General features: G+C 44.5%; 1 protein-coding gene across 5 annotated transcripts; it reads right to left on the bottom strand.

Annotated features, from left to right (window-relative positions):
• Positions 1–217: 217 nt before the first annotated feature.
• On the bottom strand, positions 218–32,541 carry KIAA0040 (KIAA0040 ortholog). 5 transcript variants are annotated; one of them, XM_061183084.1, is made up of 4 exons: positions 32,127–32,541; positions 17,440–17,512; positions 16,084–16,272; positions 218–1,084 (listed from the first exon to the last, which is right to left on the bottom strand). In XM_061183084.1, the coding sequence occupies exon 4, from the start codon at positions 940–942 to the stop codon at positions 643–645; it is 300 nt and encodes a 99-aa protein (XP_061039067.1). In that variant the 5' UTR covers positions 943–1,084; positions 16,084–16,272; positions 17,440–17,512; positions 32,127–32,541; the 3' UTR covers positions 218–642. The 5 variants fall into 5 exon arrangements, 3 of the variants coding, with proteins under 3 accessions (XP_061039067.1, XP_061039068.1, XP_061039066.1); XR_009700330.1 differs by lacking the exon at positions 218–1,084 and adding an exon at positions 14,731–15,034; XR_009700331.1 differs by lacking the exon at positions 218–1,084 and adding an exon at positions 15,398–15,634.
• Positions 32,542–60,948: the final 28,407 nt, after the last annotated feature.

Raw genomic sequence — 60,948 nt, 5'->3', positions numbered from 1 at the left:
AATGAAGATCTCCAGTAAAAGGCTATGTAGGGATGGGAACAGAAGAGCATACATCTCTAACCTGAGTGGTGTATGGCATTGACAGTGCGTAGGCCTCTTGTCCGGTTATGTAATTGTGCATGTGTGCCCGGGTCTGCCAGGCTTTCCTATGAGATGTTTTTCCAAGAGCAGATAATGTACTGCCTTGTTTAGTGCCTTGTACAAAGTAGACATTCAGTGACCATTTGATGAACAGTATATACTTGCCCAGGTACCTGTTGCCTGAATTTGTGTGTGTGTGTGTGTGTGTGTTTGTGTGTGTGGTGTGCATGTGTGCATTTGGGAGATATGTCAAGATGTATGGATAAATGTTCCTTCTGCTTTTGCATATGGAATGTGCCGGAGGTGGGTGGAAGGCATGCCTGAGTCTGTAGTAAAGAGCATTGCTACTGGACACATAGATGCCGAGACAGCACCCGAGGCTTGTCCACGTGTTCCCCGGGAATGCCCTCCATGGGGATACCCAGTCTGAGGTTTGCTCCTTGGTTGAGTAGCTCCTCTGTGGACGTGAGTGCATCACTTCCGGGATTTCTGCTCCCTACCCTGTGTGTGGTTGGAAGGCAGCTGAGCCCCCAGGGGAGGACACTTCTGCCTCCTGTCTAACTAGACGGGCAGTGATGGCCTCTTTTCCATCTGGAGAAGCTTGGGCTGAGCAGAGATCCAGAGGTCTTCTTCAGCCTTCTTCTTTTTCTTCTTCTTCTTCCCCTTGTTTCGCTCTGGCTGTTGGCCACTTTTGCCTGCCCGGCTCCAGCAGCAATGGCAACAGATGAAGAGGAGGGTGATGATCACCAGTAGGGGCAGCCCCAGGAGGATGCCTAGACAGATGCTGTTGAAGAGGCCCTCTTGGTGTTTGGCCGAGATGGTGTCCCAGATGGCGCTAAAGAAGGCGCTGATTTTCTCCATGGTGCTTGGCTAGATGGGACCAGAGGAGCCTCTCAGCTCACCAGCTGCTCCACGACAGGCCTGGGCGTGACAGGTTGCAGAATTGCCCACTTGTAACTTATTCCTCTACCAGCTTTGGGTTTGGGCATGCCACGGATAGCACCTAAAGAGAGAAAAACAGATAATTTAAGAGATACGCAGTGGGAATGGTCTGTAATTTTTAATAACATCATTGATTTTAGGCTTAGGAAATGGGAGGAAATCAAAGGTTTCCAGAGTTCACTGAAATTGTATTGAGACTCTATAAACAAGATAAACACATGCATTTAGTCAATTAAGTATTAACTAATTCTTGCTGTGTACAACTGTACGGGGCTTAGGATATAAAAATGAATAGCATATCAGACCTGGCACATAGTAAGTGCTCTGCAATTGTCAGACAAATCAATGTGTGTATTCACAGTGTTCTGGTTAAGGGGTTGGCTCCCTGGACCCTCTACAGGAGTAGTTCTCCACTGCAGCTCACCTGATAGGTGTTGAACACATACTCCCCACAGGACAGCTCCATATCTGACCTTCTATGAACTTGCCATTTTCAACACTAATTAAAGCTTAAGCACAAGATCGAATGTCCAAGTCTTGCTGGCTGTCATAGGGGACTTGGAGCTCCCCAGGCTAGGAGGTCATCAGTCCTCATCCTGCCTCACTCCTGCCTTCCTTGCTGTCCCTTCATGCTCTCTTCCCTGCTCCGTGTCTCCCCCCTCCATATACCCCACTCCTGTGCCTGGCAAGGACTCATCGTCCTTTGGGTGGGAAACCAGTTCTCTCTGTTTCTACCTTCCTCTCCCTCATTACCCTTGTCTCTGCTTTCTGTCCCCCAGCCAAAGATTCCCAAGTCTCCTTCCCTGCCTGTTCCCTTTCTTTGCAGTGGAAAGAGTTTTGCAGGCTGATCAGTGATGGTGCTTGGAAACTGGGATGGGGTCCCTGGATGTCCCTCTACTCCTATTCTGAGCTCAGCTTACAGCCGGGACTGTTCTGGTTGCTGGTCCAGAGTGGCCCCTCTTCCTGTGGCACCTTCTCCAACTCTCTACGTATATCTCAGGCCTTAGCTCTCAAGTATAAGGTCTTAGAGGCGCCTTCAGTTCTGGAATCCACAGGTTCTCGGGTCTAAACAAGACTTGGAGGACAGGGATAATTCAAAGAAATTGAAGAGACGTCTTGGCATAAGACGTTGCTCAGGAAAATAAAAAAGACATTGCCCAGGCTGTAGACCTTATAAATCATCCTGACCAGCTCTCTCACTTAAAGATGCAGAATCTGAGGCCCATAGTGTTGAGGTGACATGTTTGAGGACACACAGAGCTGTGATGAACACCCAGAGCTCTGAACAATGGGTCCAGCACTCTCCTAAGGCTGCTGGGCGAGCAGAAAAACTAAGGATGATGACTTTGTATTTGTATTTTATTTGATACTTTTCTAAATCACCTTCATGTGAATTATCTTTTAAGTGAGCAATGGGATGGTGCCTTGTGAATGGAGGGAAGCACTGGGGGACCTGGGTCCAGAATCATTTTGAAGTCTGGGCTTCATTGGGTTGTTCTGCACTGGAGCATAAATGTGTGTGTTACACACCTGGGTGGTGTGTTACTCTTGGTGTCTCAGCGGTTGTCCTTGGGGGTCTAATTCCTTGGATAACACACTCTATAAGTGTCCTACATACCCAGTGCCCACGTGTCCACCCAGGCACACCCAGGATCTCCGTCCTGGTCTGCAGGCATGTGGACCTATCCCCTCATAACATTATTTATACAGTTTATGCAATTGTATAAATTGGTACCTGTGCCATTTGGCCCATGGAGCCTGACATCATGCTGTAAGCTGGCACTTATTATATGCCAGGCACTGTTCTAGGCACTTTGCACCTATCGACTCATTTAGTCTTCATCACAGCCTTATGAAAGAGGTACAGTTATTCCCCCCATCCTACAGCTGAAGAGACGGAGGCACAGGTCACACAGTGAGGGAGTGGCAGAGCTGGCCTTATGGATTCTGGGAGGTTTGGCTCCCGATCCCCAAGGGGTGAGCCATTCACAGGTGTTGCTCTGGGCCTCCTATTCTTTCGTGTGGAATAGAATCTTACAATCCTTTGCTATCCCTCAGGTTGACTGAAACATTTTTCCCCGTCTGTTACAGAAGAAGACTACAAAGAGATTTATTTCCCATTGTCAGACACCTCACAAATGCATGAAGATACATACAGTAAAAATCCAGTCCCGCCCAAGGGGAGGTTTATAGAAAGCACATGGCACCTGAACTTAAATTCAACGTGCAACAAAGAAGAGCATCCTGAGAAGTTATGTCTCCTTGCTGGAGGCTTTGCCTGAGCCCCTCTGAGTGTCTGGGAACATCTCACGCCATGGACCTGCCCCCACACCATCAAACACACAGTCTCTTTATAGAGGAAAACCACCCTTGGTCTCCCCATAGCCCCTCAGCGGGGCCACTTCGCTGCTTGCTCCTTCTCACACCACTTGCCTCTTCTCTGGGTTCTCCTTCTCCCTTTGCTATAACCTTTGCTTTGACCTCAGCCTTGTATGGCCCAGTATTCTTTAGCCCATCCAGAGGGATTTTTCTGCTCTGTTGTTAGGTGCTTTTCTCTAACCTGACCCTACACATACACTTTCGGGGACCAGATGCTCCTTGCACTGCATTTCTGTGATTCAATTAGACAGCAGCAAACAACACTTGCTGACAAACTTTGCTGTGCTAGGGGTCGTGCTGGTCTCTGTGGGGACCATATGTGAATCAGAGCCCACTCTTGGGTTCAGCCAGGGAGAGAGAAGAAGGGCATCAAGCCCTTGGAGAATATTAGGGCAGTTTCATACAAGTAGAGCCACTTGAGAATAGAGCATCTTGAGAGATGAGTAGGATCTTGACAGAAAAACATGTGAAAAGGATGTTCAAAGATTCCAGGCAGTGAAACTTCTAGAACATCAGCAGGAGAACGAGCGGCCTTCTGGTGAGCCTGGAGCTCAGGGTGGGAGAGGGAAGGACTGTAGGCTGTGGCCAAGGTAGAGAGGGCCTTCCTAGGGTGTGTTTATTTGGGGAGCTTTATAACAGGAGGATATTGTGATCAGAGCTGCCCTTCAGGAAAAGATAACAGGATCTGAAAACCTCTGGTAGGTGTTTTAAGAGAAGATGTTTCATCCATTTAGCAAACATTTATTGAGCACCTAATATGTGCCACACACTGTGTTAGGTATTGAGGATTCAGGAATGAACGACAAAGATAAGGTTTCTGGTATCATGGAGCCTTGTACATTCCAGGGATCTTATTATCTTTGAGGGATCATGCCAAAAGGCAAATAGAAGAAGCAAATTCCAACTTAGGATGCTTAGTTGGACGAAGTAAAAGCATGCATTTGAATTATGTCTTTATTTCAATGTTCCAGGCCCTCCCACCCATCCCAACCTTTGTCTCAAACTCATCCATCCCATGGCACCTAAAATAGCCTGTGAATAAACAGATTTCTTTTCAAGCTAAAGCCAAGTCAATAATTCACTTCTGGATTCCTAAAGGTACTTATTTGAGTCTACTCTCCATACAGCCAAAGAGAGTATTCATTAACAGTTGGGAACCCTGTCTGGGGAAAATTCAATTAAAAGGTATTCTTTATATTTTTTAATCTAAAAATTCTCTTCTAGGCCCCCCACATTACTTGCTGAGCTCTGCCCATCTATGGTGTTTCATTAGTATTTATGAGCTTTGCATTATTAGCATTTCCAGGAAACAATCAAATATCTCCTTAGTGGTATGAATTAAAAGTTAGAGCTTCTATGAACGTTTTTGCAAAAGGAGCCACACTTTGAGCCTTAGAAATGCTCTCGGGAGACCCCATCCTTTGGTTGGCTCTCAAGTATCACTGACACTGTTTGAAAAACAATTCATCTATTCTTGTAAAACCAACAATAGGTGCTAACCAACCTTGATTGCGGTTGTGGGGGTGGTTATGAGGAGGGAGAAGAGGGGGAAAGGTTCTTTTAGTTTTCTTGAAAGTGAGCAATATTCATCTCTATATCCTTCATAGTATCTAGCTGGGAGAGAGTTGTTCATCCATTCTTTCTTCCCACAAGCGGCTGTCTGCCTGCATGTGAGGTGTTGATGGAGAACAGAGATCCTGGAGCCAGAAGACCTGGGTTTGAGCCCTGGGTCAACTCTTGTGACCTTGGCCAGTTACTGAACTTCAGCTACAAAATGAAGCTAATAAGCTTCCCTTGTAATGAGGTTGTGAAGATTAAGAGCTCAATATGTTTAATGCATTACGTAAACTGTAAAATACTATAAAACATAATCTGTAAAATAGCGAGTGATCTCCCCATAACAGTGGACTAATTCTAGCCTTGAGCTCTTCTTCCCCATCCCTCACCTGTAGCCCAGTCTTCATGGCCAGAGAACCATGGACCCTCACCCCCCGCCATTCAAATGAAAAGGGCTTCACAGGTGACCTCCCCGCTTAGAACTGGTCTGCAGTTCTGTGGCTGTAATTCTAGACTCCGGCATCCAGCAACAGGAATGGAAAAGGGTCGCTTGGGGAACATCTGATGGTGTCTAGAGGACTGCTGAGCTCATAAAGTGAGACCTGGGGAGAGCACCTAGCCCTCTGCAGGCGCCAGCTTCCCTCCAGGCTTTGGAACCCCTGGAAGTGTACTGGGATGGCTCCTGCCACAGGGATGTCTGATCCATCCCTGAGAGCCAAGAGCTACTCCAGAGTTGTGTCTAGGGCTGGCCCTCAGACTGCTGTTCCTTCTGGAGCTCCCCAAGAAGGGGGAAGGGCATTCTACTTTGCACCGGCCTCTTGTAATTTCTGTCTATTAGGTGAAATAATACATGTAAAGCTGAAGAATAGTGTCTGTTGGATAGCAAATGCTTTCTAGAAATGTTAATGATAAGGATCATGATGGCACCCAGTTGAAATCCCTGAAACCTTCTCCAGAGTGATTTCCAAATGGTTTAAATCTTTGGCCTTCTTGTAGCGGGTGGGATGAAGCAGGAGGGTCAGGTTTCTCTCAGAGCCTTAGAAGATTCCTCTGCTGCAGCTGCAGACTCCGGGTATGTGTGGGGGGCCACCTCATAATTGTAACTTGGGGGCAAAGACCTTCCCTTGGGCCTTTCCTCAAATGTTCCATTGAGCCCATACCTTGTGTTGTGGTCATCACTGTGCCTGCTTTATCTCCTCACCCAAAGATCTCAGGTGATGGCAGGATGGCCTTCTGTCCAGGGAAGGGAGTCACCAAGTCTGTCACCAAGGGATTAAAAGATGTAGCAGGTTCCCGAGTTACACTCCTGGAGGCCCTGATTCAGTAGGTCTAGGGTACGCCCAGGAATTTATGTTTATAACAAACAACCCAAGTGTTTCTGGACAATTATCAGGTTCAAAACTGCTGAATGAGGAGGTTGAGCTGATGACCCTTTTCTGTAAGCTCAGAAGCCATGTGCTGAGTGAGAGGATGGATGGATCATGGGCGAGGAGAGTGGGAAAGAGGTTTATTTTCATACACAGCAGCACCAGGGCCTGCTGCAGGGAGCCTCCTTGGGTGTTACTTCTTGCTCTTGTGTAGTCAGGGCATCTGGGCCAGAGCTACTCTCGTGGAGGTCACAGTTCAATGCAATAAACATTCACGGAACACCCACTCTGTGTCTGGTCCTGTGCATTCAGATCCTGAGCTCCTCCCTGTCTCGTAAGGAGCAGAGACAAAGATAGCAGAAGCACAGTGTGATCAAGGGTCCTGTGGTCAAACTCTGTGTAAAGGGCATGGGAGCGGCGCAGGGGAAGGAGTAAGCAAGCTGGCCTGGAGGGGATTAAGAGGTGAAAAGGAAATGACAATCAGGACAGAGTCTGCTCAGTCATTCCTTCAGGGACTACTTATGTGGCACCTAGTACACGCTGGGAACTGTGTTGGGTCCTGGGTATCCAGGAGCAGGCAGACTCAATCCTCGTCCCTTTTTTGCTCAAAGTCCGGTGTGGGAAGCAAACACTCATCAAAGAACCCAGCAGACCGGTGTGTGAGTATATAGTTGCTATGAAGGAGAAGCCCGGGATGCTGTGAAAGTGAGTGATACCCATCAGGGAAGCCAGGGCAGGCTCTGGGTGGGGATGGCTTCACTAAGATCTGAATGACAAAAACAGCAAACATGTGGTCAGGGTGTCTGAAAACTCTTGAGGACATAGACTAAACTTATCTAAAGCACTTTCAAGTAATATGCGTGATGTGTTTTCTTTCAACTCTCCAATACCTTTTCAGATGAAGTGCCTCTAAATTTAAAGCAATGAGTTCAATTGTAAATACATGATAAATTGTCCCCCACCCCCGCCAAAGTCTGGAAACATGGGAAATAATGTGTTCATTGTGTTTTTTTCAGATGAACAATTGGACCTGTTGCTTCTCCTGCAAAGGACCTGAAAGGACAGTGTGGCTGGACGCAGCAGCAGTGAGTGGGGGTGACAGTGGGGTGACGTGAAGCCCTTGAGGCAGGTGGCCCTACACCTTGAGGGCCTGCTAAGCCATGTCAATGGCTGGTGTGTACCATAAGGGCCATGGGATTTCAAGCAAGGAGGGGACAGAATAGATCTGTGTTTCATAAAGAACACTGTCACTGGGGTGAGACAGAACAGATTGGCAAGGGCAGGAGCGGGAGGAGATGACTGCAGTTGTTCAGGGAAAATGGCACCGGGACGAGGGTGAGGGTGGTGGCGTTGGGTGGGATAAGCGCCTGACTTGGGTGTTCTCCAGTGGATGCGGTGAGAGAACTGTGAGGCGGAGGGACATGAGGACTGTCTCTGGGCTGTGCTCTGCTCTTCTTCTTCTAGCCCTAGTCTCCTCTCTGGTCTCCAACTCTGGTATATTCCTAAAATAGGAATCCCATCCAACAGGCTCTACCTGACTCTCGCCATCTCTCCTGAGGGTTTAAAACATCTTTTTCAGCCCCAGGCCTCTCCACCCTGCCTGCCCAAACCTTGTCCCAGCTCCCAAAACCACCCTGCAGTCCTTGCAAAATCCCTGTGGTTACAATATCACACACTTCGGAAACCAAGGCTCTCTGGCAGCTAGGGCACGGGTGGAACCTCAGTCAGCAGTTAGTAACTCTGCTGCTCTGGATATATATTTTCTTGATGTTTCTCACCTTGCTAACCTGGCATGCTCAGATGCCCTCTAATAGATATAAGTACTGTTTTGTACAAAAATTGTCAGATCACAGAAAATAATCTGCTAGTGGAATATTACGCTTATAACTTAAAACCTGGCTCAAGGCATGATGAAATAGATGTCTGTATTTCCCCCAATTTAATTAATTGCTTCAAGTAACTAGGCCAAATACAAAATTGGATCCTCTTTTTTTCCCCCAGAGTATGCATACATGGTGTGGAACTAGATATTGAGTATTAGAAGAAAATAGATAGTATTTTCCCGTAGAATCAATGTTATAATTATGGTTGCAATTTTGAACAAACACACAAATAGGTCATCAGTACAGAAACGATTAAGGTACCATGGTTATTAAAAATAATAAAATGATGCTTTGTCGTGTAGACATTCTCAATTGGAAGAATCCAGAGATGGGTCATCTGGTTGGGTTCCCTCACTTTATTGATAAGGAATCTGGGCCCAAAAGAGGCTGTGACTTGCTGGAGGTCACACAGTTGACAACTGGTGGATTCAGGGCCAGAACCAATGTCTTCTGACTCCCAGCACCCCTCCTGCCAGGTTTCCCCTACAGAAGTCCGTACAGGTAACTACTGAGACAGCACTAGGCAAGATGCCCACCACGTCCTCATCCTGGGCTCAGGCTAGTCTATGCCTCTCAGCCCCCTGACACCTCTGGAGCTGTGTGACTGAGTTCTGGCCAAAGGAACGTGGGCCTGGCTCCTGAAATCTCCCCCAAGGGCCTCCACGTTCTCTCTCTGCTTGCTCACTGGCTGGCCAGATGCAAAGGGCCCAGGGGAGGACTCCAGGGCCCCTGGGACAGCAGAGATGGAAGATGTTCCTGAATGATTGCTAGCAGAGCACCTCGCTGACCACAGTGAACAGTGGAACGAATGAGAAAGAAACCTTTGTTGGGGGAAGCCACTGAGATTTAAGGATTATTCGCTGTAGCAATTAGCCCATCCTACCTCACACAAGTGACAAAAAGCTAACGTTGGCAATGATTATAACAAATATGTGATACATTTAACAACTCTTCTGTGGTGCAGCTTTGACCCAAGAGGGGTTTAGCTAAGTGCTTCGGAGTGCCGGTTCCGGGACCAAATATCCTGGGTTCGAATCCTGATGCTGCTACTCACCAAGTCTATCACGTTGGGCAGGTTACTTAACCCAGGGGCTCACTTTCCTCATGCGTAAAATGGAGCTGATGATAGTAGGCTGTTGTGAAAACTAAATGAGTCAGTAGATGTAGAGCCTCTTGGAGCCACGCCTGGCCATAGATGTATGCCCTTATTATTTGACCCCAAAGGAATAGGCTGGCCAAAGAAACACCCTCGACTTCTTAGCCAATGATGATTTTGTTTGCCTTTTTAGAATTTGGGATGGTTCTGGAGTCATGACTGATTCTTTAGGTCTCCTTTAAAAGGCATTTTTTTCCTCCTTTCTCTATAGTTTTCCTGTAGTAAGGAGACTCTTACTACACTCATCATTCTTTTTCAAAGCAACCATTTCAGAATTAAAACATGTACAGGCATCACTCAGAAGCAGCACTATGAGGGTGTGGATACAGCCTTTTCACCCCCCGTGGATCTCATATCACTGGGCAGAGCGGGACATGAGCCTCCATCCTTCCCCCACACCAAACTGTCTTTTTGTTCCTTCCCTCTCTCCCTTCTTTCCTTCTGCCAGTGCATTTAATGAGCTCCTAGTATGTGTCAGTTCCTTCCCAGGCACTGCATATGTAGTCATGAATGATGCAGATATGGTAAAGCTACTTACTTTCCGCAGGGAGAAGGCAGATAGTAAACAGGTGCACAAACAAAGAAGCCAAGATATGCTGTTGGTGCTATAAAGCAAACAGTCGGCATGGCCTCTGAGGAGGTGACTTTGAACTGAGGTTGGAGGGATGACAAGGGTCCAGTTGTGCGCAGGTGGCAGGAACAGCAGGGCGAAGGCCCGGAGTGGGAAAGAGCTTGGCATAGTCTAGGAGAGAGCTGGAGCCCGAGAGCGCCGAAGGTGAAGCAGGGCTCAAGCCAGGCAGCTGTGGTGGCATGAGTATAGAGGGCAGAGGGTGGAGAAGCAGAGAAAGCATCCCGAGGAGCACAGGCACCCTCCTCTTCACCCTCGTTGTTATCGCATTTGTCCAAGCCCTCAGACTGGTCTCTGTTTTCCTTCCTTCAGTTCATCTTCTAAAATCCACATGGGGTCATACTCCCCCTGCTCAGCCTGTCTTTGGCTCTCCGTCACTTGCACGATCATCGCAACTCCTCAGCAAGGGGGACAAATCGCTTGTGAGCTGTTGGCCTCTGCTCTCGCCCTAGCCTCGTCTCCCACCACCACCCTTATTGCCGCATTTCTTCAAATTCTCCCGAGCATCCTGCTCTCTCACACTGCCATTCTTTGGCACGTGCTGTTCCACCTGCCTGGCATGTCTTCTCACCTCTTCCCTTTGGTCCGTTCACAGGGAAACTCCTTGTCCTTCCAGCCTCCTCTGGGAGGTCTTCTGTGACTGTCAGTCCTCTGCCTGCAGACCTCCCCGAATCCATTTCTTTCTCTTCTGAGCTCTCATGGAGCCAATAACCTACCATCACAGCCCTTGTTGACTACATTGTAATTATTTGTTTTCTTTGAAAAATTAAAAGAATACAGAAAAGCGCAAAGAATCATATATATATATATATATATATGATATATTTGTATGTTATAATCCTAACCCCTATCTCAAAATGTGACCTTAGTTGGAAACAGCATTTTTGCAGATGTAATTAGTTAAGATGAGGTCACACTGGAGTAAAGTGGGTCCATAATCCAGTATGGCTGGTTTCCTTATGAAAAGGGGAAATCTGGACATAGAGGTAGACTTGCACAGAGGGAAGACAATGAAGGGGCATTTAGAGAAGATGGCCGTTGACAAGCCAAGGAGAGCGGCCTGGAACAGATCCCTCCTTCACAGCTTTCAGAAGGAAAGCTGTTGGTTCAGAAGGAACCAACCCTGCCAACACCTTGATTTCAGATTTCTAGCCTCCAGAGCTGTGAGGCAACACATTTCTGTTGTTTAAGCCACCCAGCCTGCAGTACGTTGTCACGGTAGCCCCAGGAGACTCATGTACCCCTCTTGCTTGACACCACTCCCACCCCTCAGGTGGTTTCATCCCTTCTATCTCCAGAATATATCCCGCATCTATCCACTTCTGTCCATTTCATGGCTAGGTCACCATCACCCCTCACCTGGATTACTGCATAGCTTCCTAACCAGTCTCTCTGGTTCTACTCTTCCCTCTTTATAGCCTCTTCTCCCCACACGAGCCCCACCCCCCTTCCCCACCCCCACGGCTTCCCAATGCCTGGAAAGTATTGAATAAAAATACCCCACAAGTGCTTCCATCAGCTGGCTCTGCCTCCATCTCTAATCTCATCCTGTAACCCCTTCTCACTCGCTGTGCCCTGGACACACCTACTCCAGAGCTGTCCACCCCTCAGGACCTTGCTTTTCCCTCTGGTACATTTTCTCTCAGATCTTGGCATGGCCAACTGCTTCCTAACATGCAGAGTTCCACACAAAGGCATTTCCACTCACTTGTAACCACAGATGTTACCTCAACACGAAGCCTTTCTCGACCAAGTCATCTAAGAAGCCCAGCCCCCATCAACCTCTAGCACACCATCCTGTCTTATGGCCTTGGTAGTTCTTCCCACTCTAAAATTTCGGAGTCACACGTGATGCTCTTGTCACTGTAGTGTATGCATTTATGGACTGTCTTCCTGCTCTGGAAAATAAGTTCAGTGAGAACTGGGCCCTTGCCTGTCTTATTCTGTATAGATGCTCAGAGTCGGGAATGTCCCTGAATGAATGAATGAAGTCATTCTGGTTAACCCAAGGGTCCTAAAAGAAAAGAGATCTTGAAAAAAAAATGTAAATTAGTCAACCGAGGTCACTGGGGAGAGAGCAGGGGCAATGAAAGGCATAGAAAAGAGGCCATCAGTCACATCTGTGGCCAGACTTTGGTGACAATTATCCACCATTTAGCCCACCATCCAGACGGATCTTCCAGCCAAGTAACTCATTTAAGGAAGAAATAATGATCAAGAAACTCCCATATCACTGAAAGCAGAAGGGAGTGGGGAGTGTGCTTTATCAGCTCCTAAATAATCATCTACCTTCCTTTTGCTCAGTTACAGAGAGCTCATTGTGGCTGGGACTTTCTGATAACAAGGGATCCTTTCCTAATTACTATATGCTCTATTTCAGGTTCAGCAGAAAGAAAATTAAAAAGCTCCATTTCACTCCAGGTTCAAATGAGTCAATCTTTCAATCAATCAAGTATTAATTAAGCTATGCTAGGAAATACAGAGGAGGAAAACAGCACCTTCTCTCTACTCAAAGATGATGTGAGGAAAATAATTAGAGAATAATTTAAGAACAATGAAAGGAATTTAAAAGGGTTTTCATCTGGGCTTTCTTTGACTTTCTGTTATGGATGGCCTAAAATCTCTAGCCACTTTATTCTCCTTTACTCTTTCTCCCGCCCTCTTCCCTCTCTCTTCTCCATTCTCTTCCCTAATTACATTGTCTCCAAAGGGTCCATGTCATAGACTCTGACAATAATTAGTCGCTTTCAGTCACTCTTAGGATTAAACACTAAAAATCGTGTTTCTCCGATACTCTGAAAATTCCAGCTGTGCTAAATGTGATCGAATGCAGTACCCCCAGCCTGTTAGCAAGTTACAGACTTCCTCATGTTTATGTCCCTAGATCATCATGATAACTTCCTGATTTTTCTCCTAAACCAGAAAACATGCACCAAGAATTTTGCCTCCTTGGGGATATATGTATACATATAGCTGATTCACTTTGTTATAAAGCAGAAACTAACGCACCACTGTAAAGCAATTGTACTCCGTTAAAGATGTTAAAAAAAAATGATATAGTAAGATGAAAAAAAAATAAAACATAAAGTTATCCCTCAAAAAAAAAAAGAATTTTGCCTCCTTCACTAACACTGGCGTGGAGTCTGGGCAACATCCACTTAAGTACTTTGAGTTTAGTTTTCTCTTCTGTAAACAGAGATATGAGCACACTTCTCAGAGGGCGAGGTGTTTTTTCCACTGTGCTACATCATTTTATTCTTTCTCCCCAGAACAGTGCCTGGCAGAAAGTGGGCTGGCAATAAGTATTTGTTGAATGGATGAATGAATGAATGAGTGCGTGAGTGAGTGAATGACGTGTGTAAAGATAATGTGTGTAAAGCGTGTAGGCTAAGTACACTTCACACAGTGGGGGCCTTAAAATTGCCTTGAAAACCATATAGCACCCTATTTGTTATTATACTACTCATATTGTGTGAAAGGCAAAAGCGTCCATTCATTACAGAATTCATAAGCAGAGTCTGATCAACTTTTCTGTGAACCGGTGGGAGTGAGTCAGCCAATCCTAGGAATCAGGGCAGACCCATTTGCCTTTCCCCTGCTTTCTTGCTAATTTTATTTCCATTCATTCTCAGCTGCCGCCCCTCTTTCAGCCCTCCTGACCTCCAGGATCTAGTTTCTTAGGGATGCCTTGTTCTGTCCATCACTATCAACTTTCTCCTCTTCATTTCAGCTAGAATGCTCACTTGTTTTCCTTTGACTGGCCTCTTTTCACATAGATACCTCAGGAGGCCAAAGCCTCAAAAACAGAGGCTTGGCATAATGTCTTATCACCTTTCACAGGAACAGGGAATGATCTATTGAATCCAAAAGCCACCATTTATTGTGTTCTTACTAAGTGCGCAACTCTGCATGTGTAATCAAGGCTCTACAGACATTGCCTCGTTCAGCAACTCAGGAGGTGGGTCTTTTAATCCCCATTATACAGATGAGGAAACCGAGCCTATCAGAGACTAAGTAATTTGCCCAAGGCCATAGAGCTACTAAAGTGCAAAACACCCTGCTGTAACTGCTATGCTCTAGAGCTGCCATTCTCCAGACGGACGCTGAGGACTTCTCTCTTCTAGGACGAAGGGGTATTCACCAATCATTCATCTGTCAAGCATTTGAAAGCCTGCCATGTGTGCCACACCCTATGGATACACTCTTGATGGACTAAAACACCTTCTGTGACCTCAAGGAGCTCACATTTTAATAGGACCAAAAATACAAGAAGAGAAGGGCAATATGTCACGTATGACAGTGGGTGCTGGGGACCCAAAGGCATAAAACTCCTTAGAGTACTCACTGGCAGCCCAGGAGCTATATCCAACCCATAGGCACTTCTATTTTACTTTTTTTTTTTCTCCTCTGATTTCATATAAAATTCTCAATCTTTAGCGAGTCCTAAAATTTGGTCACACTAACCTCCCACATAGGTATAATCTGCTGGAGCTTTAGAAGGACCGATGTCCCCCCAACCTGTACCCCAGTCCCCACCCTGCTGGCTTCACCCAGTCCTGACACCTACCTGGTCCCTGGAGGCATATTAAGCCTGTAGCCCCTGGACCACACTCTCCCTCCGGAATACGGACGACATTACCTATTCTTTGTGCTGTCATCCTTGAAGGGGAGAACCACGCAGGGGGCTTGAAAAAGAGATGAGGACAAAAGACAAAAGGCAAGCCTTACTTTCCAGTTGTCACCTCCAGTTTAATGGATTGATGCTGGTCTCTGGCTAATTAGACAAATAATAAGGATGAGGGATGTTTGCAAGAGGAATTAATACATATCATAATGTCCCAAGCGGAATACAAAAGGCTGGCGGAGGGGTGCAGTGGAAAGAATATTAAGAGTACCCAGTTCTAGTCCCGGTTCAGTTGTCCTCCAAGCCTCTGACCTTGGGCAAATCAGTTAAGCTTTCTGAGCCCTTTTCTCATCTGAGAAGTGAGGCTATTAGCCATCTCAGATATCTCTCAAGATTGTTGTGAAGAACAGACAAGACCTGTGAAAAAACATCGAGAAGGGAAAATTGCAATCTAAATGCAAGCAGTGGCATATTAGAGGATTGTGTTAAAGCTGAATTACAGCTAAAATTAGAACCCTGACTTCTCTTACCGATGCAGCCCTCTGCCCTAAACCTTCTCCTCCCTCTGACCCGCTGCCACCATCCCCACCTCCACCCGCCCCAGGTCCTTTATGAATCATAGTCATTAAGGACTACGTTTTCAATTTGGAAAGTTCGCGGGCACACACTCTGACACCACTCAGGCTTGTGTTTGCCGTCTGTATATATCCAGTCTGACCACATCCTGGTATTAGTGCTAATAAAACCTGTAGCCATGGTTACAGTGACATACCTGGGTTATACTGTTCTTATTTTCACTCTTCGAAACTATTTGGTAAAAGATTTTGGAGCCAATTTTCTTGGGTGTGGTAAAGCACTGAGGCAAGTTTTATTTTTGGAAAGTGTGAGTTGAGGCTCTGAGGTCATCTTCGAGTTAGAAGCAGTTGGGGAGGGGTGGTGCCTTCTCTGGTCCCCAAATAAAGGGGACACTTTGTGGCTGACTCCAATAACTGATGTTTAAGTCTTCCAATGTCATATCTGCTTAGAAGGAAGGTGTGTTTTTTTAAAAAGCAAGAAGATGACCAAGCACCTGTGTGATTCAGGGTCTCCCACAGGTGGTAATTAAAAAATAGACTCAATTTAAAGGTGCGTCATTCTCTTTAATATTAGAGAAGAGAACTGAGAACTTGGCAAACTTTGCAGTGATAACCGAATGACTGACTTATTTTCCTCGGTGGTGGCGGGGGAGAGGTTTATGGGCTGGAATAGTTGAAAACTAATGGGGTGGCAAAAATATACAATTATGCAACTCAAAAGCAATACAGATACGGTTTTATTTTCCTTTCCATTTCCTCCCTTCATTTAATGTTAACAAAAGCTCAGGGCAATTAAAAGCCGAAAGCTACCTTACTGCAATACTAAGGCTTAAAATGTAAAGGCCAAATCATGGAGTGAGCAGAAATATTCTCATTCCAATCATAACTCACCCCTGCGGAATGCACAGTGTGGAATATTTCAGGTTCATCAGACTTTGGGTCACAGGCTCCGTCCAGAGGGCGGGTAGTACAGAGTTGATGTTGCTGGAGAATGAACCTTCACTTTCTGTCTGTATGCGTTTACATCTGTATCCCTAACGTTGCATGTAGATATTTTTTTTTCACAGTTTTGATAAATAACTGTTGGTGAATGCAGAGGACATACATGAGTGTGCTAAAATATTTATCGAGCCCCCACTCAGGCAAGAGCACCCCCTTTTTTGCCTCAGTACCCTATTTCTTTGTTACAGATGATATTTGCTCAGTCTCATCAAATGCAGCTTTAGGTGCTTCTGTGCAAATAGACTGTTACCCCTAAGCCCCTGTTCTAGAGAAATTCTGCAACTGCCACTGGCTTCACCTCATCCCTGATGCCCTCAACTTGCCTGCCTTTGCCCCCAAATATCTTATCTTCCTCTCCACCCCTGAAATGACCTTCCCAAAGGAGGCTGCAGGTATTGCCCATGAGTGATTTGGGAGTATGGATGGAAGAAACTGCTGGGGACTGTGGGCTAGGGGAGTTCCTCATAGATACCAAAGTGTACGCACACGCACACAAACACACACACACACACACACTCACACACTCACTCTTCCCTCAGCCCCACCCCCTCACTCCTCCCCATCCACCACCCCTGCTCCATTATTGCCTGGAGGCCTCAAAGCTTTATGGAAGACTCTCTGGAAAGCACATGGGGCCACTGGGAGGTGGGGGGATGTTGGGAAAGGCCAGGGAATTCTGATCTTGTCTCCCAGCTCTCTACCTGTGGCCTCAGGCCTGGACCTCCTGCAGGCTCTGCACCAGCCTTAAGTTTTATCTTTCCTTAGCAGCCCAGAATGTGTGTGTGTGTATACATACATATATATGTATATATGTATACACACACACACACACACACACACACACACACACACATATATATTGTTATCAGACCAACCCTCAAAGTATCAGGGTCTTGAAGAAACAGGACACGGGGTGGGAACACTTTGATAGAGCAAAACGGTCAGGATGTATGGTCCTGCCCCTGCTAGGTGGAAGGCAGGAGAGAGTCCTGGAGATGGGAGTTGGCTTGGAGCAGCCAGAGAAGGGTCTTGGAGTGCCCTGAGAGGGGTAGGCAGCTCTGCTTCTCAGTGGACAGCCTGTGGAGCTCCAGGCCTCCAGTTCTGGCTTTGACATTTATCTGGTTTTATTTGTTTACACGCTTGTAGATTTTCATGAGCTGAATTCTTGGCTAAAATATAGCCTGGAGTGCAGGGGAAGTTCATAGTGGTGTGAGAAGCCAGTTCAAATTCTCACCCGTGACTTACTCAGTATGTGTCCTCGGGAAGGTCATTCAGTTGCTTTGGGCCTCAGCTTCTTCATCTCCAAAATGGGGGAAATCTGGGAAGAGACACAAGAAAGTGACAGATAGCATTCTTGCCTCTACGGAAGGGCAAGGGGGGCAGGGCTGGGAGGGGGTTGACTTTCCTCTCAGTCCTTTGGTACAGTTCTGAAGGTCTGACTGTATGCAGGCACTTTCCAAAGTCAACAACCAACTGGAAGTGAGTACCTGCCTGGCAGGGAGGGTCCTTGTGTCAAAGCAACAGTGCATGTGAATGTGCTCCTAGGCTGTTAGGAACTGTACAAAATTGAGAGTCATAACTGGTATTATTCCAGGTAGATGTAGGGACATGGCAACAAACAACACTCCTCAATTCTGCCAGGTAGTCACAGTGGCCTGAAATTCTTAGAAAATTGGCTCCCACGCTGGGAGGTCTTCCTACCTCCAACCCAGAATGGATGGATGGACCCCACCCTTACCCCACCCCAACCTTCGAGGCTCTTGCACCTGGCTCTGCAGCGGTTCTGGGCAACCTGGATCCTCCATGTGCCCAAATGACTCCAGATTTCCAAGGGCTAGCCCAGCATGTCAACCCTGCCAGGCAAGTTCTGATAAGCACATTCCATCCTTTGCCAGGAGGCAGTGGGGCCATGCTGCTTGGTGTGAGCAGAACCTGCATGAGTGGCTGCCCTCTGATTGACCCCGGGGGGCAGGGGTGGGGAGATTTGTATCGAACATGTGAGAGCCTCCCTTAGGTTGTTCACTGGGTCACTATAATAAAAATAATGCTGCAAGCATACTGTTCTTTATACGTGAAGAGGCTAATAGTACTAATAGCAATGATGTGCATCAATGAAATATGCCATTCCAATTATATTTCCAGTAGTTGCTTATGGATTTCATTTCAAGAAATGTTAGTTAATAACTATCTGCTGTGTGATCAACATGGTGCTGAGGGGAAAAAAGAAGTTATGATCTGGTTCCCATCCTAGGAGAGTTTCTTAATGAAACTTAGAACATGGTAAGTCCTGATAGGTGACAGTGCAGGTCCCCGAATCTCCAAGCCTCAGGTTCCCCCTCAGATGGGAAGATAATAATCCCACTGACTCCACTCACCATCCAGTGTTGTTGTAAAAGTCAAATAATATATACATGAGATTCTTTATAGACTGATAATGCTCTTCACAGTTTAATTTTCAAAAATAATACAAGCAATTAAAGGCTAAGGTAAATATCAGGAAGTGCCAAAATCATGCATGGTTAGAAAGGAGAGAGATCGATGTTGGCTTAGGTTTTTTTTTTTTAATTAATTTTTTATTTTTATTTATTTTTGGCTGCATTGGGTCTTTGTTGCTGCACACGGGCTTTCTCTAGTTGTGGCGAGTGGGAGCTACTCTTCGTTGTGGTGCACGGGCTTCTCATTGAGGTGGCTTCTCTTGTTGCAGAGCACGGGCTCTAGGTGCACGGGCTTCAGTAGTTGTGGCTCGCGGGCTCTAGAGCGCACGCTCAGTAGTTGTGGCGCACGGGCTTAGTTGCTCCGTGGCATGTGGGATCTTCCTGGACCAGGGCTCGAACCCGTGTCCCCTGCTTGGCAGGCGGATTCTTAACCACTGCGCCACCAGGGAAGCCTGGCTTAGGTTTTAAGGGAGAGGCCGCCTGGAGGAGATGGAGGTTGGGTGGGGCCCCTGTGCTGGGTGTTATCACATGGAGGGTTGGATATTTGGGTGGGAGAAGGGAAGCTGGGCTGAGCTGGGTAGGATGGGAAAGCAAGAGCAGAGGTCCAGAGGCCAGCACATACAGAGTTTGGGAGATTTCAGGGGGCTGGGAAGGCTCGCCATAGGTTTGGTGTACAGTAATGGGCCCCAGGAAAGCCCTGAAAGTTGGGGAGCAGAAGACACGTAGCAGCGTCAGTGTTTCAGAGGCTACATTCTCTTACCTGATCCCGCTTGTAATTCGAAGTATGCCTTGGCCAGAGCAGGATTAAGCCCCACCCTGGGCTCATGGGCAGTCTGCCCTAACTAGCCAGGCTCAGTAATCACAAATATTACAATTAAAAAAAACCCTTTTATTAATAGCATACTTTCTCCCTTAGACAAAATCGGATTATGAACTGAAATGAAATATCACCAAGCCAATCAGAAGGAAACTGCTATTTATCTCCTGATCCCTTGGGAAGGGAGGCAGGGGGGGAAAAAAAACCCTGATGCAATCACTTCTCCAGTCTGAATGGGCTTGCGTTTATTTATTTTTGGGGAAAGTCCTAGCAAAGACCCTGCACTTATAACTCGTTTTAATTTTTTAACAGCTTCTGCAAACATTTCTTCATTAAATCCACTGTAGTGTGAGGAGGGAAGGGATTTCTTGCCCTATTTCACAGATGAATAAACTAAAGAACAGAAATGGGTGTTCAAAATTTGTTTAAAATTGCAAAGCTGGTCAGTGGCCAAGGGCAGACTGGGTTCTAGTTTTCCCATTTCCCAGAGTGATACTCTCCTTACTCCATTAACTCCTAAAAAGCAGCAAGAGAGGAGCAAACAATGGCAACCAGTCACTTTTCCAGTTTACAAAGCCTTCCATTTCTCAGACTCCCTGAGATTTGTGGTCCTTCCTGCTTTAGGGCCTCATGCAAGCTTCTTTATCTGAAACCCCCAACTCTCTCCCAATCCCACCCCAACCAATACCCCCCCAGTCTCCTGGTCTCTATGCATTTAGTCTCTGCTGAAACATCATCCCCCTTGGGAAACTTTCTGTGACCTCATTACATTTAGAGCCCCTGTCCTGTGCCCCATCACTGTTCCTATACTATTACCATAGCCCTCAACCCACTTTAGGTTCATTTTATTTAATCATCTTTCTTCCACTCTAGACAGAATCGATTCCCACTAGGGCATCCAGGGACCTGTTTTGTTCTTGGAAAGTATTTGCTGAATTAATGAATGACCATATTTATAGACGAGGAAACTGAGGTTCACTGAAATTAAATGAGTTGCCCCAGGTCTCACAGCTGATCATGGAAGATGTGGCAGTTCTACCCCTAAATATCCAGTGCTCATTCCACTCTGCCACCCTGGTTTCTGGGTTCTCACCCAGCATTGTGGCCAGATGGAAGCTACTCAGGAAAAGAAAAAATCTAGCAATTAGTATTCTGCGTTTGGAGAATCCATTCAGCTTGGGCTCAGAGTGTGCTCAGATGCCAGATATTCTGGGGCATTCCAGACTGCAAGCGCACTCTGCAGGCCTCTTTTGGTGACTGGCTACTTTTGAATCTCCAGTGAGGCTGTCAGTGCCAAGAAACAGAGGTGACAGCAGCGAGACCTGACTTCCAAAGATCACTGGCCTCAAATCGATATGGGCCTTTGCCTCACGGGGTGCCATATTGAATATTCTGATTATATCACTTGAAAGTGAGGTTATCGTCACGTTTTTGGAAAGCCCCGATTGGCTGTGTTCCTGACATATTTTGGTGTCATGAATTGACATCATTCCATTTGGTAATTTTCAGATGCCAAGCCGACTGAGTAGAGTACGTGTGTGTAGCACTGTTATCACTGCAAAAAGCTCTCCCTGTTTTTTTTTCAGAGGGAGGAACTCTTTGCTGGCTTTTTTCTTCCTTCCCTGAGCCTGGGTTGTTGACACAGTTGAGTCCAAGGAGGCCAGGAACCGCCCTCTCCCCTCTCTGCAGCACAGCAGCGCACAATTCAATTCAGTGCACATTAGTTGAGAACCTGCTGTGTGCACAAGGAACTTCTCTCTTTTCTAGGGCTCTCCCAGCTAATGCTGCCTAACAAGATGTAGAAACCTGCCAACTACCTGGGTAAGGGATTCCAAACTGAACTAAAGATGTAGACTGTGAAGTCAAGGAATTTATTTTTTGTTTGGGAAATGGATGAGCACAGGGGAACTATGAAGCATGACTAGTTAAGTGTCCCAGGGGAAATGCCAACAAATGGTTATGGGAGCAGCACAGAGGAAGCTGTTAATTCCAATGAGGAATCTAGGCAAGGCTTCAAGGAGGGTGTGATTTGAGTTGGCACCTGCAGGGAGAATGGAATGATTAAATGCAGAGAGGGTGAGAACGAAGAGATTCCAGACTGCTCAAGAAAGCACAGCTGGCTCAGAGAAAGAATCCAATCAAGGTGGCCTAGGCACCGGGCCAAGATCTGGGGACTTTGAATCTCCCATTGTTACCATGGCAACAAGCAGCTCACTCCTGCTCGGCCCTCTCCCAGCCAGCTGCTCTAATCCATGGCATTCCAGTGGCCTGAGGAGAAGGGCTGCTACTGGGAGACCTTCTCTCCCTCCTTACCTTCTTACTTACTATGACTTGAATGTTCAAGGACAGGGCAGGGGGTAACTGATGATACGCTGGGCCAAGGACCTTCAGGGGATGTTTTTCATGTTTAACCATGAAAGCAGATTATTGTGTAAGAAAATTTGAGTGGATAGTGAGTTTTCTGCCTCCTTCCCTCTCAACTCCAAACACGCTTTATTCCTTTGTATGTTCTTAAATTTGGTGATAATCCTGAATCCAAATCTGGAGCCACAAGGGTAACCAAAGCCGGTTCCAGTTGGCACAAGTTCAAAGGGATCTCTCTCTCTCTTTCTCATACACACACATACACACACACATACACACACACATACACACACTTAGCTTACCCATGTAATAATACTGTTAACATTTAGCCCAAGGTTGGTAGAAACCAAATGAGATTTTTCTGCAAGAAGGGCAAACCTAGACCACAGGTTGCAAGCTGGAAGCCCCTGAGGTAGATGTGACCAGTGAAGAGAGGTTGTTTGAGCCACAGCTTCCAGCACAGCCGGTCCTGCCCGTATTCCCACACCGCCTGTGTTACTCTTTCAGGCGGATCAGCTTGGGTCAAAGGTTGCCCCTCCCGCATTCACTAGCTGTCTGACCTCGGAAAGTCCCCTTACCCCTCTGTGCCTCAGTTTCCTCAACTATAAAAGAAGAATCAGAAGAGAGTCTATGTCATTGAATTGTTACGGAAATCAGATGAGTTAAATCATCTGTATCATGTCGTTAAAGCAGCACACGGCACAGAGTAAGTGTTCCATAAATGTTAGCTTTATCTGTCAGGCCTTGTGGGTGTTGAGCTTGTGAGCCCTGCTGTGATCCGGCGGTGGGGAGTTCAAGGATACAGAAGGGACCACAGTGATTGATGACTGCTGTGTGTAGCATGGCAAGACGCTTTGGTTATCTCAGGCAGAGCCAGTGAGGAATGCTCTGGCCTGTAGAACTGCAGCAGAGATTGACCTGTGTACTGTACTGCCCCCACCAGATAGGGTAAGAGAAAGGAAAATTTAGTGGCCTGGGGCTTTTTCTGCAGTCATGGGTTACATAGAGATCATCATGGTTGAACATTTCTGTCCCTCTCTCCTACATTACCTCCTTGACAATGGGTGAAAGATACTGTTGGATACTTGTGTTGTCTTACTATTGTATTCTTATGGTACAGATGCTGTTCATGTCTGCTTTCCCACTTGACTATAAACTGTTTGAGAGTTTTTTCCTCTAGGAATCCCCATGCCTAGTTCATTGTTGGCACATAGTGGATGCTCAATAAATGCTTGTCCATTTGATTAGTGAACTGACTGAATGGTTATGGGATGGAAAAGACCCAGAGTTGAGAGTGCCTTTGTGAGGCTGTATATTACCTCCTGCAGGCCAGGGTGTCCACATTTTCATTCCTGGGAGACTGAGCCCTCATATCTCCACAAGCTTTGCATTGGCCTCTGCAGGACCAGGTCACGGGTGCTATAACAGGGTAGGGTTACAGCAGTGGATGGGGATCAGGACTGGGGCCTGTGCAGAACAAGAAGGCCTTGCTTTCACAGTTGGGGTAGGAGCCCAAAGCAGCAGCTTATGGCTTGGGTAAGTTGGTCAGAGCCCGGGGAGCCGGCTGAGCAGGGATGAAGCAGGTGTCAGGGATGCTGAGAGTCACACCATACAGAGCCTGGGTGGTGGGTGAAGAGAGGGTGGCACCAGCAAGCAGAGATCCCAGGACAGGCTCTGATCCCAGGGGGGAGGCTGTTTCTTCCACTTCTGGATGAGGGGGCAGGACTACGGCTAAGGGCTGGCAGGTTCCTAGGCATAGGAAGTAGGCTCCTGCAGGTGGGATCTGTGCCTGTTTTTGTGTTTTAAATTCCCCACGGCCTCCAGTATAGTGTCTGGCACACACAAAGACATTTAAGAAATGTGTATGAAAAAAATGCAGCCAGAGCCACGCTGGGACAGCTTCTGCTTTCTAAAGCAAGGCCAGCAGGGCTCCTAAGAGTTTTTACAGTTCTCCTTTTGTAGAGAGGTGCTGAACGTGAACCAGTCTCACTGAAAACCCCTGGGAAAGAGGAGTGAGAATTATCCGCTGGGGAGAGTCTAGACCTTTCTGTGAGGCTACTGATTCTTGTCCCTGCTGCTGAGATGGATTGCCCCAGATACCGGATAGCCATGAGCTAGGAGTCTTGAAGTAACAACACGACCTTGAGATGAAATGGAGAACGTACAGTTTGGTAAAGTGGTTTAGCAGTTCATTCCAGTTCTGCTTCAGGATCCCAGGCACCTCTGCAGACTCCTCACCTGGGTGTGGGGGGATGTCTTCACAGTCCCCCCTGTCTCCCCACCCTTCTTCCCCCTCTTCTCTTGTCTTCTCATGTACGCGAGCCTGTTCAGATGTAGAGAGAACAACAGAAGCCCTTCTAGGCTTTTTCTAATTTCCTTCCCCTCGTGCCTGGGCCACAGCTTTTTTGAGAAAGCATATGAGTTGAGTTCCAGGCATTGGAGTTCCGTAACAGTGTGACAGGGGCTGGAAGTTCCATCTGCAGAAGCACACGTGTTTATTAACCTGTGTTTAATGAGCAGCTACTGTGTGCCAGACACTGGGCACTGGGAATGATGAGGTGGTGTTGCCAAAGGGAGGATGGGGGAGGGTCAAGCCTTACCAAGGGGCACAAAGGCTCATTTATTTATAAATGAAATAACAACTTTGACTTAGATTTTGTCTCCTCTGGTGAGTCTGTCACCTAGAGCTGGGCTAAGTGCACTTCCTCCCTGTTGTGACACCTATCATAACATTGATGACACTGTATTATAATTGCCTCTTTATCTATCCATCCACCAAAGTAGACTGTAAGCTCCCAAGAGATTGAACAGCTTCTGATTCATCATTGGTGGCAGTTGCAGAATTTCTTTGTAGGAGAGGCTTACAGATAAGAGAGAGCCAGAGGAAGAGAACTCTGGAGCCAGAGGAAGAGAGCCAGAGGAAGAGAGGATGAGAACTTTGCTCTTGGTAGAAACCTTAGTTTTCCTCTTCTGTAAAATAGGTATCATAGTTGAACTGTCATGAGGGTTAAGTGAGAAGTATGTGACTTTCTTAATGCAGTGCCCAGCACACATAAGGTCCTCCATAAATGTTGCTGGTGTTATCTGTTGCTTACTACTCAGCTACACCAAGAAGGATTTATAGTTTACCCAAATATTATCTATCTCAGGCATCCAAATAACTCTGCATCTCTAGGACCACAAGAAGCCAGCTTTAATATCTTTCCTTAAAGCATAAGATTAAAGGCAACAAATAAGGGACCAGGCGTGGGAAAGCATGCCACTTAATATGCACTTTATCCTCAAGAAAGGAAAGTGAATTTATAAATATGTTGATTAAAATGTGGGAGAAGAGAAAACAATTTGGTCATTCCTCAAAAAGTTAAACATAGAGTTACCCTATGATCCAGCAATTCCACTGCTGGGTATCTACCCAAAACAATTCAAAATAGGTACTCAAACAAATCCTTGTACCTGCATGTTCACAGCAGCACTATTCACAATAGCCGAAAGGTAGAAACAACCCAAGTGTCTATCAGCAGATGAATAGGTAAACAAATGGTGATACATACACACAATGGAATATTATTCAGCCATGAAAAAGCACGAAGCACCAATAAATGCTAAAACATGAATGAACCTTGAAAACATTATGCTAAATGAAAGAAGCCAGACACAAAAGGGCATACATTGTATGGTTCCATTTATAAGAAATATCAGAATAGATAAATCCATAGATGCAGATTGGTAGTTGCCACGGGCTGGGAAGAGGGAGCAATAGGAGGTAACTGCTTAATGGGCATGGGGGTTTATTTTGCAATGATGAAAGTATTTTGGAGGTAGATAGAGGTGGTGGTTCTACAGCATCATGAATGTACTAAATGCCACTGAATTTTTCACAGTAAAATGGTTAATTTTATGTAATGTGAATTTCACCTCAATAAAAAAAGTGGGAGGAGATAACACAAAATTTCTTGAAAGCTGATTGATGGTTAAATGGAAAAGAATGGTGTAGTTTCCATTATTCATGGTTTGAGAAGTATAACGTCACTGATTATCTTTTTAGTGTGTATTTATTCATTCACTCCAATACCAAATGTTGAATGACCACATACCTCAGTGGTTGAAGTATTCCTTATTGAAGGAATAATATTTTTGAAACCACTGAAGACTTATTCCTGGAAAATGTCAGTCAGGAGCATCAGACCTTCTTCCCCATGTGTCACATGCTCTGTGACTGTATCCCTTCCTCTTGTCCCAGACAGGGAGGGGGAAATGCAGTATCTCTGTCTGGAAATGAGATATTCTTTCCACATCCAGCCTTGGAAACCTGTGCCATCCATCCATTGAAAACACAGTAAAAATCAGCTCTTTCCTCAGAGGGGTCAATAATGTCTTCATGCAAAACTACAAAGAACACAGTAGTTGGAAATCAGCAAGTGTCCTAAGGCACCCGGTGCATCATTGCTTTTTTCCTGAACCAGAGAAGGCTTTGGGCCAAATATCCCACAGGGCAGGGTCTGAGTTTCTAATTTGGAAACCAGGAGAGCTCTGAGCAAGCAGGTCATGTCTGGGTGGTGTGCTGTGCCAGTGTGCTCCCCTCTCCCAGGGGAGGTCTCATTATGGGATAGGGTGGGTCACCCACGTAATGAGTCTGGAGGTTTTAATCTAGGCCATGGCCAGGTTGCACTGGCAACTGCTACTCAGCCGACTGTGGGCCTTGGGCAGGAGCAGGGGGATGTTTCAGGTCAGGAATGGAAGGCGGAGTGAGGGAGGGGAGGGTGGGAGCCATCAGTCACTTACAAGAAAGGAGTTTGACAGATGGGGTAAGTCTGCAGGGCTGGCCCTGAGAGTGGTGTGTTCTCTTCCAGCCTTGCCACTTCTCCCCAGCATGATGTTGAGTAAACCACTGTGATGTGCTCGTAAAGCAACCTGGTGGGTTGCTGGGAGGCAGCAGTGGCTGTCATTTTTGTGTGCCTCAAATTCTTAGCACCACTATTCAGCAAATAGCTATGGAGAGCCTAGTGTGCACACTACAGATTCACGGGAGCAAGAAAAGTTGGATGGACATTTGTTTGCTCCCGGTCCCTGATCACTGGGAAGGTCACTTTGACCCCAGCGTTAGTTCCTGGGTGATTTCGGGCCCGTGTGCCTGAGTGGCTCTCTGGAACGTCAGGCTACAGTGGGACTTTTACAGCAGAAGGGCTTTTGAAAGCCGGCACCTTGTCCCATTGGTGGAGCTGCATAGGAACCTAAGATAAGAAACCTAGCAAGGACACAGCCTCAGGATCTTCCTTGGGTTGGGGTGGGAAAAGCAGGCTCCGGACTCGCATGCAGCTTTTCTCGTCTCTTATTTAAGGTGGCCGCGGTCACACCTCATTTAGGTTAAGACCCAGCATGTGCACCTTGTGCCATTCTGTTCCCATTAACAGTAAAGCTAATTGAACGTCCCAGTTTCCCCTGCCTCCTTCTCCGTCCCCAACCCCCAGCCTCCATACACATCTCTAAACCTGTGTACCCCCAGCTTTTCCTTCTCAGGACAATTTGAAGACTAAAAGAACTATAACATACAACTATCCTTATTGCTATTACACTTTTTCCCCCTTCTCTTCTGCCAGTTTTCTCTTATGACTTGCCTGGAAAATGAAAAGAAATTGCTGATGGGCTTTACTTAAGCCTGTCTGGCTTGAAATTAGGATTGTATCTAAGGAGAGAGAATAAAAGTCTACTGAAAAACATCCTCACAGGAAGCAGTTATAGACAGTTAAGAGCAAGGGCAAGTCTGCAATGACTTACAAACACAGTCTTCAATTTTGACTAAGAAGCACGGCTATGATTCGGTTTTCCTTCATTTCTTAGCAACAAATTCCATGGAGCAGTTTGCTTATAGACGTGGGAGGAAGTCTCTTCCCAGGGCCAGGATTTGGTTCGGACACTGCCATAGCCCCTTGGGAGCTGCCCTAAGAAAGGAATCTTGTGTTTGTGTGAAGTTCGTTTTGGAACTCAGCTACCCTTGCCCTGTCTCCACTAAGGGGCCACTGACGTCCCCAGGTGGTGCTCTGTTCAGATGGCTCGGGCTGATGTGGGAGAATGTCAGAAACCTGAGCTGGTCGGTGGCCCTGGGGATTGCCCATCCAAAAATTTGCTGTAGATTTTCCTTTTGCTACTTGGAGAGGGAAAGTCTGTCTGTCACAGTTTTATCTCTTACTGTGCCTGTGATGAGTCTCACGAGCTCCTGTGATTCGCTTAGAGCCTTTCTCATCGAATGGTCAGTTGAATATCATATTTGATGTGTAATGCTGACCCACCCACTGGTCTGGAAACAGTCTTCATGATAAGTTTCATGAAACACTAAACAGGCTTTAGTTCATTAAGGCACCCAATGCCGTTTTCCTTCTTGAGGGATCTCTGGGAATTCTTGAGAACAGTTTAAGGATTGGCATCGAGGAAACAGAAGGGATGGGTGTGGTATGGAGATTGTTTTAAAGGAGGAGATCTGCCCACATCTCCTGAAGGTCTGCTCCTGGTTATCCCCAGAGACCACTCGGGGAAGATTCAGCCTTCAAGTAGAATCTTCTCGCTTTTCCTCTCTGCCAGCACTTGAGTGCCTGCGTGTGTCCCTGTGTGTGAGGCACAGAAGGTCCAGGTGATAGAAAGCCCAGAGAGTGTTCGCTATTCCTGAACTTGGATTCTGGTCCCTCCATTAACCAGCTGTTGACCCGGGCACACACTTCCCTCCCTGAACCTTGGTTTGCTCATCTGTGAAGTGAGGGGGAGGGGCTGGCTCATCTCTAAAGTGTTTTTCCATTTGAAGTCTCTGAGTCTGTGGTTATTTCCTTTTCTTCATTCAACAACCAGCCCCTATAGGAAGTCTGTTTACTTGAAAGTTTGGATGTTGGCATAAAACTTGAGCTTCACTGGTTTGGAATATGTCAGGCTTCTCTGGCTGGGAGAAGACACAGAGACATCTAAGCCATCAAAAGATGCTCAGATTCAGGACCACTACTGGTTCAACTAGCACATTGGTGACGATTAGGAAAAAAGTGTCCCCTCTGGGTGGACTTGGCTGCAAAGGGGGTGGATCTGTGGCTTAGCAAGTGGAATCCTGACTGCTTTCAGCCCCATGAGCTCCCAGGAGCCCCTGTGCACTGCGCAAACTGCATACGCTTTAGGAGAGCATTTACTTCTTTGGTCTCTGACCACGTTAGGTAAGGAGTGAAAAGAGAAGTGGCCAGAATAGATGCATGTCATTGCTCTGATGGAAGGAGACTTTTATAATTACTGCCTTAAAATATTTCATGCAGTTAAAAAGCTGCAAGTCTGGGCCTAAGACGCTGCCCAGATCCTGCACCTACACAGTGCATCTGATTTGGTAGCTTCAAGAGGAAAGACTAGTACTACTAATAAAAACCACTTACATTTTTATAGAACCTTACAATTTATGTAGCACATTAAATGTACTTTCTTTTTCAATTTGATTCTGATTCTGACTATTGCCCTGGTGAGATATAATTATCTCCATTTTAAATATAAGGGAAATGAGCCTGAGAGATTCAAAGACTTGTTCAAGGGCAGCTAGTAAGTGGTCAAGGCAAGAATTAAACCCATGTCTGTCTAGTTCCAAGTTCAAGGTTTTTTTCTTCCACACCAGGACACATAAGATCCTGATCTGGGCATTGGCAGCCAGACCTAAAGGACCACTCTATAGAGGTTTAGAATTAGTCTGAGAAAGTTGTCCTTCTTGTTTTAATGAAGGTAGGACTCTCCCACACAGGTGCCATGACTAGACTTGGGGTATGAGTTCTGGGGATTTACTTGTTCGGTTAAATGCATCTGTACCACCTGTGTGCCATTTTAGGGTTCTCGCCAACATTTTAGGTATCACCGTGCAAGGCATCTGGGGAAAACCTTGGGAGTCTAGAGAGAGTCATCTGGAAGTCACTGTGTGGTATGAAAATAATACCTGTAGGCCATTACTGACAAATCCAAGACTCTTCAGGGTCAAGTGGTCTCACTGACAGTGTAATCAGGCCTCTTTAGCTTCCTTCGACACTGCTTTTCTGTACAGCATCTGAGAGAGTTACGTTGGAGCAGCCTCCGCCTCTCCTTGGGCTCCAGACCTGTGTGCCCACTGCCTCCCATATATCTTCACCTGGACATCCCCTGAGTACATCCAACTTAAATGTGTCTAAAGTGTTCATCGTTTTCTTCCAAAATCTGCTTCCTAAGCCCACTCCTCCCCTAGTTCATGTGGTTTCCATTACAAGCGTCACGGTGCCTCTCCCCATCCCCAGCTCAACACCTTATAATCCTCTGTTCCACTCATTCCTCCTTTGCCACATTCACTTGGTCACCAGGTACCTTTGACTCTACTTCCTAAACACCACCAAAGTCCATGCCCTTTTCTCAGTTCCCTCTGCCATTATCTTAGTTGAGGTCTTCCTTATCTCTGTTCCTCATCTCTCCAAGTCAGCCTCCATCTGGCCATCAGTTCTCTCTCCAAACACAAATCTGACCATACTGTTTCCCTGTTTAAAAAATGACTTCCCACTGCTACAGGAAAGAGCTCACCATTCTTGGTACAGTAGTGTAATCCCCATTACTTGCAATTCCCCCAACTTGCCATTGATTTTGCAGATACTCTTTCCTCTGTCTGGAATACCCTTTTCCTGGGAATGCCTAATCATTTTCAAAACCTGCTCAAACATCATTTCTGCAGATAATTCCTGGGGGATTTATTCACTCCCTCCTTTGGATTGTTTTAGTGTCCCTTAGCTATTGCTATGATGGTGTGTATTATTCTGAACTGTAGTTTGTTTCTCTGTCTCCTTTACCAGATTTCATGTCCTCAAATGCAGAAACTGTATCATGATAATTGGACTCCAAGGCCCCGGCATACTGCCTGGCACACAGTGGGTACAGTAACTGTTGAATGAATGGATGGGATGGATGTACATCCCTGTTTGATGAAATCAGTGACTCCGCTTGTTGAGTGTTCATTACTCTCTTGGGGTTAGTCTTCAGGGAAGAGGACAGAAAAGATCCTTTCTTTACTCCACAGGCTAAATATTAACAAAGTTTGAAGGCTGGAGAAACATTTGTTTTGCAATACATTTCTTTCCTAAAATTGTATCTGGGGTGGGGATGGGGAGCCAGAATTTCAGATGAAATGAAGGACTTGATCAGATTTTTTAATACAGCTGCCTCCCCAGCCCAGCACAGGCGGAAGGTAGACACATCAGACCAGGAGGTTGATGGTGACATCCTTGCTGAATTCTCTAGGCGGAACTTGCAAACCATTTGTACAGAGGTTAGGAACAACCTAGCATCAATGCTGTCTTCCAGTCCTGTTCCATATAACTCAAGGCTCTCCCCTTACCCAACAGGACTTCAGAATGAGGGTCCCTTCAGATTAGCTGCAGGTTCTTATGAACTTCAGCTGAGCGAATGAAATGCAACAGCTTTGGAAGGAAAGTGCTTCTCAGATGCTCAAGTGTACCACCCTTCCTCATTCAACAGAATCTGTGGAGCAGTCCTGCAAGGCAGCTAGCATGTGGGCTGCCAGTGTTCTCTAAGAAATTAGGGCAGTGCCTGTCTGCTTCAGTTTCCCTTTCGGTTAGGCAGGACTGGTGTTCCCACTAGCTAATGACCATAGTTTAACTCTAATGTATTCCTGTGAAACATTTCAAAATACTAGGGAAACAGGTCTCATTGTGTCCTCCATTTTACCTTCATGGGTGGGGTGAGGGACTGGTAGTGGGTCTGTAGAGAGAGGTAAAGAAGTTAGGAAGCAGTCTGTGTCAAGGCAGATCCCCCCAGAGGCTCGGGGAAGAGCAGACAGGTTCCCATTCCAGCCCTGGCTCCAGGCCATATTTTCGCGGTGGCCAGTTTCTTAGACCCCTTGAAAATTTGGCTTCACCTAGAATAATTTAGAAACCTCTGAGCCTGGGGTGATTTTTGGAGGGTCTCAGGTCTTGACTTTTTTGTTAGGAAACTGAATGTCCCGCTGTCCCTTTCAAGCCGCTCCTGCCGGCAGCTGTTGTCAACGGGAGTCGGAGAACTCCACCCCAAACCCCACTAGGAGCCCATGTGGACTCAGCCCAGAAGCAGAAGTAAGGCTGCCAAGAACCCTCGCAAAGCGGGGGAACACTGGAAGTGAAGTTGCGAAGGGGCAAGAGGCTGTTTGGAAACAATCCTTAAATTTCACTTATCTAGGGGGGTAGTCTCAATCTTCTAAAGAAAGGAGGGAGTGGGAAGCCCGCTTGCAAACGGAGGGCAGCTCAAAAAGTGTTTTAAAACACACACACACAACCACCACAAAAAATCTTGAGACTCACCCTTGAGTCCACTGGAGGGCTTCCTGCAGGCGTGGTCGCTCGGGGGTCCGCCGGGTGCTGCCCGTGCACCAGCGATCAGGCGCAGGGGCGAGGTCCTGCTGTCTCCTTGGAAGCCCCTGTGGGTCCCGCGCGGGCCAGGTCCAGGTGGAGGGTCAGCGGGGGCCGCCCCGCGCTGCGCGTACCTGCCTCCGGCTGGGAGAAAGGCGCCCTCTATGTTCCCTGCCCTCCCGCTGGCCGGCGCCTCGCATTTTTGAGGTTTCACTCCAACTCCGTCCTGCCCCTGATGTCAGAGGCTCGACTTCCTGAATCAGACTCGCTCCTTCTCCAACTCCCTGGGCTCGGCCCAAACTCGCCACCCTGGGGTCCGCGGCGGACGGGTGCCCTTGGACTTGGGCGCACACGGCCCAGACTCGCCCTCCCTCCCACCCCGACTTCCCGCCAGTTACCCCCTCCCTGCCCCGCCCTTAAGTGTCGGTGCCCTGTCGGTCCCGGAACACGCCTCCTGCAGGACACAGCCGGTCAGGAGCCTGCGGAACCAGTCCCAGTCGCTTTCACGGAGGCACCAAAGTTCCCAGGGATCTGAGACCTAATTCGGGAAAAAGTGGGCTTAAGTGAAAATCGCCCAGCCCTTCCTAATGGAGCGGGCTTCTTGGAAAGGGGGTGGGAGGTGTTGGAGAGGGAGGCCATGGGGCAGATTGGGTGAAGGCTCCAGTGCCTTATCTGGACAAAGGACGTGGTGGGCTCCCCTGGTCAGCACGGTGTGTTTGGTGGGGTGCACGCAACACCGTGGAAAAGTCTCTGCACTGCTCACCAAAGGCAGTAAGAAACAGTGTGGTCCAGCAGGAGCTGTCAGAAGCAGAGATGGAGGGGAAAACTGCCTTCACAAAGTTCTCAAAGGTGCTTCCCCTCTCATCCTCAGTTGCCCTCTATCCACTTTTTATTCAGAGCTGGTGGGTCTGGAGTCCAGCACCTGGAAAGCTAGGAAATGAAAGAGCTGCACCAGCGTGGGATGGAGGACTCCAGACACAAAGTTTCTGATTACCCATGGCAGGGAGCTCAGTGTCTCCCAGGTACTGTGTGTGTGGGGGGAGGGGGGGTTGATGACAGAACCTGGCCCTGGAGTGTCTAGGGGCCTCCTCAGAGGTCCTTCCATGACATGGACCTGAGATGCTGCCCTCTTGACTATTTTCGCCAGGTGCCCAGGTGCCAGGTGCTGAGCCGTGTCTTGCCCACCAGCTCCTGTGCTTGAGTGCTGGTGTCCTTTGGCCTCTGCGTGTGGGTGTTAAAACAACTAGTACAGCCAACTGTTTCGACTGAGGAATAAGAGATCTGTTTCTGTTAGCGATGGAGAAACCAAATGGCTCTGAGTTGAAAGACCAAAGAGAAAACCCAGCCCTCCAGTCAGAAATGCCAAAGATGATTAAGGAAAGAGAGAAAAGAAAGTTTTCCTCCAATGGAAGGAAATTAGATGAAACCTTCTTCCCAGAAACCCAGGTGGAGAAAACTTAGTCTGGATTTGAACAAGAGGGGGAAGGTGGGTCCCAGAAGCAGGTGGGCTAACAGGTGGTCAGGTAGGGCCAGCAGAGATTGGAAGATTGGGCTGAGGAGATTGCTTAGAAGTGTCCGGATGAAGGGCTTCCCTTAGTAGATGTGCTAACCAAGATGGGAGACGCTCAATCTGTAACCACATTTTGAGCTTACAACTGTCTACCTACATAGAGTTGGTTCCTCTGACACTCTCGGAGTTTAAAGCCAGAGTCTAACAGAGCCCTGAGCAAGGGATGGGGTAGGGGCAGGGGGCAAAGTGAGGCCTTGAATGCTGGCCTGAGGATTTGGGAATGGAGATTTCCTTTCATGCTAAGGACACTTGGCACTGTGCCAGGAGCTTTGCCCATAATGTATCATTCAGCCTTTCACAACACAGTTATGAGAAGTAGTATCATCCTTGTTTTACAGATGAGGAAATGAGGTTCAGAGTAGCTAAGTAACTTCCTCCCACTCACATAACTCATAAATGGGGGAACCCAGATTGGAGTCTGAGTGTTTCCAACCCCTCAATCCATCTTTTTACTACTATATCATCAAGTAGAGGAGGAAGTCACCTTCTGTTAAGGAATTCCACATGTGAGCAAGGGTCATGTTCAGGCCTGGAATGAGGCCTATTGAGGAAGGGTTAAGAACATGCTTTCCTGGAAATCTAGAGCAACATTACAGATTGGCTCTGGCCTACATGACGATTCTTAGGGTTGCTTTTAAGGGAGAATGGGAAGAAATTAAACAAGAGAAACTGAGGCAATTGATTTGAGCTTAGGGCTTGATGGACATGCCTGTCAATGGTGGAAAGAAAATCTTGGGCCTATCCATAAGGTGGTATCTCTGTGATGTCTCAGTGAGGAAGGCCAACAGCTTCTGTGGCAGAGAGAGCAGTGGGCAAGATGGCGGATCCACTCACATTGGTTTGCCAAGGCTGCCAAGTCTGTTGAGGGACTGACATTACCAGGAAGGTGCAATTATGGTAGAAGTAAAGGAGTGGGCGACTGGCCACGATGTTCTCACTCTGGGCGGATGACGCATCCCTTACAAAAAAGCATGTTAGGGCACCCACCTACTATTTTATTCTCTTGGCAGTGAAATCCCAAGTCTGATGACCTCATGGATGGCCCCAGGCCACCATGGTGCTGTTACATTTTGCTTAATCCTCATTATTTTTCGTATTTTTAGTAAAGATATTTTAGAGTGGTCAAGAGGTTAGTGGTCTCTAAATGGAGTGAAACAGAGCATTAACATCTAATTAAGAAAAAAAAAGAAGCCAAAATAAGCAGATCTGTGAACTGAGACTGGAGATTTGAGTGACTTCCCCCTACTAACTCTAGCACCTGCTAAGCTCTGGTTTCACATCAATATATTGGGGACAAATGGTGTTGCTTGCCTCTGAGAGGGTTGTGAAAATCAAGGGGGTATTTAGCATAGAACCTTAGCCTGCTATGAAGGCCAGGACTGCCACACTAGCTTTTCTTTCTTGAAAATTCCCCGTATCAGACAGGTTGACTTTCACTGTTGGCCTTGTGCTGCCTGAAGACACTGTCCCATCGGTTTGCAAACCCTCTGAGTCCAGAAGCCATGTCGAATATAATGTGTGTGCACCAGGACAGTGCTGCGCCCAAATGGGCCTGTTCTTCAGGGAGGGAAAATATTAAATTGAGAACATTATCTTACTCTCACCTTAACCGGTGGTATATTCTTGCCTGCGACACTTGGGCGAGGGTCTAAAAGTGTACACGGGTACTTCAGAAAGTACCTGCACAGCAGCCTGGATCCTTAAGGCACCCACTGGAAGTCAGAAGGGCTGTTGACAAGATGCAGGCTGTTAGGAGGAAATGGTCAGCCTATAAATGGTGTGGATGAGATGAGCACAGACTTGTTCACCAGATCCTGAAACGTAGCAGCACCGCGGAACCACGAGGGAGGCAAGTTCAGGAGAAGTCAGTGGAAATACTACACTGCGCAGCAGGTAGTGAATTTATGGGATGGCTTATCTCCCAGAGGTGGCACAAGCTGGCAACATAAATGGATTCCAGAGGGGTTTGGACAGACAGGTGAATGGCAGAGCCGTAAAGGAGTGCTGCAGGAAGCTGAGATGGACTCCATGTGGTCGGGAGTCAGGGTGGCCCGACGGGCCCTTTCACCACGTGTACATGGGGTCTTTGTGGACAAGAGTCCTGGCCTGGTTTTGAGCCAATGGGCATCCCTAATTCTACAGTCTCCATGGCCTTTGCCTCGTGAAGGTAGCAAAACCTTGTTCTTTTTACCTTAGCCAAGTATTTTCTGCAGATGCTATCTTTTATTTTTAGTCTCATTCGTGTTCAGTTTTAGCAGGTTATCCAAAAAACAGTGAGTTTTCCAGCTAAATTATAACTATTCTGAGAAAGCATTTCCTCTCCCCGCCTCCGCCCACCCCTCACTCCTGCCCACCCCTTACAGCCCTTTTAAAATGCATTGCTTTTTCATTTTGGCTTTGGATTTCTAAACAGATTTTGAGAGCCTGTTTTCATACCAGTTATTATATTTATCTCTTGCAATTAGATCTCTGTTCCCTAAACTGTCTAATTCTGACATAAATTACTCTAATTATGAAAGCTCCTCTAAAAAGAGCAGTGACAATATACTTTTCTTGGGAGCTCTTTTCCATGCAGCATCCAAAATGTCTGCAATGCTGCATCCAAGATGCCAGTGAAAATATTACTTTCATAACTGTAGCTCCAAATCTTGACACTGGGGGAAGTTCAGGAAACTTTTAAATGTCTCCTCTGATAATCACCATGTCTCCCCACACACCTGTGCCCCTCTGCTCCATGTGCTTTATGCTTTCTTGAGCGCTCCTGTAAGTTCTAGAGATGGAGCACCCCTTCCAGCAGTGGGGCCGGTGAGGGTGGTGATAGCTCAGAAGGCCCTTTGCTTCTACCTCTGGGGCACGAAGGGGCTCAGTCTTCATTTTCTGTTTCTGCCTCCCAGCCTCCTGGGGCTGTGTCTCTAAAGCTGTTTTTCCAGCACCGTCTCTGGAACTGGCGGCACTGCACAGAGCGCTCTTTGTTGGGATTCATCATTGGCTTAGTGCACATGTAAACAAAGGGCCTCAGGATTCCATTTTTCTGGCAGGGGTCTCAGGGTGGGAGGAGGGCTCCACAGAACTCTCATTTCGCCTCTCTTTTTGGCTCCCCTTGTCTCCTGCTCTCGGTTTACTGATCAATTTATTGAGTGAGCCCATTGTGTGGGTTTCATATAGCATTTCCATGGCCTAGGTAAAACATTTCTTGTCACTTTGTCAGAGAGACCTCTGGAAAACCCCAGCTTGCCCTGCCCAAGCATATTCATTCTGGAAGAAGTTTTTGTGAAGACTGGAATTGTTTATTCCTTTTGCCCTGAGGGCCCACAAAGTAACTGTGCCTTTGAAATTTGCTTCCTTAACTAGTTCAGTGACTCAGAACATCAACCTTGCTGCAAACAACCTTCCTTTCCCTAGGCTGGCTCTTTCATAACAGGTAAAAGGAAGGGCTGACAAAACCATAAAATAATAGTTTAGCCTTCATCTACCAAGTTGCAGAAATACACTCACCCTCTCCCTTTGTTTTAACTGCCGTTGACTTATTGCTTCCTATGTGCCAGGCAGCTTATGCATTTTTAACACTATGAGATACTATTATACTTCTCTAATAGATAAGGAGACTGGGATTTGGAAAATTTTTAATTTTGCCAAAGATCAGGTAAATGATGGAAGGCAGAAATCCCAATAAACAGAAACACATTCATTCAGCATATATATATATATATATATATATATATATATATATATATATTCTAAATATTATGCAAAACATGAGATATATAAAAATGAATGAGACTCTAGTCTGGTGGAGCTTACACTAGAGTCAGGTTTCCGCCTACAACTTTCTGAATTCAGAGCTCCACTGCTACCCGCCTTAGTCAACAGGACAGGTTTGGGAAACAGCCTCTGTGCCCATGGGACACAATCAAGTTCACTGATTCTGGGATGATAAAGACAACAATAATAATACCTGAAGCTTGCACATAAATTTCAGTTTACAAAGACATTTCAAATGTATTATTTAATTTAACCCAACGTTTGTTGGGAGGGCAGAGTAGATGAGAGACTGGGGGCTTGAAGAGGCTGGTAGCCCACAGTAGTTGCATAACTGGGCTGGAACCAAGGTGTTCTGGCTCCTAGACCAGTGATCTCTACATTGTTGTATGCAGGATGAATGATACCTTCCAGGAACATCTCTTGGTGGGGTGTAGACCTATTGGCATCTGAAAGTATCTAGAAGCAAAACCTAAACGGATGAACTCAAGCAGTATCTGGATGTCAGCCTTGGATGGAATTTCTGCACTTGGAAAGGGATGGGCTGCAAAAGTGCTTCTCATACTTTTCCACCAGAATATTCCCCCAAAGGAGGACATTTTTGCTTTAGGAAGACATTATTTAATATCTTGTGGCTTCATATACACTTGACTTACTTTTCCATATTCCTCCAGGGTTGTGGGCACCCTAGTTTGAGAAGCATAGGATCAGATGACATACAAAACTTATTAGAGCTGTGCTCTGATTTGAACTGTGCTCTAACCAACTGAGCTAATAAATACACCCAATGGAATTTCATCCATCCATCCATCTATCCACTAGCAAATATTCATGGAGAATCTACAATAGCCTCTGCCTTGTGCTAGGTAGGCACTATGATATGGTCCTTAAGGAATTTACAGTCTGATGTGGAACTGACCACATCTCATGAGATGATTAACAGGTAGTAGAAAACTGCTTATAATAAAGTGCTCAATTTTATACTTTGGATTTAAGGGCAGTAAGGGCTGGAGCACTCAAGGAAACATAGAGGTGGGTTGGCCAGAATCTAGGAGGTGCAGAAGAATTTAAAGACTGGGAAAGAGAGTGAAAGATTTCTAAATTGGGTACAACATGAATGAATAAACACGGTAGGACTTTTTTGTAAATAACATTAATTATTTTATTACCTTTCTTAATCTCTCTCTCTGTCTCACAGAAAACTAGGGAAAAACTCAAAAGTATGAAGGAGAAAAACAAAATATCATCCATAAACCTCATGACCAAATATAACCAATGTTACATTTTGATATGGGCTCTTCTAGTCTTTTAGAAGGAGGTTGGAATTTGTATGTCAGTAGTTGGAGTCACTGCAGATTTTGAACAATGGACTGACCACTTTCAAAGTTAATCTGGTGGCCTTTTGTAGAATTTATTGGAGTGTGGAAAGGCTGGGAGAGTGAACTTCAGCTGGGTAGGAGGCCACTACACACTCCAGCTCCTGCTTTTAAAACTAACTATTAATAACTAGTTGCCTTGATCCGTGGAGAGCTCTCCATTACTGGAGCAATTTGAGCAGAGCCTGGGTGACCATCTGGCACGGATACTGTAGAAGGGATTTTTATATGTGGTGAGAGGATTCAGTAGCCCATATGATCCCTTCCAACCTCAAGATTCCAGGGCTTACATTGTTAGCTGTCAAAATTCACAGTCAAATAGATTATGATACTGTCTTTTTTCTTGTAATTTGATAGCAATTGGTTTGCTTAGTAGTGTTATGGGGTAAAATGATAAATGTTATTGGGAGGGACTATTTTTGAGGTGCTGGGGTTAAGTTCTCGTATATTTTAGCACTGCTATGTCCTCTTACCATGTTATTATTTGAGAACTACCCTTTCATAGGGAGTGTTTGAGGAGAAACTCTTGCCCCTACCCAATCTCTACCTGCCTGGGTGCCAGCTCAGCCACCATCTTCTCGGAAAAGATCTTGACTCTCCAGGACTGTGGTAGAAGCCAGTCCTCTATGTTCCCACAGGACTCTGTGCTTACCCATCATAGAGCCTGCCCCACAGTGATGACATTGTCTGTTTATTTCTTCCCCACACTGGACTGCAAGTGACGGTACAGTGGGTTGCTCGGTAAACATTTGCCAGTGAATGAAGACCGCCAGCCATAAGGCCACATCAGGGAAGTTGCAGAGACTCTCTCCCAGCATGGAAGAGCATGGTACCCTTGCTTGGGCACTTATTTCCTTGTAAGCGCCTGAAGCATTGGGTTCTTTCCTTCCTCAGTACTGCTTTGGGGTCTGCAATTCTGTCTGCTCAGAAGGACTGAAAATATAGTTGCGACCATGCATGAAAAGGGCCACAAGAGGGGAAAAGAATGTAATTAAAGATGCCATGGGGTCAGGCTATGGCACAGCCAAAGGTATTTGCACGGCTAAAGAGGTACTTTTGAAATCTGATCAGGTGCATACATTTCCTAAAACCACTGTGACATGTATAAGGAAAGGTCCCTCCTCTGTGGTGGCCTTGGAACTCCCTTCTCATAATGTCCAATCCTGTTTCAGGCAAACAGAAAGGAGGAACCACAGCTCCTGTTTCTCCCCACCTCCAACATTAGGGTTGTCCTTTCTCAAGATCTTGCTATTGACTGCTATCAGCGAGGGCTGGGCAGGAGAAAAACGCTGCAGGCTTATTGGGAATTCTGGACCCCAGCCGGGTTTAAGCCTGGAAGATGCGGGATCTGATTTTCTGCGAGGTTCACACAGGTTCTCGCAAGAGCCTAAGTTAAGAGTTGAAAGGTCTCTACTCACAAGCCTGTCTTCCAGTCCTCTGATGGAGTCACTACAACACGGTTTTCAGTAGCTCTAAAAACCATTTGGGCAAAAGATGATTTATTTCTATATATGGCCAGAGGAGAGCCCAGTCACCGGCTGGCTTCCTGCTTGTTGCTCTCCAGTTTTTCCAGACCTGCAGACTCCACAGACTTCCAGGCTGGACGTGGGTTTCTGGGGCCTGTGTGTAATTAGGTTCAGCAATGGAAAATTTGGCTCCCAGTGTGACTGTCCCTAGTTGTCCTCGTCTCCCACCCCCTCCCCGCTTGCCTCTCCTCCCTCAGAATGCTGCAGCTAAAAAGCAAATAATGAAGCTCTCACAGCTGCAGCCCTGCTAAAAATAGAAAGTTTGTTTATTTTTATGTTCATGAAGCCCTTTTCCTGCTGTTGCTGTTGTTATGAGCCTAAGTCCCAGGCAGGAATGGGAAGGACTCTGTGTGCTGGGCACTGGCCAAAGGAATTCTGTCCCATGTTGGGGGCTCAGACTGAAGCCTGTTCGGGGCCAGAGGGTTTGGTGATCTGTTTTCTTTTTCGAGCCTCTCCTCTCCTAGGTGACACCTGTTGTCCAGAATTTGGGGTGTGGGTGTCTTGGTTTTTTGACGATCTGCATGATTGTACTTCCCTTTCAGAGACGGCCTCCCCTTTTGTTATGATCTGCTCGTAGGAGAGTTATGGGCAGAGGAAAGGACACTGGACTAAGAAGCAAGAAACCTGGGTTTTCTTTCTTGCTCTGTGACCTTGAGCAAGTTGCAACCTCTCTGACCCTTGGTTTCCTCATCTATAAAACAAGGGTAATGATATATGCCCAGAGCTCAAGTATAATAATGGATATAAAACAACTTTGGAAAATTCAAGATATCTGCAAATGGATTGTTTTCCACTTTCTGAACAAACCCAGGTTTCTCAAGTGTGTCCAAAGGATAGATATTCCCTTTGTGTTGAAGGGCTTTTGAGTCCCCTGTCCCAAAAGGAAGAGTGGAAGGGGAACAAGAGAATAGTACCTGAGGAGGTATGTTTTTATCATATTTCCTTTGAGATCTGTAAAAAAACAAACTCATGTTGAAATACCTGAGAGGTAATGCGGCTAGAACAAAGAATTCTGGATTAAGATTTGGGAAATTGAGGCAGGAGATTCTTCAACATTCTGTTAACTTGCTGTGGACATTGGAGCAATGATTATACTGTTATGTGTTTTATCTCCCTTCTCATAAGGTAGAACCATTATTAATAGCTGACCTTCCCAGCTGGAAGGGACCTCCACTTGCTCAGACATCTAGATCACTTGGTTTATACCACACACATAGGGCTTGTCACATGTTTCACAGACAGCATCCTGGACTGTCACCATTGACACTTTCTCTTCTAAGATCCTAACAGCTGAGGCAGAGCTATGTTGGATCCGCCTTTGACTCACCTCCGACCACTATGACTGTTGTGTTTGCTTGTTTTCTGTAGAGAGCCCTGGCATACTCAGGACTCGTCCTGGGGCCTGGGTCACATCAGGTACCTGTATCCTACAGGTTTCTCTTTGTAAGCAACAAAATAACATCTTTGGCTAGTTGAAGCAGAAAAGGAATTTATTTAAATTAAATTTTAATTAATTAAGTTTTACAGTTAAATTTTAATTAAAAAATAAGGGCACTGTGACTTGGATGGATCACTTTAAAAAAATCACTGAATGTAGCATTTCTTTAAGTTATGAATATAGACAACAAATCAGTTACCTGTGACCTTATCACCTTTAAAAGTCATAGGGGGTCTTCCCTGGTGGCACAGTGGTTAAGAATCCGCCCGCCAATGCAGGGGACACGGGTTCGAGCCCTGGGCCAGGAAGATCCCACATGCTGCAGAGCAACTAAGCCCGTGAGCCACAACAGCTGAGCCCATGTGCCACAACTACTGAAGCCCGCGCACCGAGAGCCTGTGCTCCGCAACAAGAGAAGCCACCGCAATGAGAAGCCTGCACACTGCAACGAAGAGTAGCCCCCTCTCGCTGCAACTAGAGAAAGCCCATGCGCAGCAACAAAGACCCAATGCAGCCAAAAATAAATAAATAAATTTAAAAAAATATATAAAAAAAAAATCTTAAAAAGAAAAGTCGTAGGTATTTTCAAGTCACATTTCAGTTGTTGCAGGCATTCCAAAATGCTACTTCTGGGCAACAGCAGTTACTAGACCTGCCACTAGATTTATTTAATGTACTAATAAAAAATCACACATATTATGCTATCATATATTTGTTTAAAAAATTTAACTATATTTTAATATAACTGGCTTCCTATGTATTTCATTTTGTGCATTTCAAAATGTTCCTTATATACTTCATAGGCTTCATCAGACCTCCAAAGGGCTCCAGGGCACACAAAAGGTTAAGAACCCCTTAACCTAAAGTATATTAGCTAGCTCACAGCAGGCTCAGCTACTTAATTTGCAGGGCCCAGTGCAAAATGAAAATGTGAGGCTTCTTGGTGAAAACTTTGAAGGATTGGAAGATGAGCAGCAGACCATTTAACTAAGCACAGGATCATGCTGAGCCTGGGGCCCTGTGTGACCACACAGGTTGCTGACCCGTGAAGTAGGCTCTGGTTCGTAGAATTTCCAGAAAGGTCAAAAGGCCAGGCTCTGGGGCTACTCGGCCAGGGGAAATATCCAAATTGTGCTGGAGAACTGGTCTGGTGAAGACCCAGGGCAGCTCCTGCTAAGCACAGACACTGCAGCTTGTACCCCTGCCACACTGACAGTAAGTGCTGGAAACTGCTCTGAATCTGCCACCACTGCTATGTCAGTAAGCTGGATGGAGCCGTCCCCACACCAGAATGGATTCTGGGTGACTCCTGCTCTTTTGTATGACTAGTTTCCAATTTAAAGTCTGAACTAGGTTCATTTGATTGGTAGAGCCTAGTTCAAGGCTAGACCATCTGCTGCAAGGGAGGCCAGTAAGCAAATATCTGTCGTTGACAGCTCCACAGAGGGAGACCAGCTCTGCTTCACAGGGAGAGGGACGAAGGATTCAGATGCTAAGTGGCCAACAAGCATGAGAAGTGTCCTTGATGGTACCCACACACCTGATGGGTACCCTGACCACTTCTGAAGAAAACCCAGGGGCTGGCAGAACATGTCACCTTTAGGTAGATGAGGCCGTCAGGGAGAGAATAATACTAAAACATTTTCAGTTTCTGGGACATTTGGGTGGTTTCTAGGATCAATAAGGCAGAATATTTGGAATAGAGATTACGCAGGAAAATTCACAACCTATGGAGATAGGACAAAAAAACTTGGGACTTTCACCAAAATATTCTCTATCCACAAGACTGGACAATGCCGGGAAGAACGAATGGACTCTACACTGTCGTACAGTGTCAAGGTCTAGTTAATTTAAGAGTTTCCTTGAAGCAAAAGACAGTGAGTCAGTGCAACATATTAAAAGCTGGGCCAAGCCAAGGGGAGCAAAGGTTGCTCTAGAAATGACCCACCTTGTGGCTTGCACAGTGCCACTCTGTGGGGCAAGTGGTGAGCCCCCAGCCTCAGCTCATGACTCATTTTTTCCCTTCTCACTCTTACTGAAAAGTAAATCCGTTAAGTAAGTGGTAGTTTTTTCTGTCTCCCTATCCCCACAGAGTGATGGGTGGGCTGTTCTTTAAAAAGTGGTGCGAGGACAGAGCTGCCCCCAGAGAGTTTGACAAGGAGCCCAGCAGAGTATAAGCTGCTTCTAGAGGTGGGGCTGAGAGACCACAGCTCACTGTCCAGGAGCTAAGACATCCAGCAGGTCCTCTGAGGCCATAAACACGGGGAGCCCTCCTGCCAAGATAGAGGAGCCATCCTTCCACCCAGAGGGACCACCTGTAAGGTTTCCCTGAGGGGCTGACAGGAGCCGCCAGTGGGGATGTCCTGAGAAGGAGCAAAGGGCAATGCCACTCACCTAGCTCCTGACACAGGTCAAGTGCTCTACCTCTTTTGTGTCCTTGATTCCCCATTGAGACACTTGAGAGAGAGGTCATTATCTCTGTTTTTCAGACTGGAGAGCCCACATCCTGGAGCTCCCAGTTCCCTTTAGCTTCCCAACATGTTACCTTGAGGAGAAACGGAGTTGGCCACCATCTTTTGGTTGATCTCTAGTAAAAAACTGGAGATTTTTGTCCTTTTAATATGTTTTTCAATGGGGAGAGAGAATAGTAATCCCCACCCCTTTCACTCACCAAAGTTTCTTTGGCAAAGAAATCTTGACTTACTATTTTTTTGCTACTTTAAAAATAAATATTTGAATAAACTCAGGAATAATTTTAGATCTATAGACAAGTTACAAAGAAAATACAGGGATCTTACATATCTTTCACTCAGTTTCCCCTAGTGTCGACATCTAATGTAACCATGGTGCATTTAGAAATTAGCACTTAGAAATTAGCATTGGTTTTATACTAATGATTGAACTATGGACTCTTTGGATTTCACCAATTCATCCACTAATGTCCTTTTTTCTGTTTTAGGATCCAATTTAGGATACCACATTGATTTTGGGAAACCTTGAATTTTAAGAGAAATTTCAGATTGCCAATAGAGGGTTTGACCCAGGATGAAAAATGGTTTTATTTGTATTTTCCCTCATTTTTCAAAATTCAAAAGGGCTTTGAATATTAAGTGCTCTTTAAAATGCTTCAACAAACTCCTGGCTGCTTGTTTGAGATGCTAATATCAGACAAGCGGAAGTGGTTTGACAATTTTGGTATAAAGATGCTGCAAAAATGCAAAATATTGGAGTCTTTGGTTGGAAATTTGGGATATTCAAGTCTGTTTCTTTCCCCCAAGTTCTAAGTACTAAAAAATAGGATATTCTTCACACTTCTACCTCACATCTTCCTGTGGAGTCATATGAATTTGGGTTCAGAGTCCTGCTTTTTGCGGAGGGCAAAAGAGAATAAAAGTAGGTGAGGTATTGTGTGAACTCAATTATGCAATTGGTTTCCCTGGGTTACTCCATCCACTGTTCATAGCATCAGGCTTGTGCTGGCAACATTCCAAGTCATGGAGTGTCTTATTATTTGTCTGGGCTTCTGCTTATCGATTGGGTGTCCTTGCTAATATAGTTTGTTTTCTCTTGAAATGGAACTAAAAGTGGGATTATAGTTAGGCATTCTTGACTCTATGACAGGTCCCTTTTATAGTCTACTGGCCTGGTCTCTGGCTTTATAATTCATGCTTTGAAACACTGCTTTAAATGCCCTTACAAATATGTAGACAGAGCTCATTGCCCCAGTAGAAGGCTGTGACCCAGTGTTGCTGAGCTGGGGGTGGGCTCTTTCTGGGGCAACTCTGTGGTCCTCCTGGCAGGGTGCCCAGTGCAGCTGTATTTCTCATACCTGTTGCCTACTGGCTGCTGGAACCCTTGGGTGCCTCCTCTTTCCTTACCTACCCTGGGGGTTCCTTGAGTCTGGAAAGCACTTTGGAGGGTGGTGCTCCATCTAATTTCATCCAAAGTAGGAAATCCAAAGTGAAGTCCATCTGAATTGTGCTTTCTGCCTGATCCCACGTAAAGAAAAATTCTGTAGTGTTTTAGCGATATCTCACAGCAAAGGAAACCATGCTGAACTCAGAACCTATATCAGAAGTGTTAGTCATCTCAGGCCCCATCTGCAGCACCCAGCTCCATTTCCGGGCAGGAAATGAAACCACAGAAGGCAAGGTAAATACTGATTTTCAAGTCACTGCTTTGGGGGCAGCAATCATTTTCTTGCTGATTTACTTCTAGTGCACGTTTGCCCAAGGTGTGGGGCGAAAGCACTGATCAGATGGGCCCATGGGGCATTTCAAGTGAACTGTGCTGTTTGGGTCAAAAATTTACACATGTGTCTTCGGGACTAAGGGTTAGACTTCTGCTGCCCCAGGCAATTGGTTGTTAGTACAGATAGTGGCTTGGGATAACTAGATGTGGTAAAAAGGAAAGTCAGACTTGTAAACTGTCAGAATGGGACTTTGGAAGTTACTTGGTCCAGGTCTTCATTTTACAGGAGAGGAATCAGAAGCTTAAAGAAATTATGTGACCTTTGGAAAGGTCACATAACCCTTTCATGGCAGACCTGAGACGCAAAATTGTGTAGATGACATTTTGAAGTGGCTATTTTAATGCAACCATAGAGCCATTTCGATGGTGCCTAACAGCACTATTTTTAACAGCACAAGGGATGCTTCCACTCTAGTCTTTGACCTCTCCTTATCCCCTTATCTCAGGTTCAGTGAGAAAACATACTGAGATCATTTAGTGATACCTGTTGTGGACATATCGACTATTTCTGTAGCATAAATAAGATGATCTGTAGTGGCACAAAACCCTAGGGTGCTGTGGGTCTCTCCACAAATTGGCATGTCTTGTCTTTGTTTTTATTTTTTTCTTGATGGAAAATTTTTAAATTTTTATATTGTGAAATAAACAACATAAGGCTTAGGTTTCACAATGCACATAGCTGATTCATATATTACTCACATTTCTAGAATATTTCTTGACAATTCCGAAATGTTTATTTTTCCAGGATGTTGAGTTATTTTGTTGGGCCATTGAGATGCCCATACTGGGAAGCTGTGTCCCTCTATCCTTCAGTCTCTCTTCCTTCCCATCCCTCCCAGGACCTTCATCACTGTGGGTGCCCTGTCTCATAGAAATTCAGGAACCTATGGGGAGCAAGGCATAGATGACTGAGGGCCATTTAACAACCTATAACCAATAACTCCATGTGTTTAGTTAAAAAATATTAGGTGAACTGATTAGCTCATGGAATAGGGAGTGTAAGTTCATGGTACATGCATCAACAAAATGGGAATAATTATTTGCTGCCAATTTCACAAGGATAGGAAGATATGTATATACTGTGCACGTAAGATACTATGTATACGTACATTATATATGACTTACAAATGTCCCAATTCTCATGGAACTGCCCACAGTTCCCTGAGTTCATCTCTATATTTAGACTTTGGGCCTTTGTCCTAGGGGTTCCCCTGCCTGGATTGCCTTTACACTCTGTTGGCATGGAAAGCGTCTTATCTTTTAAGGTCTGGCTCAATTGTTATTACCTCTGAGAAATAGTTCCTTAATCCTTCAGGTTAAATGGACCAGTCCTTTCTTTGTGCCTCCATGTGTCCTTATACATGCCCAGTCACTCTCTACTCGCAATTGTTTATTTGTATGTCTACCTCTCCTCTTGAGGGCAGGGATCATGATCCACCCATCTTAGTGTCCCTGAGCCCAGCATGGTACCAGGAACACAGTAAAGCTCACTAAACATTTGTTATGTAAACCATGTCTTCGAGACGATGATGCTCCAGGAGGTGTTTGAATGGGTGCTTCAGTCACAGGTGTTTAGGTCATGAGTCTGTAGGTCACGGGTGTGTAGAACATCTGGGTCTCCTGCTCCCTGGGTCATGTGGGAGGAGGTGTCCACAGATGTCATGAATACACACATCCCTAAGTACCTGGAACACTCTTGCTTCCAATTTAGCAATTTTGCCAGTGAGATGCCAGCATTTTGGGTACTGTGCCTCTAGGTGTTCATATAAACTTGTGGCTGTAAAAGAAAACCTGATTTTTTTCCCCAGTGATTTCCAGTTACCTTTAGTGTTGCTTATAAAAATAAAATACTTATTGAAGTGTAATCTTTATCCTGTGCTAATTCCAAATTACCTTTTTATGCTGTTATCTCTTTCCATCTGTGTGATTTTATGATCTGACAATGCATTTGTCAGTCAACAAGTATTTATTGAGAGCCCTGCAGGGTTTCTAGCATAACATTTTTAACACATATCATACTTTTCTTAGGTATTCTCCTGGTGTTATAACTTTGGCTTCTAATACAGTTTAAATGAGAAAAATATTTCACCTGAAGGTGTTTGGAAGTTCATAATCCAGAGATTGGTGCCTTTGATGGGGAAAGGAATGGTCATAATTTATTGGCCTACTGTGTACCAGGCATTATGCTCCACAATTTACATACATTATCTTATTTAATTCTCATACCTGTCCCATGTGTAAGTGGTCTGATATTGCATTTTACAGTGAAGGAAACAGATTAAGTGGCAGGCTCCTATAACTAGCAAAGAATTAAGCCGGGCTTGAACTCAGGCCTGTTTGAAACTACAGCCCATACTCTTTCCCATGCATTATTTCCTTATTACATTAAACTGCTCTAAAGGCAAATGTTTGGAATGATTACAATGGAAAGTAGATTGTAAATTCCTTAAGGCTGGGACTGTGCATAAAACTGAAATGTGCTGTGTGATGATTTGACATGTCTTTGTGTCTCTTTTTTCCCTATATGTGAAAAATAGGACTCACACTGGGATTCTTCTCTAAGTAGCTGGAAATAATGTGATGATTTCTCACCGCCCCTTCTTCCATCAGCCCCAAAGAACAATTCAAAGGACCTAACCCCAAACTTAAAAGCTGTACAGTGATGTTCATGATTCCAACCACGTATTCATTCTTCTCTATCTGTGCTGCTGCTACGTACGGCTCTTCCTTGTGAGTTATAGGTATTATGTGTATTTTTCTGCCCTTCTGTCTCTCTCTTTATAAAAGGTCCTGGAGTAAAGTTAAAAAATAACCTACATTGTATACTTTACAAGGTATTTCAAGGTCATTCATTCATTTGTCCACTCAGTTGGTTGAACACCTTGTTTATCAATCAATGTTGAACTCTTTGATGTGTCTCCAGTGTGTCTGAAAAATGCACTCTGCCCATCCTTGAGGAACTCTTAGGCAAGCATGTACACAGCTGACTGTCCTGTGAACAAAATCTAAGGGACTTTAGGAGAGTAAGGAATGAATTATTTGGGGGGAAAGGATGAGAAAAAGGTAGGACGAGGAAACCACCAGAAAGCAGGAGTCATGTGAGCTGGATAGTCAGCCGTTGCACAAACATTTTGACCACCTGCTGTGTGTTAGGCACTATATGAAGCACAGGAGCTGCAAAGGTAGAATACACAGTCCTCATCCTCAAGGCATTCACAGACTAGAAGAGGGAAAGACATGTCAGCAACTGAGTGTTAGGTACCAAGATAGATGTACAAGTTACGGTGCTGCTGCAGATGGATGGTGAATTCTCCTTGGTCTGGGCTCTTAAGGGGAGGAACAGGCAAGAGATCCTAGAAGAGGTGGGTTTAACAGAGTCTTGAAAGCTGTGAAGGTGTTTAGGGGCAGGGTGAACAGGCAGAGAGGCATGAAGCAGCAAGGCACATTAAGGAACTTCAAGTTGTCAAGAGTTGGGGAGAGGAGTGTGCACCAGTGGGCAGGGGTGAAGGGTGAGTCTGGGTTGATCGGCAAGTGTCTGGAGGAGGAATGTCTTTGAATGCCAAGCTAAGGAGTTTTTATGCTGTAGGCCTTGGAAAGCCATGGAAAGATTTTTAAACAAGGGAATGATGTCATCAGAATGGCATTTGAGTATATTTTCATCAAAGTTATAAATGGAAGTAAATGTTGAAAAGTGAAAATTTGACATTATTTTTCATGTATGTTACTGAAGATATTTTTTCTAAAGCGTTTACAATTATATATTAAAATTAAAAGAAAAATGGGGGTGGTGGTGGTGGGATGAATTGGGAGATCAGGATTGACATATATACACTAATATGTATAAAAGAGATAACTAATAAGAACCTGCTGTATAAAAAAATAAAATGAAATTCAAAAAAAAAAGAAAAACAAATTATAATTATAGATTCACATGCAGTTATAAGAAATAATACAGAGAGATCCCATATACCCTTTACCCAGTTTTTTTCAATGATATTATCTTATAAAATTATAGCACAATTTCGCAACCAGGGTATTGAAATTGATAGTTAAGATAAAGAACATTTCTACCACCACAAGAATCCCTCATGTTGCCCTTTTATAACCACACACTTCTTTCTCTCCCCCACTTACTTCTTAATCCATGGAAATTTATCATTTTTTCCCTTTTTTGGATGGTACTTTCGGTGTCAAGTCTAAGAATTCTTTGCCTAGCACTAGATCCTAAAGATTTTCTCCCAGTTTTTCTAAAAGTTTATAGTTTTGTGTTTTACATTTAAGTCTATGATCCATTTTAAGTTAAATTTTGTATAAGGTGTGAGATTTAGGTCAATGTTGTTTTTTTTTTTTCATATGGATATCCAATTGCTCCAGCATCATTTATTGAAAAGGCTATATTTCCTCTGTTGAATTGCTTTTGCATGTTTGTCAAAAATCAGTGGGCATATCTGTATGGGCCTATATCTCGGCTCTCTGTTCTGTCCATTGATCTGTGTGTCTATCTCTCCACCAGTATCACACAGTCTTAATAATTATAGCTATACAATAAGTCTTGGAATAGGGTAGATTTATTCCTTCTACTTTATTCCTTTATTTCAAAATGGGTTTAGCTATTCAAGTTCCTTTGCCTTTCTATATAAATTTTAGAAGAATCTTGTCCATATCTATGAAAAGTCTTGCCCGGATATTGATAGGAATTGTGTTAAACCTGTATAACAATTTGGGGAAAATTGACATCTTTATTAATTTGAGTCTTCTAATCCATAAACATGATATATCTATTTATTTAGATCTTCTTTGATTTTCTTAATCATCATTGCATAGTTTTCAGCATACAAGCCCAGTACATGTTTTGTTAGGTTTACACCCATTTACTTTCTATGTGTGATTGTTAATGGTATTTTATTTTTAATTAAGATGTTTATGTATTCAGTGCTAGTCTATATAAAAACAATGGGTTTTTGCATATTTATCTTGACTTCTGTAACCTTTCTAAATTCACTTATTCTAGGAGTTTTATTATTATTTTTTAAAATAGATTCCTTGGGATAGTCTATGTAGACAATCATGTCATCTGCAAATAGGGACAGTTTTGTTTCACATTTTAATGTTTTCTAGTCTGTATGCCTTTTATTTCCTTTGCATTATTGCACTGGCTAAAACTTCTGGCACTATGTTGAGTAAGAGTGGTGACAGCAGACATCCTACCTTGTTCCAGATTTTAGAGGAAAAGCATCTAGTCTTTCACCACTAAGTGTAATGTTAGCTGTAGGTTTTTATAGATTCTTTTTATCAAGTCAGCGTAGTTCCCTCTGTTCCTATTTTTCTGAGAATTTGTATCATGAATGAATATTTAATTTTGCCAAAATTTTTTCTGCATTAATTAATATAATCATGTGATTTTCATTATTTGATTTGTTGACTGGTGGATTACAATTGCTTTTCAAACATTGAACCAGCTTTGCATCCCTGAAATAAACCCCACTTGGTCATGGTGTATAATTCTTTTTTCATATTGCTTAATTCTATTTGCTAATATTTTGTTAAGTATCTTGGTGTCTAAATTCACAAGGGATATTGGTCTGAGTTTTCTTTTTATGTACCGTTTTTGTTCGGTTTTGGTATCAGGTAATACTAGCTGCATAAAATGAATGGGGAAGTGTTCCCTCCTCTTCCATTTTCTGGAGAGATTGTATAGAATTGGTATTAATTCTTCATTAAATGTTTGGTAGAATTCTCCAGTGAAACCACATGGTTCTGGAGGTTTCTTTTTTGGGAGCTTTTAAGTTAAAAATTCAACTTCCTTAATAGTTATAGGGCTATTCAAATGATCTATTTCATATTGGGTGAGTTGTGGTAGTTTTTATTTTTCAAGGGATTGGTCCATTTGCCAGATGTAGGTCTGTAGAGTTTTTTGTAATATTCATTGGTATTCCTTTTAACATCTGCAGAGTCTGTAGCAATACTGTACCCACTGTTTCATTCCTGATATTGGTAATTTGTTTCCTCTCTCTCCTTCTCTCTCTCGCTCTTTCTCCCCCTTTTTGTCCGTCTTGCTAGAGTATTGCTGATTTTATTGGTCTTCTCAAAGAATCTACTTTTTATTTCATTGATTTTTCTATGTTATCAATTTCCTTGATTTCTGCTTGTATCATTATTATTTCCTTCTTTTCACTTTGGGTTTATTTTGCTTTTCATTTTCTAGGTTCTTGAGATGGGAGCTTGGATTATTGATTTGAGACTTTTTCTCATTTCTAACATATGCATTTAGTGTTATAAATTTACCTCTTAATACTGCTTTACCTGTGTCTCACAAATTTTGATATGTTGTGTTTTTATTTTCTTTCATTTTGATATATTTTAAAAATTTCCTTCAGACTTCTTCTTTGACCCATGGATTATTTAGAAGTGTGTTGTTTAGTTTCCAAGCGTTTGGAGATTTTCCTGTTATCTTTCAGTTATTGATTTTTAGTTTGATTCCATTTTGTTCAGAAAACATACACTGTATAATTTAAATTCTTTTACATTTGTTGAGATTTGTTTTATGGCCCAGGCTATGGTCTATCTTGGTATATGTTTTGTGGGCACTTGAAAAGAACATGTGTTCTGCTGTTGTTAAGTGGAATGTTCTATAAATGTTGTTTATATTGTTGGTTGATGATGAATTCTTCTATATCCTTGATGACTTTATGTCTAGTTATTATAACAATTGTTGAGGGAAGGGTGTTGAAGTCTCCAACTATAATTGTGAATTTGTCTATTTCTTCTTTCAGTTCTATCTGTTTTTTCTTCACATATTTTACACCCCATTGTTTGGTGCATACACATTTAGGATTGCTATGTCTTCTTGGTGGATTGACCCTTTCCTATTTATATAATATCCCCCTCTGGGTCTGGTAATTTCTTTGCTTTGAAGTTTACTTTATCTGATATTAATATAGTCACTCCTTATTCCCTTTGATTAATGTTTGCATTATATATCTCTCTCCACCCTTTTACTTTCATCTGCTTACACTGTCATGTTTAAAGTGAGTTTCTTTTAGACAGTATACAGTTGGGTCATGTTTTTTAATCTACTCTCCCAATATCTCTCTTTTAATTGGTATATTTTGATCATTTACATTTAATGTAATTATTGATAAGGTCGGAATATGCCATTTCCTTTTTTTTCCTCATTCTTCTCTCATTTTTTTTTCATTTCTGTTTTCTTTTTCCTGTCTTCCTGTGGGTTACTTATTCTTTAGAATTCCATTTTGATTTATCTGTAGTGTTTTTGAGTGTATCTCTTTGTATAGCTATTTAAATGGTGGTTCTAGGAATTACATTTTTACATATATATATATATATATGTATATATATATATATATATATAAAACTTATCACTGTCTGTTGGTGTTGTCAATTTACCAGTTTGAGTGAAATATAGAAGCTTTGCCTCCCTTATATCCCTTTACACTTCCCCATTTATTATATAATTGTCTTAAATTTCCCTCTACATACATTTAGAACCATATCAGACAGTAGTATCATTTTTGCTTCAACCATCAAAGATAATTTAGAAACTCAAGAGGAGAAGGAAAGTCTATTGTATTTACTTATATTTTTGCTTACATTTTTTCTTCCCTTCTTTTATTACTCTTTTTCTGTTTAGAGAGCTTCCTTTAGCTGTTCTCTTAGGGTAGGTCTTCTTGGTGACAAATTCTCTTAGTTTTCCTTCATTTGAGAATATCTTGATTTCTCCTTTATTCCTAGATAACATTTTTGCTGGATAGGATTCTGGGTTTATAACTCTTTTCTTTCAGCACTTGAAAAATATTGTAAAATATTTTTACTTGGAAAAAACTCTTCTGACCTCCATGGTTTGTGATGAGAAACCACTGTCGTTCAAATTATTTTTCCCCTATAGGCAAGGTGTTTTTCTCTGACTTTTTTCAAGGTTTTTTGCTTTGTCTTTAGTTTTCAGGAGTTTAATTATGATATATCTAGGCATGGATTTCTTTGACTGTGTCCTGTTTGGGGTTTGCTAAGCTTCTTTAATCTGTATATTTATGTCTCTTGTCAAATTTGGAAGGTTTTCAGCCATTATTTCTTTGAGTACTTCTTTAGCCCCACCCTCTTTCTCCTTCACAACTGCATTGATGTGAATATGAAAATTTTGTTATGGTCCCACAGGTCTCTGAGACACCATTAATTTTTTTAAATCTACTTTCTCTTTGTTTAGATTGAGCAGTTCCTATTGTTCTGTCTTTCAGCTCGCTGTTGAGTCCATCCACTGAACTTTTATTTTGGTTATTGTTTTTTAGTTCTACAGTTTCCATTTGGTTCTCCTTTACATCTTTTATTTCTTTGTTGACACTTTCTGTTTCTTTGCTGAGACTGTCTATGTTTTTCTTTGTTTCATGCGTGTTCTGAATTGTTCCTTGAAGCACTTTCAACATGGCTCCTTTAAAATCTTTGTCAGATTATTCTAACGTATTTCATCTCAGTGTTGGCATCTATTAATTGTCTTTTTTTCTTTCAGTTTGAGATCTTTCTGGTTGTTGATGTGGTGAGTGATTTTCAATTGAAAATTAAATATTTTTATACTGTATTCTGAGGCTCTAGATTTTGTTAAACCTGTTTTTATTGGCTTTTTGGTACCACTCTGTCAGGGGAAGGGGAGGCATCACTTCAGCACTGCAAAGTGGGGGTAGAAGTCCAAGTTCCCCACTTGTTCTCTGTTGACATCTGACCCCGAGGGAGTTGCTCCTTGTTACTGCCAGGTGGAGGTGAGAGTTCCAGCTTCCCGTGTGGTCTCCACTGACTCTGCAGTTAGAGTGACCTTGTTACCAGCAGTGGTGAAAGTCCTGACTCTCCACTAGGCCTTCTCTGACAACACCTGAGAGGGGAGTGAGGGGTGAGGGGCACCTTGTTACTGCTGGATGGGGTGCAAGTCTGGGCTCTCAATGTGTCCTCCACTGACAACACAGGCTGGGGGGAGCTCATTACTGGTGGTGAGGGTGAAAGTCCAGGCACCCTACATGACCTTCTCTGACACCACCTGAGGGTGTTGAGGTGCCTAATTACAGTCTTGTGTGGGGGGATGTCTAGGCTCCCACTTTAACTGCTGGCGTGGGTGGGAGTGGGGCCGCAGATATTTTCTATGGTGTCTGGCTGGAGTAGAGTTATTATAATATAAAAAGCTTTCTGTCTGCTAGGCTGCCCTTGTCCTATTCCTTTGGCTAGAGAGAGAAAGCTTTTATTGGGGCTTGTTTTGTCTGCCTGTTGGTGTTTCTGAGCTGCTGGGTTGTTTAGCTCTAAGTCTGGGATGCATGAGGCAAAAAGAAAACCCAGGGAACTCATCACTCTGCCATTCCTTGGGTTCTGAAGTCTCTAGTCAGTCTTCCTTCTTCTTTCTAACTTTCAGAGACTTCTTATCTTTATTTTATGTATAATGTCCAAGGTTGTTAATGGAAGAAATAGGTATATCGAAGTATGTCCACTCTATCTTCCTTGAAGAAGTATTGAATATAAGTATTTTAAATAAAACTGAATTTTAATTTGATTTTTCTTGAAATTTAATTAAATATATTTTAAAGTAATTTTACAAGGATAAAACCATTTACAATTTTAGCATTCGATATTCTTCTAGTTACCAATAAAAATATTGATACCATGCTTCAACCATATACACAAATTTAAGGGTGGTATGATTTGTTTAATATTGCATAATGTTCCTCAGCTGCTACCTGCATCTGTTGTAAGTACTGTGATCATTTGTGATTACTTCTGGAACCTTAAATTAGAATACAAAGAGATGGAAGAAAACAGACACCTGGCACTTACTAGGAAACAACCATTTGGTATGCAAGAAGTATCGCACTTATGCTGAGAGGAGGATTTGACAAGTTAATTTGTCTCTTCCCTTATACCTAAGTGCTTCTGTTGCTCGAATTCTCCCTATGGTTCAATGTCTGCAGGACAAAACCCACAGACCTTCATGGCATCCAGACACAGCTGCCTTCTGTTTTGAGGACATGGGCAGGAGATGTAAAGTATTCTTTTGGGGCCTGAAGGGTGCTAGAAGCAAGAGTGGATCTTTGGGATTGTGTGTTGCTCTGCACCAGCTCTGAGCACCAGCTCCGAAGTGACAGAGGTGTTCACACGATCTTCTCTCTGTGTGTGTGTGTGTGTGTGTGTGTGTGTGTGTGTGTGTGCTGTGAGGTATGGGATCCCCTCTAATAATTAGGTCCAGGCCAGGGACCCTTTTGCCTGGAACTTAAGTGTAATATTGTCTTCCACAGGGCAAGTTCAGCTAAGGCTTTTAAACCATTTTCACATTCTAAAGGCCTTCTTTCTCATCTGTTTTCTGATAATCTAGTGTAAGACTATTAACAATGTAAATGAGGCAAAACTAAATATTTCCACATTCAATTGAGAATGAATATGAGGTAAACACAGATCAGGAGATGGTGAGCATTCTTTCTCTATAATTTATGATATAATTTTAATGGCACTGCACAACTGTGTCTCTGTGTAGAGACACTGTGTGGGGAGACAGGGATGTTTCTCTTTCTGAATGATGGGGGAAAGAGATGAAGGTCAATTTCATTTTTTTCAAACTAGAGTCAAACGCTTGATATAATTAAAAATACATCAAGTCATCCAGAACAGTAGCAGTGGTGTGTTTGGTTAGATGGCAGGATCATTACCAACCCTTATCTTCAATTTTCAGACTTAAAATCTCTTTCCCATTTCACTTTAATTGGCTCTAGGCTTCCGTCCATCCTTAACTTTGGGTTCATTTGTTGCAATTGTTTTATCTGAACTAAGTTGTTCTCCAGTGAATACAATAAATATATGTATCTGATTCATCTTTGTTTTTATGGTTAGTTTTTTAAGATTATAAAACCAGACTCTTCAGAATGTTATATATAGGAGTAAATGTCTGCATCTCAGAATCACTTTATCGATGTCTCTGAAAAGGCATTAGCTATTAGGCACTAGCTTATTGAATCACATTTTTAAAAACTCTCTGTAAAAAATAAGAATTTGTATTTTCATTCTCCCTGCTCTTAAATCTTGTTGGTTTTTTACAACTCTCATAGCAGCTATTTTGGAAAAATTACTTTAAAAAAAATAATGATTTCTTCTTTTTCCCAAACTGCCAATTAAATAGTGACCTGGTTTAAGCACCTGAGGCTGCATTGTTGATACAGAGCTCTGTTCTCTGGCTACCTGATAAGTGGTTAAAACCTTTGGGGGGAATATATTATTAAAGTTGTAACCCCTCTCTTCAGAAAAATGCACATAGTTGCGTACAGTTTTAGGGATGAATGGGCATTCTGTGGTTCTGCCTAGCTTCCCAAGGGGTTCCTAGACCCCAGGTTAAGCCCCTTTATTTAGACCACTCAGTGGCAGAGGCATTTGCAGCAGTTATAACTGGTAAAGTCAAGACGTTATTTACAAGAGCTGGAGTGCTGGTGCTGTTTGGGGTGGGGCAATGGGGGGAAATAAAGGGGGGAGAGGTGCGCAAGATCCAAGGTAGGGAAGTCCATTTCTTCAGCCATGAATGGAATTGGAAGCTCAGGACCTAAAAAAGAGCAGGCAGTAAATGCTACAAATCATGGAGTGAGCTTATAGAGTGAAATGGAAGAAATTTCCTTCGCTTCCTAATGAATTATAATTAATTAATTTTATTGGTGAAACAGAGGAAAAGGAGCACCATTTAAAGCAAGTGTCTTGGAAAGCTGGCACTTCTAAAGGAGTCAAATGGTTTTGGTTCCATTGTACACCTAGATTGGCTTTGGATATGCAAAGCAGGGGAGGGAGCTCCAGTGCTCTGAGCCAGGAGTGGGTGGAATTCCTGGGGGAGTGAGGGAGAGAGGGAGCTGTGCTGCTGCATATTCAGTTATGGTCTGGCCGGTGAGAAATCCCTAGAGAATGTTCAAGAAATGGGACATCTAGTATCAGATGTTAGGTTGTTTGCTATGTGGTGAGAAAATGTAACCCATCCCTCATGACCTACAAACCATCAATAAAAATTCGGCTAACGTACGATGCTTGTAAAAATGATTGCTTTTAGTCAAGAGGATAGGGTTGGGAGAAGAAGGTGCAGAATTATGGAGAGCAGAAAATAAGAATTCACTAAGGGGAGGAAATTGGAGCCAGAGGTGAGAGAAGGATATAGGTTCCCTTGCAATTTGCAGAAATCTCAAGGCAGGCAGTAGATTTTTCCCTAGGATATAAAATGGGGGTTTGAGCCAAACAGATGTATATTTTAAGGAGCATAGTAACCCCGCTGACCTCTGAGTAACATCTGTCCTAAAGTGGTTACCTTTCTAGAGCGCCTTTACATTCATTCACATTGTTTGTTCCCTGATCCTGGGTGTACCCGCGCAGTGGGTGTTCCTGCAGGGCTGGCAGGTGCTGGCCTTCTTTCTTAGTCTTGCGAGACTGGCAGCTGCCCAAGGAGGGAGAGACTGAGGGAAAGTGCAAGGGGGCTTTTAGTAAATCTGGGGAGGGAGGAGATTACTGCAGCTCTGAGAGGCAATGGACAATGTTGGTGGGACCCGATCATTTGAAAAGCATTTGCAAAGCTTCATTTCAAGTTTCCCAGTTCAGTCATATCTAGTTCCCAGGGTGACAGTCCTGGCCCAGGGGTATCACTCTACTCTTTTCTGGGAGAGAGGTTCCATAAGAACCTGCTGGCCTGAGCTGACCCCCTGGTCTCTCACAGGCACGTGGGGCCCTGATTTTCAGGTACTGTGGTAGGGTAGGAGTCAGGTAGGGGAATGGGGCTGTGATCATCCCTTTTTTCTTTCAATTGTTGGCTGACACTTTAGATTCTGGGAGAAATTTGATATGCTGACTTGTACTGTCTCAGGAAAAAAAAAAAGAGTACACCCATCTCCCTTACTTATGAGTGTGCCTTGTGTTATACATGTCTTGACTCTGCACAGAAATTCCTTCCTGAGGAAATCTTCAGTGCTCAGTGAATGGACTCTGTGCGAGGAAGAGAGAGGGGAGGATGCAGGAAGGAGGGAGGGAGGCAGGCTGAGGTGATTCAGAACCATAAACGTGGAGTCAGGGATGCAGGGCCTGGAGGTAAGGTTGACTGGCTGATTTGTTTCATTTGGTCGCGGTGACCTACATTCCCAGCCCTTTTCTCCAAGAGTTCCAAATAATTGGTCTCGAGATGCATGATGTCCTCCTTTAGGGTGGGTGAGAACACACCTTTGGGTGGTGATAATACTGATGTTGCATCAGTGGTGCTTACAGGGCTGGAGCGGGGTGTGGAAGTGCGGGGGAGAGGAAATGGGGGCCCGTGTTGATGACTCAGCACTGGCCCACGTACTGGGACAGCATAAAGAGCTCCCTTCAGAGGCAGTGATTCACTCAACAAGTATTTCATGGATGCAGGTAACGTGCCAGGTGTTGGTGAGGCAGAGATGAGAATGTGTAGCCCCCGCTGTAACGAAGCTCATCGCAGTTCTGTTCAGCTGGTGGGCCCCAAGTTCTAACAGCGGCTTACAGGGCCCTACATGACAGGCCCCGTCACCTCTTTACCCTGTGCTCCCTCTGACGGCCCAGCCAGGCTGGCCTCTTGGCTGTTTTTGGAACGCATCGGCCACATTCCCGTCTTAGGTCCTTCGCACTGGCTGTTCCCTCTTCCGGAAATGTTCTCCTCCCTCACCTCTTTCGTGTTTCACTCAAATGTCACTGTATTCTGACCACGGTATTAAAAGTGCAATGGGCCTTCTTCCCAATACTCCTGATCTCCCTTATCTTCTACATTTTCTTTCTAAAGCGTTTGTCTCTCTCCACCATACCATATGACTGATGTATTTTTTATGCTTTTATTATTTATTATCTGTTTTCATCTGCTAGAATGTAAGTTCCACATGGACAGGCATCACCGATGCCTCCCGAGCCTATTGAATGAATTAACTGAATAAGTTAGATTATAGTAGGAGTTTTGGAAAGTCATCCTGCCCATCCCCCTTCCTATGCCAGGCCTTTCCAGGCCTTTACGTGAGCCGAGCTCTCACATCCATATCTTCCATCTCACCCTTGGTATTGTATCAGGGAAGATTTATCAGGTCCTCTAAGCAAGCTTGGCCACATGAGGACCCTCCTTCCAGTGATACCTGCAGGAAGAGCAATATAGCCAAGTAGAAGAGGGGAGACACTGCTTTTCTGATCAGTGCTTTCAGGAACTTAATTGTTGCAGCTTTGAAATAATTTAGCAAAGGAAGTTCTTGAAAGAAGGCTTTGTATTTTGTGTTGGAGAGCCAATTCCATTCTTCCAAATATGATCTAAATCTCAGCCATACCTCCAGTTCTACTTCTCTTTTAAGAGATTTTCCAGCCATCAGCAGTCCCCGCTGTTAATATCCAGCTGTCATGGTCTAAGTGCCCACCCTGCATGTCTCAGGAATCCCATCCCTTCCCCAGGTGTTTCTGAAAATCACCAACGAGTTCCCACACATCCCTCAAGTCATCTAGGCTCCTCCCAGCTCCGTCTGACTTCAGTTTGCTCTGCTGATTACCTTGGGCTTGTAACTGCGTCTATAGAGCTCCCTGTGGTCTAGTCCCCAAAACAAGAACACAGCCTGGACTTTATCTCCCCAAAACAGCTAATTCAAAGCTATAGCTATTTGATAGAATTTTCCCAAGGACCTGACGCTACCACAAGAAAATTATAACCTGGAAAAGGGAAGCTTAGTACTCCAGATCAATCATCAGTGCTTCTAGAGTCCATGGCCATGCTTCTTCATATCCAGAGTGTCCCTAATGGGCCACCTCTCTCCTTAGACTCCAGCCTGCTGCATTGTTCCAGGACTCACTTATCTCCTTTGCAAAAGCTTTCCCT

Source organism: Eubalaena glacialis, chromosome 3 (genome assembly GCF_028564815.1).
Source record: "Eubalaena glacialis isolate mEubGla1 chromosome 3, mEubGla1.1.hap2.+ XY, whole genome shotgun sequence".
Taxonomy (NCBI): domain Eukaryota; kingdom Metazoa; phylum Chordata; class Mammalia; order Artiodactyla; family Balaenidae; genus Eubalaena; species Eubalaena glacialis.
The sequence above is the reverse complement of the archived record's forward strand: the minus strand, read 5'-3'. Positions and strand labels throughout refer to the sequence as shown.

Bases quoted from the DNA above. Each gene is read 5' to 3' on its own strand.
- KIAA0040 (XM_061183085.1), bottom strand. From the start codon at position 942: ATGGAGAAAATCAGCGCCTTCTTTAGCGCCATCTGGGACACCATCTCG.